This window comes from Lissotriton helveticus, chromosome 2_1, assembly GCF_964261635.1.
Source record: "Lissotriton helveticus chromosome 2_1, aLisHel1.1, whole genome shotgun sequence".
Taxonomy (NCBI): Eukaryota; Metazoa; Chordata; class Amphibia; order Caudata; family Salamandridae; genus Lissotriton; species Lissotriton helveticus.
The window spans coordinates 1,427,926,784-1,427,998,872 of NC_136059.1; positions in this window are offsets into that span (position 1 = coordinate 1,427,926,784).

The following is a 72,089-nucleotide window of genomic DNA, read 5'->3' on the forward strand; positions in this document are numbered from 1 at the left end:
TGTACATGTCATCATGACTCTGCTTTTCTTTTGTAATCAGTAACCATAAATGAAATACCATGAATCCAAGGAATGTTTTGCCCAAGGCTGAATATTATGTATAAGAAAGGAAGCCTAACTTCGTGAAAGTGTGCAGTCTCCTGAATATACTCGTAATGTACTTCTAGGACCCTGTCACCTTGGTTGCAGCCAATAAACTAATCTTTGACTTCACCTGGAAGACTCCGAGTTTCTGTAGGTCTGACTCAGGAGAACCCGAGGTCTCTGGGTGTTGATCCCCTGGCACCGCTGGGTTACCGGTTCTGTGCCGGTTCTTAAAAACCCAGTACCTCAGTTGGCGCCCAGCGTTTGGGGCGATTCCAGTGGTACCAATCAGCCTGAAGATCGTGAGGAGCTTCGTGTGAAAATTCCGGAGGAGGGCCCACCACCTCATCGACCCCTGCATGTCGACATGGTCCGAAGGTCTTTACTGCGAGGTTCCCCGCTTCCAGACGGCTACAAGGACTGCTGCCCTGGCTATCGCCCTGATGTTGGACCCTTGAAATTTTCGGTAGAGCGAAACGCTGAGACGAGTCTTCTGGTGAAGCCATCGATATTTTTCAGTTAAGTATAAGTGGAGCGTCTCCCAGTCCTTAGTTGGACTTACTTTGTGGTATCTTGGAGATACAAAAGGTTTTTATTGGTACTTGCAAGCACCATAACCGAAGGACTCGTGTATTCACGAGAAATATCGTAATCGATAAATCCTTTAAAGTTTTGGAACTAGACTAGAGAGCGAGGATGCCTAGTCTTAGACTCGGGAATTGGTTTTATCTTGGTAGTAATAATAGGGACTCCCGATTGGAGGACTCATGTCCGGTTCCTCCAGTTGGAACTCCGACTTACGAGCTATACGTTAAACATGGGGTAGGCCCCATCGTTTACAACGAGGTATGGATTAAATACACTAGGAAAGATGGTGTTTTAAAATGGCCCCAATATGGTAGCTTTGATTCTGAAATCTTAGACAACCTTGAAGTTAAACTCTTCAAAAAGAAAGCCCGGCCGGCGATGTTTGACTCTTTCCGCTTATGGCGCAAAGAAGCCAAACAAAAAGAAATTAAATTAGCTAAGAAAAATAAGAGAGAAGGGGGACTTTCAGTAATGCAAGCTGCCGAGCAGTTTAAAGATAATGAGGAAGAGCAGATAAATGAGCAGTTGCACAGGCAACGTAAAATGGCAATAGATAAATGTTATCCAGTTTTGCCGTCTCTTCAGCAAGGGACAGCAAAAGAGCGTGAAAAAGACCAATTAATGTCGCAATTATTAACTTCACCACCCCCCTATGCGCAGAATGCCACAGCACCCCCGCAACCTTTAGTTGCACAAGCTGCGCCTCTGGCTCTTCCACAGCACCCACCAGCTGTTCTTCAGCTGGCTCCTACTTTTCCGGTGCAGCCTCCTCCAGGCCCACCGACCACTTCTGTTTCACCTGTGTTTTCTACGATTTTACCTACTGTATTTCCTACATCTCCTAATGCCCCCTCTATGATTTTGCCTAGTACCACATCTATTATTCCTGATACCTCTTCTGCCACCTCTACCCCCGCCTTATCTCACCCCGTTTTTTCATCTGTTTGTCCTTCAGTTTCACCTTCCCTTCGGCAGAAAATGGCCAGCACTGTTACTAATCTTCTTTTACCTCTTTTCGGGTCGCCTGCTACGACCCCTAACATAGGTAGAAGACAGTTGCGAAGTCAACTGCCTGATTATCAAGAGAGAGATTCCCTGAATAGTTTAGCTCGGAAATGGGTCCTGGACACTGCAAAATATGATGTACAGTCTGTCATGGAAGTCTTCCATCAATGGGAAGCAGCGACACAGAGATATGTGTTCGAACAGATGTGTGTCTTTCTTGGCGAAGATTTAGAAGACAATGATCAAGAATGCATCCCACAAGAGATGTGTCGTGTACGATTTAAATTTGGAGAGGGTATGATTGTAGGTCCCGATGTGGAAAAAGCAGTTGAAATGCTATTTTCATATCGAAGTAAGGGAAGCAGTTCTGGGTCACCATTGGAATTTAGTGCATCTAGTAGGAAAAAGGCACGACAATACCCTATGAGAGAAGTTCCCCCACAATGGAGAGAGGGTGACGCGACAGCTGTCCCACCTGTCCTGCCCCACTTTCACCGCGTATGGGTACATGTCCCATGGAAGCGAGCTGAAGTTTTAGCACTCAAACAAACACTACCAGATCCGCGTAAAAATCCTGCAGGGTACTATAAAGAATTGTCGCAAACTGCTGGGTCATGTATAATGAATTTGGCCGATATCGATATGTTATTCGGGAACGTTGTTCCACAGCCTTTATGGGGAAAAATTCGCCATGTAGATCATGACCAGGAATTAGGTGACACGTGGGTTAATATTACTGCTGCAGATGCACGACAAGTTGGTGGTGCCAAGCCTGAGCCTCTGATAGCGGAACTACCTGGTAGAATAGTAGATTACATGAAAACGATAATGCCTGCAATACGCGTAAATTGGGATAAGTTATCTGCATGCAAGCAAAAGAAAGAAGAAACTGTTTCAGATTTCTTCACCAGATTTGAAGAAACATTCATTGACCACAGCGGTCAAGATATGACCACAGAAGGTGGTCAGAGATTGTTTGTCGATAAATTTGTGCACAATCTACTTCCAGACTTGTGTAGGAAATTAAAAGATTCGGAAAGTTCTTGGGCAGTCTCATCTTCAGCCCAGATATTAGCTACCGCACAGTACAACGAGAATAGAGACAAAGATGAGAAAGATAAAGTAGAAAAGAAAACTAGAGAACTCAAAACGAAGGTTTTACTACAGCAAGCCTATCCGCCACGTGGTGGTGGTAATAAAAATAATAATAGTCAGAATAACTACCAGAACACTTTCCAGCAGCCTCAACAATATCAGAGAAACTTGCAAAGATTCGATTACAATCAAAACCGCGTAGGTCCCAATCAGTGTTTATACTGCAAACAAGAGGGTCATTACAAATATGACTGTCCTGCCCTACCACAACGTGCAAATGGAATTTCTGGCGTAAGAGGTCGTGGTAGTCAGCAAGCGCCTAGAGGTAGAGGGCGTGGAAACGCCCCTCAGGACGCACGTCCCCTTCCACCACAAAACTCCATGAACAGGTTTGACCAGCAAAATAACGTATCTGACAGGACAGCTCAATACTACGTTGACGAGTATTACACAGAAAATGAGCAGTGGGAGAGTAATGATTGCTAGGACAGCCTAAGACAAGGAGAGGGAGTTGTTTCAGTTCCAGTAGATCAGAGTGGACCTTACGTTGAGGTGATTACATCGGGTGTGTCAGAACCTTTTCTGTTGGATACTGGTGCTACAAAGAGTTCTATTATGCACTCCAAACTCCCTGGCGCACCTTTGTCTGGCGAAATGAACGTTTCCGTAGGTTTTTCTGGCGCCCCGGTTAGAAATCCGATTTCTGACCCTTTATCTCTTTCTGTTGGTCCTTGTGAATTCGAAGCACCCCTTATTTTGACAACAGGTTGTGGTGAAAATTTGCTAGGATTAGATTTGCTAAAAAGATTGTATGCGACTTTGTACTGTTCCCCCTCAGGAGTACAACTTACTTTAGGTAAGAAAGTGGTTTCTCCCATGTATTTGTCGAGAAATGCACTTCCAGCAGAATTGGCACTTCTACCAGATATTCTTTGGGCTACTGGTCCGAATGATGTAGGTCTTTTAGAAATTCCACCGTATGTTGTAACATTGAAGCCGAATGTCAAAATGCCACGAATTCCCCAATACAGGATATCCAATGAGGGCGAAAAAGCTTTGCTAGCGATTGTTTACGAGTTGATTGAAAAAGACGTAATTGAAGAAACACGAGGCAATGTTTGCAATAGTCCTGTTCTGCCTGTTTTAAAACGAACTGACCCTTCTCAGCCACCTGTGTATAGATTCGTGATTGATCTTAGAGAAGTAAATAAGATAGTGGTGCCACAATTCCCAGTTGTCCCCGACATTACAACATTATTGACTATGATTCCAGCCTCTGCCACCTGGTTTTCGGTGATTGACCTGAAGAATGCTTTCTTCAGTATCCCGATTGCAGAGGAAAGCAGGGATATTTTTTCCTTTAGTTTAGGTGGTCGCAGCTTCCGCTTTAAACGCGCCCCTCAAGGCTACTGCGAAAGCCCCTCAATATACAGTCAGGCTCTGAAAAGTCAGCTTGACACAATGGTTTAGCCCAAAGGTTCCACTCTCGTACAGTACGTGGACGATTTGCTCATCGCTGCGGATACTGAGAAAATATGTAAAATGGCCACGTTGGCATTACTGCGTCATCTATGTGATCTGCATCACAAGGTCTCACTTTCCAAGCTTCAATATTGCCGACAAGAGGTGACCTACTTAGGTCATCTCTTATCGAAGGAGGGGAGGAAACTGACCCCAGAAAGAATTCAGGCAATAGCAAAATTGCATGTGCCAAGAACGCAGAGAGAAGTATGCGCTTTCTTGGGCATTACATCGTACTGTAGACAGTGGATTCCAAATTTTTCGTTATTAGCCAAACCCTTATTGGCACTAACGTGTACAAATACACCCAATCCCATTCCTTGGTCTGATGAGTGTCAGAAAAGTTTTCTCGAATTACGCACAGCATTATGTTCGGCCCCTGTGTTAGGTAACCCCAACTACAGTAAACCTTTCACACTATATGTCCACGAGAAGGAGGGCTGTGCATTGTCTGTACTGACTCAGTTATACGGAGATAGACAGCGGCCATGCGCCTATTTTTCGTCAACTTTGGATCCGGTAGCACGAGCATTGCCAAGTTGTCTAAGGGCCACAGCAGCAGCAGCTGTTTCTATTCGACAGTCTGCAGGTCTAGTAATGAATAATACACTAATCGTGATGGTCCCGCATGCAGTAGACACGTTGTTAAATAGGACCAAGACACAGCACTTAACTAGTGCTCGACTGTCCAGTTATGAATTGACGCTACTAGCAAGCCATGTGCACATAAAAAGGTGCAGTACCTTGAACATAGCCACATTGTTACCAATTACAGAGGAATCGGATGCTTCAGAACAGCATGATTGTTTCCTCAGAACAGAGGAAGAGACGAAAGGGAGAGTTGATTTATTCGACACTCCTCTTGCTGAATGTGATGGTACATTATGGGTGGATGGTTCATGTTTTAAACTCCCAAATGGTAATGTGACTACAGCATATGCTGTCACAACTTTGCACACAATCATTGAAACTGCGCGAATACCACATGGTTCAGCTCAAGCCGCTGAACTCGTGGCACTGACGAGAGCATGTGTGTTATCCAAAGGAATGAAAGTGACTGTCTATACCGACAGTCAGTATGCTTTTGGAGTGGCTCACAGTTTTGGACGATTGTGGAGAGAACGTGGGTTCCTGACTTCGCATGGAGCTAGGATTCAGCATGGTCAGTTGGTGAATGAGCTTCTTGAATCACTGACGTTGCCCCTGAAAGTAGCGATCGTGAAATGTAGTGCTCACAAGAAAGTGACTGATGATGTTGGTCGTGGAAATGCATTTGCTGATGAAACTGCTAAGGGAACTGCAAAGAATATGATGAGCCGAATGTATGTTGTGAGCCCAGAAAGATGGACTGGTGATGTTGGAATATGTGAAGACACGATAGAAAGTGTGAAGTCCATCCAAGCTGAGGCCACGGAGAAAGAGTTAAGCATGTGGAGAGAAAGTACAGGGAGAATGGATGCGAATGGTTGTTGGATTGAATCGACAAAGCAACAGAGATGGTTGTTACCCGATGCATATGTGCCTGCAGTGGTTACAATGGCTCATGGGATGGCCCATATCAGCGCGAAAGGGATTTGCGAGTTGTTGGCCCCAGTGTGGAAGAATTCAGGGATTCCCAAGTGTGCAGAGAATGTCGTCAAAAATTGCATGGTATGTCTGAAGCACAATCCTGGTAGGGGAACCCCAACTCCAGCTGGTCATTTTGCACCTCCTACGTATCCGTTCGAGGTTTTGCAGCTAGATTTCATACACATGGAGAGGTGCAACAACTTAAAATACGTGCTCGTGGTTGTTTGTGCCTTCTCAAGATGGGTAGAAGCCTATACCCTAAGGGACAATACTGCCTTGTCCACAGCGAAAGCCCTTGTGAAAGAGTTCTTCCCCAGGTTCGGAATGCCTAGAATGGTCTGGTCTGACAACGGAAGTGAATTTGTGGGTTGGGTGATGAAAAGAGTGTGTGAAGGGCTAGGCATTAGGCAGAAGTTCCACGCTGCAAATCACCCCCAATCAGCTGGATTAGTGGAATGTTACAATGGCACGCTTAAACTTAAATTGGCCAAAATCCAAGCGAGCACAGGTCTTAAATGGCCTGACGCTCTACCCTTAGCACTTCTATCCACCAGAATGACTGTGCATTCGCGAATGAAACTCAGCCCCTATGAAATAATCTTTGGTCGGCCAGCCAACATATGGGGAGTGCCTAGGCCCACGAAGTTTAGCGAGCTGCAACACCCCATTTTGCTTGACTATTTGTATGAATTGACGGCTAAATTGCGTGTTTTATATCAACAGGTCCACAACACCTTGCCTCCGGTCTCTGAGACACCGGGTCACTCCATTGACCCCGGTTCCTGGGTGCTTGTCAGAAACTTCCAAAGAACAAGAAACGACCAGCCCAGATGGACCGGGCCTCACCTCGTCCTCCTGTCTACAAGGTCGGCTGTTAGGGTGGAGGGGAAGGCCAATTGGGTCCACGGGATCCATTGTAAGAAAATACCCTTCCCTCTGCCACATGACCAATGGGTCCGGACAGGAGGCACTGACTCAGAGCGCACAACTGATGAACGTGCAAAAGAAGCTAATCCTGATTGTGAAAGTGGGAAAATTTTTCAAGACACTGCGCCACCATCAGAACAATTGAACTCTGTGGAACCTGAGCTACTATTTCTGGACCAGACAGTACCCGGGAAAAGACGCTACAATTTGCGACCAAGAAAAACAGACTAAAGTAAAAGTGATTTATTTTATGATCCGAGAGAAAAACCTGTGGACTAATAAAAATGTTTTTTTCCCCAAATCCTATTTTTGAAAGTGCAGATTCTCCCATCTAGGTAACTTGCTTATTTTTGTTTTTTTTCGAACCGCCATCCGGGTTCCGCTGCTAGGGTCGCGGTTGATTAAAGACTTTTGGGTGCAGCTGACGACGATAGGTCGCTGGTTCCAGTTGGTCCAAGGGAGCTGCCCTAGACTGACGGAAGCATCCTTTAGCAGAAACAACCTACCGCCGCGGGCAGCCCCTTAGAGAGGATGGAGTTTCCTGATGTGGAGAGGCCTGCCAAACAAATGAACTTCAAGCAGAGACTTTTGAAAACAATGACGAAGAAAAACTTTATAATAATGTGTATTTTTATGCTATTTAGCGTAATGGTCTTTTTGATAAGCTATGTTTTATTCTCTTTTCATGTGACATTTGCGCCCACTACATCACTCATACCTCCTCCTACTGTTTCCTCTCATTCTTTCCACCCTTTGCCTGACCACGAATCAAATAGGAGATTAGAGTTCATTAATAACTCCTTCGTTCAGTTATTACACCAACACCAACTTGTAATGAACACAACCAACTGTTGGGTGTGTGGTCTCATGCCCCACACCACGGATAGAGGTATCCCCTATTTGGTCCTGCCATTTAGTCACAATGGGTCAGTATGGGCATATAGGACAATGTTCATATATGCACGAGAAATCCAACCCCTACGTTCTGTAAAAGACAACCTCAAGACTAGCGCCCTAGTCGAGGGTATAGTTGACATGATCAAGGAAGTAACTTCTTACGAAGATACCCCGGATGATGAGATACTTGCATATGTAGGTTGGAATGTGACCGGATATGGCATTACATTAAGTGAGAAACAGCAAGCCAAGAGATCGTCCCCTATCTGGATCGTACCCCATCAAGGTCACCTGTGTCTGCAAGGTATTGGTAGGAATCCCAGAGCTCAGCTAGGGAAGAGTGTCTGTACAGAAACGTACGTTTTTGGATCCCAGACTTCCCCTGCCTTTTTAGCCGCTAAGGGTACTTATTTCATCTGCCATGATAGAGCCTATACATGGTTGCCCCCTGACTTCTCGGGCTCATGTTTTGTTTCATTCCTGTTACCTCCCACCTACACAGCAGCGGCGGATTACCATCGGACAAGGGTAGTTAGAGGTGTTTTGAGTAAAGAAGACACTGCAGGTCAAGAATTTGGTGACTTTGCAATGGGTGTTCTGCCGTTCTGGGGAGCCATGGCTAACAGCAGAAACATAAGGCAATTGACAAGGGTGGTTGAATCCACCGTGATTGAAACTGCTGGTGCCCTTAGTAACCTGACTGCTGAGCTCCAGTCGGACCGACTGATGACCCTTCAGAACCGGGTCGCTTTGGATGTAATACTGGCGGACCGAGGTGGAGTATGCAAATTGATCCAGTCCAGTTGTTGCATTTTTATTCCAGATAATGCTCCGACAGTGTACGGGGCCATCTCCAAACTACATAAGATTTCCGAATCTATTCATGTGGATAAAGGAGATTGGTCATTAATGGGATGGTTCTGGGGACTGATATCTGCCTGGGGATGGAAAATTCTGATGGTCATTGGGATGGTCTTAGCCATTCTTTTCCTGTTCTGTCTATGCATACAGTGTGCTCCTGCAATATGTGGCCTCTGTGTTACATCATGTGTAAGGAAGCCTGTGTCAAGACATGAGCTCAGCACTAGAATGATGTTGCAGCAACATCTCAATGACTTTAGGAATATAGATCTGGACTCAGATTAACATGAGGATAGATTAATTGCCTATGTAAGGGCAAAAGGAGGGTCTGTGGTTCTGAAAAATCTGGATTCATATTCTAGTACTGGACTCGAGAATAAAAACTTCGTCGAAAGAGGACGAATTTGGTATCAGAAGACCGAGAATGACGAGTACATCAAGTACATGTATTTTCGGCATATTCGAGTGACGATTTCACCTCGAAATCGTCATTTACCTTCTAAACCCTTAGCTGCATGTTGCCCTTTACATAGGCCTTAATCCAGTTGAATTTGATTCCACAAGGACACATACTCCTTAATCGACTTCTCCCTGACCCCAGTACAAGTTAGAACCATTGCCCCAGGCCGAACTCGTTAGGTCAGTTCCCTCCCAGTGGCCGAGCAAGATAGCATCTAGGCCCAACCAGCCATAAAACCATTTCAGCGCGCACACCTGCCATATCTCGCTCACATCTTTCTCCACTCCTTTTCTTCACCTGCTTTATGATGGGGAGGTGACCATTTTTATTAGGGGTCCAGCGATATCTGATGAAATGTTGGGCCTTGCCGGATGATTTGTTATGGGCAGCACGACGTGAAATATGTACATGTCATCATGACTCTGCTTTTCTTTTGTAATCAGTAACCATAAATGAAATACCACGAATCCAAGGAATGTTTTGCCCAAGGCTGAATATTATGTATAAGAAAGGAAGCCTAACTTCGTGAAAGTGTGCAGTCTCCTGAATATACTCGTAATGTACTTCTAGGACCCTGTCACCTTGGTTGCAGCCAATAAACTAATCTTTGACTTCACCTGGAAGACTCCGAGTTTCTGTAGGTCTGACTCAGGAGAACCCGAGGTCTCTGGGTGTTGATCCCCTGGCACCGCTGGGTTACCGGTTCTGTGCCGGTTCTTAAAAACCCAGTACCTCAGAGGTATATGTCTATGTGTACATGTTTTCTCACATGTGTTATGGATCTAAAGATGGTAGCTTAAAAAGCGGGTAGCTTCTCTTATAGGTGGTCAAATCTTGTTAGTTCAGTTTTGTCATTCGGTTGCACAGGCAGACGTGTTATGTATATAGGTGTTATAGAGCCCCTCAAATGTACTATTGAATATGCATGTGCCCTGTATGAGGAACAGAAAGAAATACATGCGGCTTCTTGTACACAAATTTACAGAGTATGCTGTATGAAACACGAATATTCAAGCTTTTGTATGGTTATGTTTTTGTAACATGTCACAAGGTAAAATCAGAGACACACGCATGCATACCTTCACAAACTTGGTCAGACTTACAACAGTGATATGGTTAGGATTGCTGTTTTACATTTGGTAGGCCTAACATTCTGAACAGTCGATGAATAGTGAACCGACAAGAGAAAAGTGAGGTTTAAGACACCTTGGGAGAAGGCTTAGTGATTAGGCTACTTTGTATGAGTCTGTGGAAAAGTACAGTTGAAGTAGGCCTCTTTCTGCACCTCTGTTGCTTCTTTTGGCACTACTCTTGCTTCTTTTTGCACGTTTCTTTCTCTTTCTCGACTTCTGTGGCCTCTTTCTGCACTTTTCTTGCTTCTTTCGTCTTTTTTCTACACATTTCCTACCTATGTAGGCATTTTTAGAAATTAGCATTTGAAAATACCTTAGAAATTCACTGAAAAAGATGGCATGTGATTGACTGCATTGAGCCTACCGTCTCCCCTGAATGGATCGATGTTACGACCAGTGACTGTCTGGACAGTTGAGTCAGAGGACAGACACGGTGAGCCGGGTGCTGGACATACTGCTGCTGCTAATTGTTTGGCTGCTCACGGCTTCATGCTCCTGCCGTGTGATACGAAAGGCTGTATTTCCTGAAAGTGGTGCCGGCGGGCATGCAGAAGTCAGTGGATGGCGGCGAGAGGATGCAAAATGGTAAAGACCCGAGCTGCGGGCTTCGCAGGTGGGGTCCCGTACTTCTGATGGCTTTTAATTTGATCGGCTTGAATGGGAGCTTCGTAGAAACGAAGCAATGTGCTGGCACGACCAGAGGAAAGAGAGAGCCCAGCATTAAAAAAACAGCACTGAAGCCGGGAATGCAGACTAGAGTGAGGGGATAAAGAAGAAGAAATGGGCGACAAAAAGCTGCTGGGCGCAGAGGGGGCCAAAGCACTAAGTCCGAGATGTGAAATACGGACCCAGGAAGGATATAGAGGGGGAAAAATATGAAAGCCTGGCATTAGATGGGCTCCAATTGTGATGCAATGCTGTAGAGGGGAGCTATCGCCTGATGTAATAGGCAAGCGCTTTTTTTCGTTAACCGATTAATCGGATCACTCCGAGAAGGAAGGCACCTGTACCAGCAGTGAAGGGTTCAGGAGTCGGATAGCACCTCCTCAGGAGACCAGATACAAACTACTCAGAGGAAGAATATCACTGGGGAAGAAAAGAGGAAAAAGGAAAGATAGCCAAAAATGGCATGTTGGTAAACAGCTTAAGTGGAATTATTCAGGTACACGGCCTGTAGATCAGGCGGAAGGACCAAAGGAGTGTCCAATGGAAGAGGTAGAGATGGACTCTCAAAAAAAAGAACCTACTCCTACTCCAACCACGATATTTCAGTCTATTCAGCAAATGCAAGAAGAAGTGAGGTCAGATGGGCGCCGAGCTAGAGTGGCAAATAAAAAAGTACAAGCCGGAATTCAGAAAATAAATAAGAAATGTGGAGATATCTTAAAAAAGATTGACGTCTGTGGAGATGCGGACAGAGACTCCCGGGGTGGAGATTAAATCATTGAAAGAACAGAACACTGGCCAGGGGGTGCTCTGTTGGATGTCATGCTCAAGCTGGAAGAGCAGGAAAACAGACAGCGTAGAAACAACTTTTGCGTGTTGGGGGTCCCGGAGGGGGTGGAAGGCAGCAATCCTAGACTATACATTGTGAACCTGCTGAAGAATACCTTCCCCTAACAAGTGAAGCTGGACTGGGACAGCGAGATCCAACGCACCCACCGGGTACCCCTAATGATGAGGAAACAGCCCTAAGAAAGACAAAGGGCTTTTTTGGTATTTTTTGGAACTTTCTTGCTGCGACAACTGGTGTATGACCAAACCCGACCTAACTCCCCAAATTCTTATGATGGAGTTTTTTTTTTTGTCAAGCCGGATTTTGCTCACGCAACTGTTGCATGGCATTGGTGGCTAAGACCGCTAATAACTCCATTTATAAAAGCAGGGGCAGAGGTCTTCTCACAAAACCCGGCTAGACTGTAAGTTAAATTTAAAGAAACCTCTTGTATGTTCTTATCTGAGATTTAGTGCAGGGCTTTCTGGACAAAATAACAAGGAAGGCAAAAGGAGGGGAAGCCTCGAAGATATGAGTGGTAACAACCTATGAGGCTATTCTGAAGATCAATGATGAATAGTTGCTAATGATATGGTATTTTGTCTTTTGTTTTTCCTGGGGGGATGGTGGTGCAGTTTATTAGATGCACATCACTCAGGCTATGCCTGATTGCCTAGGTATTTAGGTGGGGTGTGGTGATGGGAGAGGGAGAGGGGAGCACTGCTGCAGGGAGGGGGAGAGGTAGACAGGGGTAGTACAGTGTATGTTTTGGATATGGGACGCTACACAGAGATGGTATGGCGGGTAATGATGAAGTAAAATGTTTTTCAATGTAGGGTAAAGTTAAAGATTTCAAAGATAAGTAAGTTAAGGATCGCAACAGTCAATATATGTGGTCTGAATGATTTAAAAAAAAGACAAATATAATCGCAAGGGCTAAAGTTGCTACAGGCTGATATAGTATGCCTTCAAGAAACTCACGTAGAAGATTTTTTCAAATTCTTGGTATATTGTATTATAGGAGCGATAACCCAAGGCACATGTACATGGGGTAGAAATTTTGGCCCGCAACAAAGCTATCCATTTTTTCTCAGTTAAGGCTGATACAGATACGGTTATCGCTAGTTGCAGTGCCCCAGGTTTCCCTAATTTTACGATATGCTTCCTCTTTGGTAGCAACGTTGATGATACCACTCTATTGGGATGGCTGTCGAATGAATTATCACACTGGCAATTGCCTATAGTGATGTGTGGGGACTTCAATATTAATTTTGTTAGTGGCTGGGATCAGGGAGAACCATATATCAGCAAGAAACCAAAAGTTTACCAAGCGTTATGCAATATGTGCCAAGATCACGGTTTGTGCAATGTCTGGGCTAAATTGAGGCCTAAGGAACAAGGTTTTACGTATTACTCTGCCCCTCACCAGAAACATGTGAGGCTAGAACATTTTTTGTCTCACACTCGATCAGACAGAAAAGTACAATTGAAAAGGCCCCCTGATTTCTTTCAGACCATAATCCACTGGTACTTGAGGTGCAGGGGGTGAGCGATCAGGAGAAATATTTTTCTTCATGGACATTTGAAAGAGCATTACTGGTGGATGAGGCCTATGTGGAGTACATGAAGAAATGGATTCTGGAATTTTTTTAGGTGATGAAAAGGCGTTTGATGGTGTCTCCTGGCAGTTTCTATGGGCCTCTATGCAATGGAAAGGGATAGGGGAACAGTTCATTGGTGCAGTGAAAGCGTTGCATAAAGAACCTGAGGCTACAGTATGGGTCAATGGGGGATTGACTGAGGCATTTAAAATAACGAGAGTCACGCATCAAGGGTGCCCTTGCTCTCCGTTATTGTTCGCAATCTATATAGACCCTTTTTTGAAATATTTAGACTATTTAGCAGATATTCCCCCGCTACTTGAAGCGGAGCATGTAAATAAGGTGTTGGAATATGCTGACGAGGTTGCATTAGTCACACCACATTCTGAGATGGCTATGAGAGGAAATTGAAAAGGAGGCCCAGATATTCGGTGTAGTGTCGGCTATGCCCTAAATAGTAAGAAAACACACATTTTTGTCAATGAATTTGCACCAAGTGTGGATAATAGAGTTGTAAAAAAAAAACACATATTTGGGGGTGGTGATAACTGCTGAGATCGACAAGGTAGTTAAAGAAAATTTAGAGCTGTGCGCCGATGAAATAAAAAAAGCGTTTAAAAAAAATGGATAATTTGCACCTAACATTGATTGGTAGAGTAAATATAGTTATGTTTTCCCAAGGTTTCATACTTTTTAAGAGCAATTCCCTTGATTTGTATGAATTCCTGGTTTAAAAAGTGCGAAAGCATTTTTGCACAGTTCATATGGGCGCACTCTAGACCTAGAAGAGCGATTACATATTTATACTTGCCCAAAGAGCGTGGTGGCATGGCCTTGCCCAATCTTAAATTATATTGGTGGGCAGCCTCTATAAACAATATATGGCTTTTTTGAATGTGAGCCCTGGGATGGGGATAACTAGTGATATGTACTCTTATGTACAAGTGAGTGGCCACGATGTAAGAGGGTGTTTATTGCGTCAAATCGATTTTGGATGCTGCAAAAGGGTACGCTTTAAGATACTACACAAGGAATTTAAGGTATGTTCTTCTGTACGATGCTTGTTAGGTCTAGGGAAATTAAATTATTATACACCCTTTGTACAAAATAAAGACCTTTCTGGTATTTTTAATGATCACTATTTTGAGAAATGGATAAAGGCGGGTATAACTCTGGTCGGATGCTTTTCTCATCAGGTGGCTTAATGTCATTTGAGGAGCTGAGAGGGAAATTTGATCTAACTAATAGAGAATTTTTGTAATATTTATAGGTTGGGGATTTTTTGCTCAAAAAGGGAGAAGGGAAAGAGAATTTTGAGAGTTGTGAATTAGTGTATAGATTAAGGCGACCTGAGGTACCAAGGATTGGGCTGTTATATGAATTGTTGAAAAACTATATGAAAGATGGTTGGGGAAAATGCTGATCAAAGTGGCAAGGGATGCTGGGAATTTCAGATGTAGACTTTCAAGAGGCCTTTTTAAATACCTTAGTGATTTTAATGCCAGCAACCCTTCAAGCACAGTTCTACAAAACATGCTTAGTACTATATTACACTCCATATCGAATTGCCAAATGAAGGGAGGGGAAAGGTCTAAGCATGTTTTGTAGAACTGTGCTTGAAGGTTTGCTGACATTAAAATCACTAAGGTATTTGAAAAGGCCTCTTGAAAGTCTACATCTGAAATTCCCAGCATTCCTTGCCACTTTGATGAGCATTTTCCCAAACCATCTTTCGTATAGTTGTTCAACAATTCATATCACAGCCCAATCCTTGGTACCTCAGGTCGCCTGAATCTATACACTAGTTCACAACTCTCAAAATTCTCTTTCCCTTCTCCCTTTCTGAGCCAAAAATCCCCTACCTATAAATATTACAAAAATTCTCTATTAGTTAGATCAAATTTCCCTCTCAGCTCTTCAAATGACATTAAGCCACCTGAGAAGAGAAGGCATCCGACCTGAGTTTTACCGGCCTTTATCCATTTCTCAAAATAGTGATCATTAAAAATACCAGAAAGGTCTTTATTTTGTACAAAGGGTGTATAATAATTTAATTTCCCTAGACCTAACAAGCATCGTACAGAAGACCATACCTTAAATTCCTTGTGTAGTATCTTAAAGCGTACCCTTTTGTAGTATCCAAAATTGAGTTGACGCAATACATCACTCATGACCATGTCATGAGTGATGCATTATGTGACGTCATCAGCAGTGCATTGCAGAAGCGCGAGTTATAGTTAGCTGAACTAACTATAACGGCCGAATTTCTCTGGTTTTGTACGAGTGAAATGTCCAACTAATATATAAATATATAAATATAATATATACATTTATATATATATTCACTGAAAAAAACATTGGTTTCAGGGACGTTATAGTTAGTTGGACATTCTTCTCGTACAAAACCATAGAAATTCCCCCGTTATAGTTAGTTCAGCTAACTATAACTCGCACACCCGCAATGCACTGCTGATGACTCACAAATTACATAGTTCATGACAATGGCAGTGACATCACTGATGACATCAATGATGACATCTCAAAAGACATCACTGATGTCATCATCCAGTGACTGTCTTTTTCTTTAAAGTTTACAAAATGTTTTATATATATATATATGCCAAGGTGTATTGAAGAATGAGTGGCTGTATAAGTGTCTAGATGGAGGATTTAGTAGGTACGTGACTAACTGTTTAAGCGAGTGATTACATGTGTCTTATTGAATGCATGGGTTAGTGACTAAACTGTGTGAATGTCTGTATCAGTCTGTCTGTTGTTGTATACGCTGCTGCATGGGTTGGTCAGTAGCTATATGAGTGTCTATATGGATTATCGATTGGTTGCCTGAATATTTGTATTGGTGCCTGAGTGTGTGTGGGTGTGGGTGGGAGGTGTGTTCCTCTGTGCATAGATGTTTGAGTGGTTGATTCACTGTGTGTATGGGTTCAAGAGTGCATGAGGAAACAGCTGTATGGGTGGGTGAGTGTGTGTATGGGTGTGTTGGTAAGTGAATGGATGTCTCAATGGTACATTTCCAAGTAACAACATATGTAAAAGGCAGTGTATGTGGGAGTACAAGTATATAAATGACTATACGTGAGAGCCAGTGATTGTGAGAGTGGCTGTATGGATGAGTGTGCACTTGTATCACTGATTGTATAAGAGAGTAAGTATGCATTTGTTTCTGTTTGAATAAGTGATGTGGTGTGTGTATAACTGTATAGGTCAATAAATAGAAGTGTGATTGATTCTTTGCCTGACTGACTAGGTATGTGAGTAACTCTGGATGAGTGGTGGTGTGTGAGTACATGTATAGGTGTATGAGTGCTTATGATAGTGTTGTGTTGGTGAGTGACTGCATGTATGTGTGATTGTATGTGTGAATGAGTGGATGTGTTTGCAGACCTAGGAATCAGTGAGTACGTATGTAGTATCTGGTATTGATGTGTCAATAGTTTCGAAAATGGTAGTCTGTATTTTACAGTGGGTGTATCAAAGGTTATATTAGAGTGTGAAGAGGTGCATCAGATTTTCACGTGGATGATATCATCAGTGATGTCATCAGTGATGTAGTTTGAGATGTCATCAGTGATGTCACTGACCATGTCATGAATGATGTAATATGTGACGTCATCAGCAGTGCATCGCGGGAAAGGGTGGGTGTAATTCGCGAAGTAGCGCTACAGGAAGCTACGCGAAGCTACGCGAAATGCACTTCGCACTACGCGAACTTCACTTCGCACTACGCGAGCTGCGTAGTAGCATGTTTGCACTGTGCAAGATGCATTTTCAATGATTGCACAGTGCAAACAAGCATCCGGCACTGTGCAATCATTGAAAACGGCATCTTGCACAGTGCGAGCTGTAGTTTTCTGCCGCTCGAGTAGATTTTTACTCGAGCGGCAGCTTTCTCAACGCGAACTGGTAGTTTCTCATCGCGAGCGGTCGCGAGCATGCATGACCACTCGCAATGAGAAAGCTGACCTCCCCGCGTTGAGAGTCTTGCCGGGATGTCATTTTGCTTGCTCGCGGTCGCGAACATGACGTTGAGGACCGCGAACAAGCAAAAAATCACCGCTGCTCTACGCTACGCGTGTTCGAACTGTGCTACGTGCAGCTCGCGTAGTGCGAAGTTTCGCAAACTTCGCAAACTACGCGAGCGTAGCGTAGTGCTTCGCCCAGGGTTAATCGCGGGTGCGTGAGTTATAGTTAGTTGAACTAACTATAACAGGGGAATTTCTATGGTTTTGTACGAGAAGAATGTCCACCTAACTATAATGTCCCAGAAACCTATGGTTATCTCAGTGAAATTCTAAGGTTTTTTAAATGCTAATTTCTAACTATAACATGCCTGAAACCTTTGTTTTTTTCAGTGAATTTCAAAGGTTTTTTAAATGCTAATTTCTAACTATAATGTGCCTGAAACCTATGGTTTTTTCAGTGAATTTCAAAGGTTTTTTTAAATGCTGACTTCTAATTAAAATGTTCATTAAACCTATGGTTTTCTCTGTGATTTTAAATCATCATCCCATTCTCAACCTGGTGAAAACTGCCGATATCGCCAGTTTTCCCTCGATAGCTTCCACAAAAAAATCGGCACAAATGAGAGCGACAACTAACGCTGTGCAAAAATAACACAAAAACACCACTTCCTGATATTTTAAACGACCAGCCAAATCTGCGATGCGATCCAAAAATAGGCAAAAAGCTGCGTTAGCAGTAAGAATTTTACATCTGCCTTTTACTGGTGTTAAACAGGATGACTACCTACAGTATGAAAGGGAGCCCAGCCCAGAGCCACATCTGAAGACCAACACATGTCATAGAGCTACTGATCATGAAGCTCCGACACCCAAGAAGGCCACAACACCCACCGCCACCACCCCAGAAGCTCACAGCGGACCACACCCCCCTACTACCAATGAGGCAGCACAGAACAGGAAAGCAGACCATCCCAAAACGGCATGGCCCCTCACCACACAATTAACCCTGGGCGTAGTTTGAGTAGTCGCGCTCCGCAAAGCTCCGTGAAGATGTTATAGTGCTAAGTGAGCTATGTGTAGCTACGTGAGCGGGCGTAGTTGCTTGTTATGCCCATTCGCAATGTGTTTTTCTTCTTTGGGAACGCGTTGTGCATGCTCGGGGGATAGTATCTCGCGAACTTGCCCATGCGGTCGCCTATGGGCGTCGCCATCTTGTTTTTCCATTGTCCCACCCGTTCACGATGCCTTGTTACCTGTTCTGGGTCACGTATAGCATGTTCGCGATGCACATTTCATGTTCGGGAAAGCATTTTACTTGTTCGCGATGCTTTTGCGTGCTCGGGGGGAAATATCGTGAGAACTTACCCACACGGTCACGAAAGGCTCCGCCATCTTGTTTTTCACTCTATACTACGGTTCTGGGCCTGCTTTTTTATCCTCCCTCAATCTTTGCAATCTTTAGTTTTTTACACTGTTTTTCTGATTTATTTATTTATTATCTATCTCTCTCTGTCCCTGTCTATATTTTGCATTTTATTTCTACTTTCACTATTTTTTTTAACTTTTCTACTGTTTTATATTACTTCCTTCTTTAAGCTCCTACTTCTTTCCCTAACTTTCTTTTTTTACTTCTAACTTTTTTTACCGCCTCCGACATACCCCAGAACCATGGGGAAGGGTAGCAGTACTGGCTCCAAGGCGCCTGCGGCCAAGAGCCGCCTGCCTTGCAGCAGACTGCGCCCTGCAGGGGTACAGGCCGGCAGCTTTTTTGCTAGGCGGAGGTGGCTGCCCTTGTTTTTTTTTTGCAGCGCCACCTCCCCTTGACCTTGGCAGCAGGCGGCAGGTCAGGCTCCGGGTGCCCTACCCAGGAGCGTCACCGCCGTGGGTGAAGGTGTGCCGGGCAGTGTTTCGCTGTTCAGGGGTCTGGCGCACCCATAACCAGCTGGCCCACTGGTGGTCAGACATACTGGACCAGAAGCAGGACCTGTTGGACCTGCTAGGTGTCGAGGTCGTGGGGCTTGGTGAGTAGCTAATATATAGTAGTATAAGTATTGTGTATCATTTTTTTACGAATAACAATGATACTGCTGCTTACATTGCAGGTAAATTAAGTTTCAAAATCTTCTGTGATTGTAGGACACAGGTGCTCGGCGCTACTCTTACTTGTTTGCAACTTTGTGCTTGTTTGGGCTGATTATTATGTAAGAGTTTACTTTAGAGAACTTAAGTTAGGTAATGCTATTGCTAGAGAGACTCTAGTCCTTCCTTTGTCCTCCTGTCAAATAGTGGTGGATGGATTGATACTAGGTTTAGTTAGTATTAGTTCATAATTTTTTAGTGTTCTGCGTGACACATCCTCTGTCACTGAGTGCTGCTTACTCCTGTCCTTAGTAGAACCTTTTGTAGTTTGTTTAGTGAGTGGTAGGCTTTGAAGTGTCAGTCAGTAGCAGAACATCAGACGCAACCAACCAACAATTTGGTGTATGCAAAAATGTATGCATGTGTCCTCCATCTCATCTATGCAATTTTGGAGGGCTAAGAAAAATGGAAATGCAGACTTAGTGAACAATTGGCCCATCTGGAATAGGTGGGCTAGATCAGGTGGTACTTAGGCTTAGTTAGTATTCTGGAATCCGAATGGAACACTGGATTAGTGTTCATAAATAAGTAGACGGTCTGTGAATCCCGCAAGCCAGTAGTCGATCCGATTAGATAGGTCAATTTTATTGCAATTGTTGATTCCTAAAATGCTTTTTGAGCGTTTTTTTAAATAATTCATTTTTTTCACAACAATTATTAATGTTTGTCTCTTTCTTTATTATATCTTACATGATCAGCAGCACCCAGGGGCAAGAAGATGGGGTCCGAGTCGGCAGGACAACCAGAGGACAGCTCCTCTATCGAGGGCCCTGCTGCTGGCCCCAGTAAGTCCTCCAGTGATTAATATTAACAACGATATCTCCCTAACTTTTACTGCACCTTATTTTTTCCGAACTATTAATTCTGGTTCCACTTCCTGATTCTATTTTTTACAAAAGCTTCTTTGATCTTGAATATCTATTTCTAAATTCTTGTTATCCCTCCCTCTAAGTTCTAACGGCCTCTGCTATGACTCTCTGTACTACTCAGGCGTGCAACACCCATTGGACTTAAAGGGCTTCAGCACCCCGTCGTGTGTGGCAGCCCGGGATGAGACAGCTTCCCAGGCACACACACAGCTGCACCCAAGCACTTCACAGGTCTTTAAAAGACCATTTGCATGTTAATGAGGTTTTGTTGTTGTTTCACCCCTTGTAAGAGCCCCTGCAGCTCCACTCTGCCTATTGCTTAAAGTTTCAGCCCCCCTGAAATTTTTTCTTAGCCCCCCCGAAATTTGGCTCTAGTTGCGGCTCTGGTACTACTACTATTAGTCTTTCTGTAGCTAAGCTTGACCAGTTGGCCACTCTTTATTTAAGGTTTCGAATAAAACTCAGATTGGCCAATGGCTCTAGCTAATGAGTCCAGACCTTTGGGTTGTCCTCCTCTAGTCTTCTTAATCTTGAGGCTTTGACAATTCCCACCGACAAAATGCCCAACCAGATATTTGACTATTTTTGATAGGATATTGTACATACTGCTACTGTTGTGGGGATTCTACACAGCCACATACAGAACTATGCACAAGAATATAGTATGTTGGTGATGGGAGGTTGGACTTTCCTCACACCTCAGTCAGAGCCCACAATCCCCTGACCGACTAGCTATAGTGTCTCATTAGGTCCCTGAACCTCCACCCGCAGATGCCCAATGATTACACAACCCAGAACATAACACCCTTTCGCTCCCTCACTCGTGTAAATCCACCCCACCACACCAAATACCACAAAGTCTATGTGTAAGTTTAAAAGGTTTATTTTCAACTAACAAGCTCTGTACGTTGTTCTATACAATTCAGTGTACTACAGCCAGCTCCAACAGCAAAATGCATGGGATTAAAACAATAAACATTGTTACAAGTGCATGATAAAAGACAAAAGATTGGTGCGAATTCTGGGAGACCCCTCACCGTAGAACGTAGAAGTACTGGTTACATGCATCATAGGCTCTGCAAATCTCTGGTTCGTAGAAGGGAATCTTCCAAACGTTATGAGAAAAATGGTGCACGTTAGATAGTATAAGTTGGCCCTTGTGTCCCATTTTACCTGTGTCCCCCTTGTGCCCCTGTTTTGCCCATGTCCCCATCTGCCTTCTGTGACCCCCGCTCCCCCCTCCGTATTTCCCGCCGCTGCGTCCCCTGCGGCCCCGCCCCCTGCAGTCCATTTCGCCAACCCGCTCCCGCCTCCCAGCTGCTCCTCCCTTCCACACCCCCTCATATGGAGGCCGCCCAGCGGTTGAGAGAGCGACCATTGACCCTTCCTCCAGGCAGGTCGCTCCCCGCACTGCCACACAGCCCCCCTGTGTGCCTTGTGCCTTCTGCTGCTTGTACTTTGGTCTGTGCCACGTAATTGATTGTGCCTGCTTTTGATCCATTGCTACTTCTGTTTATTTCCTGCCTTTCTGCTGTCTTGCCCCCATTTTGCCTTGTGTTTCCCTTGTGTCCCATTTTGCCTGTGTCCCCCTTATGCCCCTGTTTTTGCTGGTGTCCCCATCTGCCTTCTGCGACCCCTGTCTGCTCCCCCCTCCGTGTTTCCCTCCGCTGTATCCCCTGCTGTCCCGCCCCCCTGCAGTCCCACTTGCCACCATGCTCCCGCCTCCCAGCTGCTCCTCCCTCCCACACCCCCTCATATGGAGGCCGCGCAGCGGATGAGCGCAGCGGGGGCACCGCTGGCACTCCGAAGGTGCGCTTAAGGCAAGCCCATCTGCGCCCATCCGCGCCTGGACCGCGCCCTGGGCCAGGACCCCTGGCCACCACACACACCACACCACTCGCCTCCGCTACGACTCCAGCACCCTCCATACACTCAACACCGGAAGTTCACGCACCTCCTGCATGGCTGCCCCGAAGCGCACACAAAGACCCTTCTCCTGGCAGAACTGCAGCTTCACCAGCATCCGGCCCACCTACCCACCCACCGAAGGACCCAACTTCCTCAGATGCATCCTGCTCTACACGTGCTCCGCCCGCAAACACGCAGTCGAACTCTGGGAACTACTCAACACCAATGCCCCAGATGTCGCCTTCCTGATGGAGACCTGGCTGACCCCCTCCTCGGCACCCAACATCGCCATAGCCATCCCAGAAAGCTACAAGATCACCCGCAAGGACCGCACCACTGGAGTAGGAGGAGGAATTGCCATCGTCAATAGAAACACCCTCAAAATCTCGACAGGCATTGATGACACCCGCAGCACCACTGAACACCTGCACTCCCACATCCACACCGACCCCAACACCACCCTCAGAGGCCCCCTCATCTACATACCCCCCGGGCCCCGACCGCAGTTCAGCGATTCCATCGCCGACTTTATCAGCACACACTCCCTCGCCTCCACAGACTACATCCTCCTTGGAGACCTAAACTTCCACCTTGAGAACAACAATGACTCCAACTCCTCCACCCTGATCGACAACCTCAGCAACCTCGGACTCAGACAACTCGTCACAACTCCGCCGGCCCCACGCTTGACCCCATCTTCTCAGCAAGCAAACACGTCTTCTTTGAACTCACCATCGACCCCCACTGGACCGATCACCGCTGCATCCACTTCACCTTCCAGAAGCCCACCACACACCACAGCACCCAGCGGATGCCTCGCCGCAGCTGGAGCAAGATCACCGAGGACCAGCTAATGACCGCCCTCACCCAGAGCCCACCCGCAGACCCGACCGACCCGAGACCGCAGCCCGCAGCCTCAGACAATGGATCGATGACTGCGCCAACACCCTCGCCCCGCTCAAGGAGCCCCCAACACCCACACACGCAAGAGAGACAGCTGGTTCACCAAAGATCTCCAGGCCCCGCAATAGAACACTGGAAAACTACACAGCCCACAGGAACGCCATCCGCCGACATCACCACCTCGTCCAATCCGCCAAAAGGACCACCTTCAGAGACCGCCTAGATAACAACGCACACAACAGCAAAGAGCTCTTCAGCATCGTGAAGGAACTCTCCAACCTCAGCTCCAACACCAACGACATCCCACCATCACAAGACCTGTGCGACTCGCTGGCCACATTCTTCTATCGCAAGATCGCAGACATCCACAACAGCTTTGACGCCGTCACCACCCTGTCAACCGCCGATACCCACGCCCCCGTGACCACCACCGCACCAACCGCCTGCTTGCCTGGACCAACATCAACGACGATGACACCATCAAGATCATGAACACAGTCCTCTCTGGATCCCCGGAAGACCCCTGCCCACACCACATCTTCAACAAAGCCAGCAGCACCATCGCACCCCACCTCCAGAAAACCATCAACATCTCCTTCGAGACAGTGACCTTCCCAGAGAGCTGGAAGCACGCAGAGATCAACGCCTTACTCAAGAGATACAAGGCGGACCCCAAGAACTTCCGACCCATCTCCCTGATCCCGTTCCCGGCGAAGGTCATTGAAAAGGCCGTCAACAAACAACTGACCAGCTTCCTCGAAGAGAACAACATCCTGAACCCGCCCCAGTCCGGGTTCTGCAGCAACCACAGCACCAAAACTGCCCTTATCGCCGCCACCGACGACATCAGGACCCTGCGCGACAAAGGAGAAATCGAGGCCCTCATCCTCCTGGACCTGTCAGCCGCTTTCGAGACAGTCTGCCACCACACACTAAGAGCACGCCTCCACGACGCCCAAATCCAAGAGAAGGCCCTGGACTGGACCACCTCCTTCCTCTCCGGTAGAACTCAGAGCATCCGCCTCCCCTGTAGGAGAGTAGGGTCTGCTTTCCTATGGTCACCCCATTTTTTGCTTTTTGCCTCACTGGTTTTCGACTTAATGTGGCTGTGGGCCTGCTAATCAGACCCACAGCCCTGCTGTTCTCTCTCTAAATTTCACACCATGTACTTTAGGTACATCACCAATTGGGATTTGGGTCACTCTTATGAGTCCCTGTACAGTGTACTATAGGTACCCAGGGCATAGGTGCACCCAAGGCCTACCAGGGGCTGCAGCATATCTTATGCCACCCCTGGCTAGCCATCCAAACTGACACAACTGGCTGATCACTCAGCTGGGGCAAGGTTGTGTAATCACCCCTTGCTTAGGTATAGTATTCCTATACCTACTCTTAAATATATAGACACACATGCACCTATAAGTCACTCCTATGGCAGGCCTTAACAATCCTGGAGGCAGAGTGCTTGGTTTTATGTGAGATGGTGCTCTAGCATGAGCTGAGCTTGTCTGCAGCTTTCGGAACCATGTCCTTATAGCTGTTCTATGATATAGCCATACCAAATACTCTTAAGTGCATTATGAACCTCGCGATTAAATGCTATCTTTGGTTTGGCTTTATCAAAACATGTTGTGTAAGGTGTCATACGCTTTGGAATACTACCCCCTCACCAGTTCTGGCAACGGGGGTAGCATTCCACCCTTCTAGAGGGAGAAGACATGTTACTTCCACTAATCCCGGTTAAAGTTAACCAGAGCCTCAGCATCACAAAATCGATGCTGCTGCCACAGACACAAGTCTGACCTCCTGCTGCTGGGAGTCCTTCCAGCGAGGGAGGCCTGGACAATAGGTTTCCTGTCACAGGGAGGTGCTAGCATCACCCCAGACAGGCTATAGTGTATTGGGGCAGGGAGGGCTGAATGAAATGAGACACTGCCTGGGGCACACAATGTGTCCCATGCATAGTCCAGTTCAAACCGGTGCTGGGGCACTCCAGCCCCAGCTCTGGTGCGAAACTGGACAAAGGGAAAGGCGTGTAACCAACCCCTTCCTGGGTTCCACCTATAGGAGGGACCTAGCAGGTAATCCAGCCCCTAGATTTGGTATATAGGTAGGAGCTGAGTCCCAAGACTTTAGATTTATCCTGACTGAAACTCTGATGCGAAACTCTGGACCTTCGACATCCTACTCGATATAGAAGACCGAAGAATATCCCTTGTGGTCAAAGGAGTGACCACCCTGCACAAGCAGGAACCATCAAGCAATCAACGGTTTGCTTTGTTGATGCTCCTGCCAGAGCCTGAGCACAGAGCCTGACAAGACCCAGACTTCCAGACTTCCTTCAGCCCGATCCACAGCCACAGCAAAGCTGAGACCCGTGGACGTGATGCGAGACGCGGGACCGGCCATCTTGGAAAGCCAGTGAATTGCTTTCCGTGCAACTTCTGAGGAACGCTCGAAGTTGTGCATTGGGGATTGAGAAGCCCCAGCCCCGAGCAACAACTGCACCGAAGACCAGCCCTCCACACTCCACGAGTTCTGTGTGAGGCCCTTTTGCATTTTCCTGCTTGATCCGTCTGTCTGGTCACTTGCCCATTGGCTAGTGGCCTCTGTGATGACAAACCTTTGAATTTTCTCGCTGGTCTGGTTTCTCCAGACTGGCCCTTTCTCCCCTGAAAAGGAGCAGCCCATCAGACCTTGCTGGTCTGATTAAGAAGCCATCTTCCTTTTCTGCATGGTTTGCCTTTGCCAAGGCTTGTTGACTCCAATCCGGAAGCCGACACTTCCGACAGCGAGATCCTTTGTGGAACAGTCTATATCCAGCTCCTGGTTGTCATCGACACCTCCTGGTCCACGTGGCTGCAGAGACAAGCTTCACAACATCACCTGATTGCTTTGCGACATCGCCTGGTTCCTTCCTGGTTCCATCCTGCTCACTGGCTAGTGACCCAGACTCTGTCCCCTCTGCTTTCAGGTACTCTTCATCCTCGATACGCCCTTGGATCCACCCGGACACTTCTCTCCTGGTCGCCTGCGGGTTTATATAGCGCTAGGAATCGACTCCCGGAGGAGTATCTCCACGCTTCGACCGCTGGGGAACCCGTCCTGGCTCACCCTGAGAGATGGTCCCTGATGGGTATCTCTAAGGTGCGACCAAGCATCCCCGGCGGTCTGGGGGGGCCGTTGTGAAGATGAGGCAAGCTGATGCCCAGAGTTGCCGAGTGTGGTTTCTGACTAGAGTAGGCACCGAGGCGAGAATTATCGAGTCCGCTGACGCTGGTCCACGACCCTGCCGCGTCGGGAATCGAACCCTGGTCCCGGGCCGTTCTCTGCTTACGGGTCTGCCGCCTCTAACCAGTGAGTCACACTTCTTCACTGCAGCATCTTTCTCCAAGGCTCCATAGGAATCAGCAACGAAACCCAGCACACTTTGACACCTATGCACCCGCTTCCTGTGGCTGAGGTAACGCGAGTATTTTGGTACTCCTGTGGGTATTGACTATCCTAGTGTCCTAGTTTCAAGTAGCTTTTCCCTAGTCCATCCGGAAGTGTCCTAAAAGAACTAGTTTCCATTTCTTTCATTCCCATACTAACTCTATGGTAACTTGCGTGCGTGTAAAGACACTGCATGCGCATCCCGTGGGCCTCCTGCTCTCCATCCATTGGTAGTACAGTGTAGCCCCAGCGATTATATAGGGCCTAGGCCTTTCCTTTGTTTGGGACGTGGTTCTTATATCACTATTTTAGCATATGGTTCGAAGTGCCCCCAGGGCATTACTGTATTTTGTGTAACTTATTGTATTTGAATTAAGTATCTTGTATTGTGCTGGTGCCTCTGACCTAATAAAGAGTTCAGAGGATTGTGTTAGAAATACATACATATATATTTTGATATACAACCTGTGTGGTGTCCTTTCACTTGGTATTAAGGGATTGCATATGGTAAAACATCTGGCTTCACATGCCCTCTTGAGTGTAGCCTAAGACTGCTTTGTCCATGCTACCACTAGGATAGCTGGTCTATAAGGTTGACTTTACAACCATCACCATAAGGGTTGTTTGGACTGGTGCAAGGTGCTCACTAGAATAATGAACATCATATACCAGGCCAACTTCTCACATTGGTGTGCAGCGGGTGGGATTTTAGCTTGCTGTTGTTTTACCAATTGTAATCTTTGCAATATCATTTGAAAGATCATAAAGGTACCTATAGGTACATATAAAACAAGAATTAGAATACTTAAGTTCTACTGAACTTAGTTGTTGTAGACCAAAGGGCCTAGCACACCCTGACTACAACTCCTAGGGAGGTTTAGTAGGAAAACTCTCAGTGTAGGTATGTGCACACACCACACCTCACTATATCATGTCTGGCACAGGTAAACCATCTAGATCTCTACCTGTGGTGAGTGACCCTCCCAGGGCACCCTCAAGATATGACATGCTCAACTTCCAAGAGATGAGACACTTGTGTACCTCAAGGAGATTGAAACAGGGCTCCAACCCTATCATCCCTCACCTGATAGAACTCCTAGAGAGAGCTGATCTTGAGAAGGCCTCCAAACCAGGCCCCCCAGATAATACAGGTGAGGGTGTACCCTCCACAGAAGATGACTCCCCAACCCCAGAAGAGGAGGAAGAGGGGGCTGAAGAAGATTCTGAGGGAGAGGTAGACAGCCAAACTATAGCCAGGAGACGTAGCCAGGCTAACTTAAGCCAACTTGGGGCTGAGAATGGGACAGCCCCATTCAGGCCCTCAAGTGGGTTTAACCAGAGGTATAGGAGGGACAGATCTCACTCAGGTGAATCTTTCCACTCCAACGGCTCTAGAGGTTCTCAGAGGGGAATGACTTCCTCTCAAAGGAGAGAACATGAGGCTAGGATGAGGGAAGTCCTACTCAGAATAGAGAAGGAAGAACTTGCCCTAGCCCAAGCAAAACTTGCTTTGGCAAGGGAGCAAAAGTTAAGTGGATTAGATTCCACTGGTGGCAGCAATATCCCTAAGGATAAAGACAGGTCCTATGACAATAGACACCTGAGTAAGATTGTGCCCCCCTACAAAGTTGGGGATGACATCCACAAATGGATAACTGCTTTGGAGAGGGCCTGCAAAGTACAGCAGGTACTCCAAAGTCAGTGGGCAGCAATCTTGTGGCTCTCCTTTGCAGAAAAAGGAAGAGACAAGCTCCTCACAGTTAGTGATGATGATGCTAACAATTACACTGTCCTGAAGAGTGCTTTAATTGATGGGTTTGGCCTAACCACTGAACAGTACAGGTTGATGTTCAGAGATACCCAGAAGACACAGACTCAGGACTGGGCTGATTTTGTTGATTGTGCCACTAAGGCTCTGGAAGGCTGGTTGCTGGGAAGTAAAGTTAAGGACTATACAGGATTGTATAATTTAATCATGAGAGAACAAATCCTTAATAATTGTCAGAACCAGTTGTTGCACCAACACCTGATTGACTCAGATCTGACCTCTCCCCAAGAATTGGGAAAGAAGGCAGACAAATGGGTCAGAACCAGGGTTAAGCAGAAACCCCAGAACCAAGGTGGTGATCAGAAAAAGGCAGACCAAAAAGGTGGGGATCAGAAACAAAAAGGCCAGAAGTCTTTATCAGGCCCCCAAAATTCTAATGAAGGGGGGTCCCAAGCTTCTAAGAAGAAGAAGGTCCAAAGAAACCTTGGTGTAATTATTGTAAATCTGCCTCTCACTGGTTTAGTGAGTGCACCAATAAAGGTACAGCCCCTACCACTGTGGCCCCTAAGGCATCTGCACCCTCTAGTACAGTTAACAGCGGTAGTTCTCAACCCAAGGCTATAGTGCGGTTAACCATGGGTACTGAGGTGGATTCTGGCCTAGTCAGGATACCAACCCAGGCTGTTCTTGTCTGTAATGTGGATATGGCTATGTCCTCAACTGTGAGTCCCAGTACCCTGGGCAAGTACAGGCAAACACCTTTGATTAATGACAAAGTGGCTCAGGCCTACAGGGACACATGTGCCAGTGTCACTATGGTGACACCTAACTTTGTGGACCCCGAACAGATTGTACTGGGTGATAATTACCTGGTGACCAATGCTAGCAACGTCACTACTACATATAGTGTGGCAGTTGCTAACTTCTGCTGGGGAGGGGTAACTGGCCTCAAAAGAGTTGTGGTAAGTGCAGACCTCCCAGTTGAATGTCTGTTGGGCAATGATCTTGAATCCTCAGTATGGTCAGAAGTGGAGTATAAGACTCATGCAGAGATGTTAGGCATATCAGCTCATGTCCTTGCTGTGGTCAGGTCACAGGCCAAAAAGTGCCAAACTGAACAGGCCTTGAATCCTGAAACTATGGACCAAGTGCCACCCAAGAGAAAGAGCAGTAGGGTAAAATCAGTGCATTCCCCCCTGCCTACAAGTGAGGATTAGCCTTCTCGGGAAGCTGATTCTGAGACTCCTGAAGGAACTGTCCTAGAAGAACTTGAACCTGACCAGGTTGAGTTTCTTGGGACAGGGGGACCTTCAAGGGCAGACTTGAGGCATGCACAGTTAGACTGCCCCTCTCTTGAACCGCTCAGACAGCAAGCTGCTTCTGAGGCTGCTGAGAATGCTACAGGTACCCATAAAGTTTACTGGGATGAAGGACTCCTTTATTCTGAGGGTAGGGACCCCAAGCCTGGTGCTTCCAGGAGGTTGGTCATACCTCAGACCGTTAGGGGTTTCCTTCTTACCTTAGCCCATGTTATTACCTTAGCAGGACATCTAGGCCAGAACAAGACTTGGGACAGGCTTGTCCCTCACTTTCACTGGCCCCATATGTCAGAGGATACTAAGGAGTTTTGTTGCTCCTGTGTGACCTGCCAAACCAGTGGCAAATCAGGTGGCACAACAAAGGCCCCCCTCATACCACTACCTGTGGTGGGGGTACCCTTTGAAAGAGTTGGGATTGACATTGTTGGACCAATGGATCCCCAAACAGCCTCTGGGCACAGTTTTATACTGGTGGTAGTGGATCATGCCACCAGGTATCCAGAAGCTATTCTCCTAAGAACCACAACAGCACCTGTTGTGGCAAGAGCCCTCCTGGGAGTTTTCTCAAGAGTGGGCTTTCCAAAAGAGGTTGTCTCAGACAGAGGTGCAAACTTCATGTCTGGGAACTTGACTGCAATTTGAAAGGAGTGTGGTGTTAATTACAAATTCACTACACCCTACCATCCACAGTGCAATGGGTTTGTTGAAAGATTCAACAAGACCCTCAAGTGTATGATCAAGGCTTTACCTGAAAAGCTTAGGCGAAGATGGGACGTCCTTCTACCCTGCCTTCTGTTTGCTTACAGAGAGGTCCCACAAAAGGGGGTTGGCTACAGCCCTTTTGAACTTTTGTTTGGGCATCCTGTAAGGGGACCCCTATGTCTGGTGAAGGAAGGATGGGAGTTACCTCTCAAAAAGCCTAAACAAGACATAGTGGACTATGTACTTGGTCTCCGCTCCAGGATTGCTGAGTATATGAAGAAGGATTCTAAAAACCTTGAGGCTAGCCAAGAACTTCAAAAAGCTTGGCATGACCAAAAGGCTGTGCTGACTGAGTATCAGCCAGGACAGGAGGTGTGGGTGTTGGAGCCAGTGGCCCCAGCAGCACTCCAAGACAAATGGTCCGGACCCCACACCATTGTTGAGAAAAAGGGAGAGGTCACCTACTTGGTGGACCTTGGAACCCCTAGGTGCCCCCACAGGGCACTCCTTGCCAACAGACTCAAAGCATATGTTGACAGGACAGACATGGGCTTGCTCATGGCTACAGATGAGGGACAGGAGGAAGAGAGTGACCCTCTCCCAGACCTGTTGACTCAGAACCCTGATGATGGTTCAGTTGATGGTGTGGCCTTAGCTGGCAGCCTCACTGACCAGCAGCAACAGGACTGCAGACAAGTTCTACAGGCCTTTAGACATATGTTTTCATTGACACCTATTATATCAAAGAACAATGGTTCCTGTGGTATAATAAAATAATATGAATTAGATATATGGCTTAATAGCGATTGGTTTTAACACCGAGGGTTGACAAGGATGGCGGAAAGGAATACACAACCAATTATATACATTTCTGGCATGTTTTTACTTCATTATACCAATAGTAATCAACTATACTTAAATTGTCATACAACTATGTGCAGACAAATACATAAAAAAGGTGTACAGTGTCCCAAGTGTATAAGTGAAACCAAAATAACAATACATACAACATAGACTACATAGGGGCGCAGTGGTTTCTTATTGGATACATGAAAAAAGGAAAAGGACCAAGGAAAACATAATTGGTTATTAAGGTGATTCTACACGGTCGTAGACACTATTTTAAAGGTTCAATTCCTTGTTGCGTCGACGGCGTTTCAACCCTCAGGGATATGGGTCTTGTCAGGACAGGGCAATGAGGGACATCTATAATTAAAAGGACGAAGTGGAAGTGAATATACTGTATGACAGCTTTTTAAAAAAAAAGAATTTTTTAAACTCATTTGGACAAGGGACCAATAGTACGTGAATATTTTCTTGTATTCACCCATGCACGGTGAGAAATGAAAGACTCACTTACAGGTGACCCAGCTGGGTACTGTTGTAGAAGCGGAGAAGGGAAAAAGAATGGAGGGCGGTATAAAAATTAATGGAGGACAACTGTGAGTTGCGCAATTTTATTTACATGTATGACTTTACACCATGTTTGACCCAAGTACTTACCACATGTAGTGGTCAAAGAACAATGATGAATTATGTGCATATACTGGCACTTGTAATGTTTTCTCAGGATAATGCCTATTAAAGACAATAATATTGGCAGAGACGGCGTTAGAGACTGCCTATATATGAGTTTCTCAAGTCAACATATTACAACAATATATAGATTTTGAATTGGCGTTTTTTACCTGAGGCGGTAGAAGTTTATACTGGATAGCATAAATTGCATCCGAGTCTTGGATCAAAAACAATGCGATATATTTTGTAGGATGATGCCTATTTAAATAAAGAAAGGAACGCGTCAAAAATAATGACGAAGCGCGTTTCTTGCCAGCTAGTAAGTCGAGAGACTTTTTCGTTGTCTGTATTTAAAATGTTTAAAATGTTTACCTATATTCCGTGGAGCCCGATAGCGTCTCACAGTCCTCTCACTCAGTGTGTAGAGCCTCTCCTCGCCCTTCCGGTATATCGAATCTTACCAGACCTGGCGGTGAGAGTCAAGAGAACTCGATCACTGTCAGGTCTGGTAATCAATTGTAGAGATAGGAGATCGCTTACGCCCGTGATGCTTCAAGACTTTTCAGAGTTAGGCATTCGTTAAAGCAAGTGTGGGAATACCAAGAGTTATTAATATACATACAATGGATTTCATGCAGTTCTTTAGATTTACAATTATGGTGGTAGTGAGCCCAATTGTAAAAACTTACAACATAGTATTTTCAGTACAATTTGTGTTTACAATGTAATATTATCAGAGAACATTTCGCTACTTATAATTACATTGAAACAAAATAGTTGGAATTCAGTACGATATATAGATTAACACATATAATATACAATATACATTGTTGCAGTAAGTAAATTATGGATTATGGCTTACTTATTAAGAGAAATCCATCGCTATTTACAAGCAAGTTCTGGGTGCATGTCTATATAATATTGATTCTGTAGGGAATAAGTTAGTTACTTATATTCGACACGTACCCTCTCCATTCATCAGCAGAATTTAGACTATGATTGATAGAATCAAGTCTATCGATCCAGTGACATTCTCTACGTTGTAGAATCTGTGAGATGTCTCCTCCTCTTTCTGGCATCGTTATACTGTCAACGACTTGCCATTTAATTTCATCAGCATTGTGATTTAGATCTCTGTAATGTATTACAAGTGGTGCTGTCAGGACTGATTTCCTAATCCGACTTCGATGTTGACCTATTCTCGCTTTGATGGGCTGTTGTGTCTGCCCAATATAAGGTAGTCCACAAGGGCACCAAATGCAATATACAACACTGCGTGTATTACAATTTGAGAAAGCTCCCAGTGTATGTGTAACTTCCCCATGTTGGAACACTGTAGTCTTGAAAGTGAAGGGGCAGGCCACACAATTTCCACATGGATAGTGACCCACCACAGATGGTAGGCCCCATACAGATTCCAATGTACCTGTACCGTTTTTTATCTTCTCATTTGAGGAATGCACAAGATGTTCTTTCAAATTATTTGCTCTTTTGTAAGCAAACAACGGAACTTCAAATGATGGATCGATGTTCTGAATAATATGAATAAACAGAATAGAATCCACTAAGGGGGTGGCAGTGGTCCCTAAAATGATGGGGAACACACAGTGTTGTTTAAATGCCCCTCACACACCAACAGGCCCCTTGGTGTCATGCTTCATCATTGGGGCCTTCGCATCCCTCTACGGGATGCGGCGTGCTATGACTGACGACTACGTAGGAGCACTAAGTAGTGCACTATGTGGGGGAATGTGTGTTAAAAAGAAGAGTGTGAGTGAGGTGAGGTGAAAGAAGTGAATAAAAAATACCTGGCACGTAGGAAAACAATTATTTATTATATCCTCGGCTGGTATTGGTAAAAGGTGCAGAGTCTGGTTGAAAAAATACGTACTAGGGTATATCAACCATCAGGTGTCAACATGTTTCGGAGCGCAAGGCTCCTTCTTCAGGACAAGGATATGCACTTTATCCTCACCTTACTCACATGAAGTATGAAAGTGTTTGAATTTAGAAAAATAAATGTGTAATGTACCTATCCGTGTTTTTTAAATAGGTATGTACGTTGCGCCCAATTGGCGTATGAAAAAACTTATTTTCAATACTTCAGATAACCTCATGAGCCTATGCGTGGTATTGGGGGTATCCTCCCTCGTTGCCCGGTAAACAACGGTTGCTGCCTGGTTCAGTCGCCTGCCTTCCCCTCAACGCTGCTACGACCTCCCTCCACTTTTTATCCCAACAACAGTATGATGCCTCCTGAACTCATTACATTCGAGAAAATAATTCTAAAAAATGTAGATACTATGAAAACTAGTAGACAATTCATTCCTTATAATATCACACTTTTGGAGCGCAGGGCATTGAATGGTCTGAAACAAGATTCGTCTATAATACTGAAACCTGCGGACAAAGGCGGGGGTATTGTGGTCCAAAATAGACCAGATTATGAAACAGCAATAAATAGACAGATCTCAGAACCGAAGCATTATAAAAAACTGACACATAATCCGCTTAGTGATATTAGAGAAGAAATACTAGGTAACACTAAAGAAGGACTTGATTTGGGCTTCTTGAGTAAGCATGAATTTTCATATTTGAACTCAGAAAACCCCAGGAGACCTGTCCTGTATACGCTACCCAAAATTCACAAAAGTATTACACATCCACCCGGTAGACCAATCTTATCGGGTTGTGGCTCGATTTAGGAGCCCATTGGAAAATATGTGGATTTTTTCATTCGAGAATATGTACCCAACTTACCAAGTTATGTGCGAGACACCATGCACATGATTAATTTAGTTGACACTGTTCTACTCAATGAAAACACGGATTGGTTAGCAACTCTAGATATTTCATCACTGTATACCAACATCCCACAGGATGAAAGTATTGCTACCATTGCAAACCTTCTTGACACTAGAGCAAGGCCCATGAATGTACCTACCTCGTTCATAATCTCTTTACTACGCATTGCCCTCCAAAAGAACTATTTCGTACACAATGGGGTATATTACCAACAATGCTGTGGGACAAGTATGGGAGCAATTTTTTCTCCCAACCTGGCGAATATCTATATGGACCAGGTGGAACGATCCTTTGCCATCAATGATTCAAATCCATATCGTGCCAACATTTAATGTTGGTATCGATATATTGATGATATTTTTTTAGTTTGGAGTGGCACTACTGAAAATTTTGATGCCTTTTTGACACATCTGAACGGCATTCAACAACATCTTACATTTACATCTATGATTCAGAAAGACACTATTGCCTTCTTGGATCTTAATATCATGAGTGAGGGTGATAAATTGATCACTTCACTACATAGAAAAGACACCGAAAGAAATACACTACTTTCATATAAAAGTCATCATCCAAGAGCTCTAAGAGATGGCCTTCCCTTTGGCAGTTTTTGCGTATTCGTCGCAACTGTGCCCGAAGGGAGGACTACATGAAGGAAGCAGGCATTTTGAAACTGAAACTACTCAGTAGAGGCTACCCCAATAAATTGGTGAGGAGATCATTAAAGCGTGCATGGTATTGTCCACGAGAGGAACTTTTGGTGACACGCCCCAAAAAAGATATGCAGAAGATTGTATGTGTGACAACTTTTGGCACACACACAAATAAAATTCGCAGCCTAATAACAAAAAACTGGCATATTATTCAGAACAACGATCCATCATTTGAAGTTCCGTTGTTTGCTTACAAAAGAGCAAAGAATTTAAAGAACATCTTGTGCATTCCTCAAATGAGAAGATAAGAGACGGTACAGGTACATTGGAATCTGTATGGGGCCTACCACCTGTGGTGGGTCACTATCCATGTGGAAATTGTGTGGCCTGCCCCTTCACTTTCAAGACTACAGTGTTCCAACATGGGGAAGTTACACATACACTGGGAGCTTTCTCAAATTGTAATACACGCAGTGTTGTATATTGCATTTGGTGCCCTTGTGGACTACCTTATATTGGGCAGACACAACAGCCCATCAAAGCGAGAATAGGTCAACATCGAAGTCGGATTAGGAAATCAGTCCTGACAGCACCACTTGTAATACATTACAGAGATCTAAATCACAATGCTGATGAAATTAAATGGCAAGTCGTTGACAGTATAACGATGCCAGAAAGAGGAGGAGACATCTCACAGATTCTACAACGTAGAGAATGTCACTGGATCGATAGACTTGATTCTATCAATCATAGTCTAAATTCTGCTGATGAATGGAGAGGGTACGTGTCGAATATAAGTAACTAACTTGTTCCCTACAGAATCAATATTATATAGACATGCACCCAGAACTTGCTTGTAAATAGCGATGGATTTCTCTTAATAAGTAAGCCATAATCCATAATTTACTTACTGCAACAATGTATATTGTATATTATATGTGTTAATCTATATATCGTACTGAATTCCAACTATTTTGCTTCAATGTAATTATAAGTAGCGAAATGTCCTCTGATAATATTACATTGTAGACACAAATTGTACTGAAAATACTATGTTGTAAGTTTTTACAATTGGGATCACTACCACCATAATTGTAAATCTAAAGAACTGCATGAAATCCATTGTATGTATATTAATAACTCTTGGTATGCCCACACTTGCTTTAACGAATGCCTAACTCTGAAAAGTCTTGAAGCATCACGGGCGTAAGCGATCTCCTATCGCTACAATTGATTACAAGACCTGACAGTGATCGAGTTCGCTTGACTCTCACGGCCAGTTCTGGTAAGATTCGATATACCGGAAGGGCGGGGAGAGGCTCTACACACTGAGTGAGAGGACTGTGAGACGCGATCGGGCTCCACGGAATATAGGTAAACATTTTAAACATTTTAAATACAGACAACGAAAAAGTCTCTTGACTTACTAGCTGGCAAGAAACGCGCTTCGTCATTATTTTTGACGCGTTCCTTTCTTTATTTAAATAGGCACCGTCCTACAAAATATATCGCATTGTTTTTGATTCAAGACTCGGATGCAATTTATGCTATCCAGTATAAACTTCTACGGCCTCAGGTAAAAAACGCCGATTCAAAATCTATATATTGTTGTAATATGTTGACTTGAGAAACTCATATATAGGCAGTCTCTAACGCCGTCTCTGCCAATATTATTGTCTTTAATAGGCATTATCCTGAGAAAACATTACAAGTGCCAGTATATGCACATAATTCATCATTGTTCTTTGACCACTACATGTGGTAAGTACTTGGGTCAAACATGGTGTAAAGTCATACATGTAAATTAAATTGCGCAACTCACAGTTGTCCTCCATTAATTTTTATCCCACCCTCCATTCTTTTTCCCTTCTCCGCTTCTACAACAGTACCCAGCTGGGTCACCTGTAAGTGAGTCTTTCATTTCTCACCGTGCATGGGTGAATACAAGAAAATATTCAGGTACTATTGGTCCCTTGTCCAAATGAGTTTAAAAAATTCTTTTTTTTAAAAAAAGCTGTCATACAGTATATTCACTTCCACTTTGTCCTTTTAATTATAGATGTCCCTCATTGCCCTGTCCTGATGAGACCCATATCCCTGAGGGTCGAAACGCCGTCGACGCAACAAGGAATTGAACCTTTAAAATAGTGTCTACGACCGTGTAGAATCACCTTAATAACCAATTATGTTTTCCTTGGTCCTTTTCCTTTTTTCATGTATCCAATAAGAAACCACTGCGCCCCTATGTAGTCTATGTTGTATGTATTGTTATTTTGGTTTCACTTATACACTTGGGACACTGTACACCTTTTTAATGTATTTGTATGCACATAGTTGTATGACAATTTAAGTATAGTTGATTACTATTGGTATAATGAAGTAAAAACATGCCAGAAATGTATATAATTGGTTGTGTATTCCTTCCCGCCATCCTTGTCAACCCTCGGTGTTAAAACCAATCACTATTAAGCCGTATATCTAATTCATATTATTTTATTATACCACAGGAACCATTGTTCTTTGATATAATTTTTGGCCCTGGTTCCTATGTGAGTAGGGTTTCCCTTGTTTTCTTTGAAGACTGTTTGCGCGGTGGCTGCATTGCAAGGGGTTTATCCGCATTCGGATTTTCCCTCCCTGTACAATAACAGGGTATAATTGTCATTGAGGGTTGGGATGGCTGAGAGAGATGCACCTTTATATACAGAAGAATATATTACTAAATTGACGAGTGGACCTTCTTCTTCCTTATTTTCGAACTTACCCACCAATACTAGTAGTCCCAGACAAGTATTACTTGATAAGCTGGGGAAAGCCAAAAAGAAACATGTAAGAACAGACCTTCATGCCCGGATGCTATCAGACTATCTTAGAGCAGGCATAATACCACAGGGCTTACAGATTAGGAACGTACCAGGGATCTTTCGTGAAGATCCAAAATTTAAGGGCAGCTTTTGTAACATCTCTGTAACTTGCTCAAGACATTGGATGGTCTTAGGCGTAGAAACAGCCATAGAACATTCAAAGGCAGAACTTCAGGAAATAGAGGAGTTGGACAAGAACTCCTAGAAGGAGACGGAGTAACGGAAGCTAAGACCTTGTTAGACAAATTAAACAAGACCATAGAAGAATTTAACACCTTTGAACTAAAAAAGAAGGCGGATAAGGTGTCCAAAGATATCAAAAACTTTATTAAGGAAAGAGCCTTCCCGTATCTCAAGAAGATTACTACACTAACTTTCAGAATCCGAATAGACAACAAACTTGGGGTCGGTTTAAAAGAAACCAACCTGTGACTTTTTCGGAGTCATCAGGGGACTCAAGAGATTCAAATAACTCACCAGGTCCCAGTATTTTGAACATACATCAAGGGCAGCCTTTTTTAGAGAGGGGAGGAAGGCCAAAGAGAAGAGTATGGCACCAATATGCTGGGGAGCGGCAGACCCGCAACAAACATCATCAGTGGGGACCACAACCCTACTAGAACAAACGTTGGCCTCACAAAATAACATGGAAACCATACCTATCTTTAATCTGTCTGACCATACATTGTCTAGTTCTGAGATATCTCTATTAAGCAAAGGTCTATCCTTTGTAGTCACGGAGAAGACCAACTTTTTCAACCTAAAATCTGAACTGTTTCAGTTTTTCAGAAAAATTCGCTTGAAAATATTCTTTAAAGATAAGGCATATTCTGGAAAGGAATCAGTGACAGGTCTACGACCTCCCTCCACTTTTTATCCCAACAACAGTATGATGCCTCCTGAACTCATTACATTCGAGAAAATAATTCTAAAAAATGTAGATACTATGAAAACTAGTAGACAATTCATTCCTTATAATATCACACTTTTGGAGCGCAGGGCATTGAATGGTCTGAAACAAGATTCGTCCATAATACTGAAACCTGCGGACAAAGGCGGGGGTATTGTGGTCCAAAATAGACCAGATTATGAAACAGCAATAAATAGACAGATCTCAGAACCGAAGCATTATAAAAAACTGACACATAATCCGCTTAGTGATATTAGAGAAGAAATACTAGGTATCACTAAAGAAGGACTTGATTTGGGCTTCTTGAGTAAGCATGAATTTTCATATTTGAACTCAGAAAACCCCAGGACTCCTGTCCTGTATAAGCTACCCAAAATTCACAAAAGTATTACACATCCACCCGGTAGACCAATCTTATCGGGTTGAGGCTCGATTTAGGAGCCCATTGGAAAATATGTGGATTTTTTCATTCGAGAATATGTACCCAACTTACCAAGTTATGTGCGAGACACCATGCACATGATTAATTTAGTTGACACTGTTCTATTCAATAAAAACAGGGATTGGTTAGCAACTCTAGATATTTCATCACTGTATACCAACATCCCACAGGATGAAAGTATTGCTACCATTGCAAACCTTCTTGACACTAGAGCAAGGCCCATGAATGTACCTACCTCGTTCATAATCTCTTTACTACGCATTGCCCTCCAAAAGAACTATTTCGTACACAATGGGGTATATTACCAACAATGCTGTGGGACAAGTATGGGAGGAATTTTTGCTCCCAACCTGGCGAATATCTATATGGACCAGGTGGAACGATCCTTTGCCATCAATGATTCAAATCCATATCGTGCCAACATTAAATGTTGGTATTGATATATTGATGATTTATTTTAGTTTGGAGTGGCACTACTGAAAATTTTGATGCCTTTGTGACACATCTGAACGGCATTCAACAACATCTTACATTTACATCTACGATGCAGAAAGACACTATTGCCTTCTTGGATCTTAATATCATGAGTGAGGGTGGTAAATTGATCACTTCACTACATAGAAAAGACACCGAAAGAAATACACTACTTTCATATAAAAGTCATCATTCAAGAGCTCTAAGAGATGGCCTTCCCTTCGGGCAGTTTTTGCGTATTCGTCGCAACTGTGCCCGAAGGGAGGACTACATGAAGGAAGCAGGCATTTTGAAACTGAAACTATTCAGTAGAGGCTACCCCAATAAATTGGTGAAGAGATCATTAAAGCGTGCATGGTATTGTCCACGAGAGGAACTTTTGGTGACACACCCCAAAAAAGATATGCAGAAGATTGTATGTGTGACAACTTTTGGCACACACACAAATAAAATTTGCAGCCTAATAACAAAAAACTGGCATATTATTCAGAACAACAATCCATCATTTGTAGTTCCGTTGTTTGCTTACAAAAGAGCAAAGAATTTGAAAGAACATCTTGTGCATTCCTCAAATGAGAAGATAAGAGACGGTACAGGTACATTGGAATCTGTATGGGGCCTACCACCTGTGGTGGGTCACTATCCATGTGGAAATTGTGTGGCCTGCCCCTTCACTTTCAAGACTACAGTGTTCCAACATGGGGAAGTTACACATACACTGGGAGCTTTCTCAAATTGTAATACACGCAGTGTTGTATATTGCATTTGGTGCCCTTGTGGACTACCTTATATTGGGCAGACACAACAGCCCATCAAAGCGAGAATAGGTCAACATCGAAGTCGGATTAGGAAATCAGTCCTGACAGCACCACTTGTAATACATTACAGAGATCTAAATCACAATGCTGATGAAATTAAATGGCAAGTCGTTGACAGTATAACGATGCCAGAAAGAGGAGGAGACATCTCACAGATTCTACAACGTAGAGAATGCCACTGGATCGATGGACTTGATTCTATCAATCATGGTCTAAATTCTGCTGATGAATGGAGAGGGTACGTGTCGAATATAAGTAACTAACTTGTTCCCTACAGAATCAATATTATATAGACATGCACCCAGAACTTGCTTGTAAATAGCGATGGATTTCTCTTAATAAGTAAGCCATAATCCATAATTTACTTACTGCAACAATGTATATTGTATATTATATGTGTTAATCTATATATCGTACTGAATTCCAACTATTTTGTTTCAATGTAATTATAAGTAGCAAAATGTCCTCTGATAATATTACATTGTAGACACAAATTGTACTGAAAATACTATGTTGTAAGTTTTTACAATTGGGATCACTACCACCATAATTGTAAATCTAAAGAACTGCATGAAATCCATTGTATGTATATTAATAACTCTTGGAATGCCCACACTTGCTTTAACGAATGCCTAACTCTGAAAAGTCTTGAAGCATCACGGGCGTAAGCGATCTCCTATCTCTACAATTGATTACAAGACCTGACAGTGATCGAGTTCTCTTGACTCTCAAGGCCAGGTCTGGTAAGATTCGATATACCGGAAGGGCGGGGAGAGGCTCTACACACTGAGTGAGAGGACTGTGAGACGCGATCGGGCTCCACGGAATATAGGTAAACATTTTAAACATTTTAAATACAGACAACGAAAAAGTCTCTCGACTTACTAGCTGGCAAGAAACGCGCTTCGTCATTATTTTTGACGCGTTCCTTTCTTTATTTAAATAGGCATCGTCCTACAAAATATATCGCATTGTTTTTGATCCAAGACTCGGATGCAATTTATGCTATCCAGTATAAACTTCTACGGCCTCAGGTAAAAAACGCCAATTCAAAATCTATATATTGTTGTAATATGTTGACTTGAGAAACTCATATATAGGCAGTCTCTAACGCCGTCTCTGCCAATATTATTGTCTTTAGGCATTATCCTGAGAAAACATTACAAGTGCCAGTATATGCACATAATTCATCATTGTTCTCTGACCACTACATGTGGTAAGTACTTGGGTCAAACATGGTGTAAAGTCATACATGTAAATAAAATTGCGCAACTCACAGTTGTCCTCCATTAATTTTTATCCCGCCCTCCATTCTTTTTCCCTTCTCCGCTTCTACAAGAGTACCCAGCTGGGTCACCTGTAAGTGAGTCTTTCATTTCTCACCGTGCATGGGTGAATACAAGAAAATATTCAGGTACTATTGGTCCCTTGTCCAAATGAGTTAAAAAAAATTTTTTTTTTAAAACCTGTCATGCAGTATATTCACTTCCACTTCGTCCTTTTAATTATAGATGTCCCTCATTGCCCTGTCCTGACGAGACCCATATCCCTGAGGGTTGAAACGCCATTGACGCAACAAGGAATTGAACCTTTAAAATAGTGTCTACGACCGTGTAGAATCACCTTAATAACCAATTATGTTTTCCTTGGTCCTTTTCCTTTTTTCATGTATCCAATAAGAAACCACTGCGCCCCTATGTAGTCTATGTTGTATGTATTGTTATTTTGGTTTCACTTATACACTTGGGACACTGTACACCTTTTTTATGTATTTGTATGCACATAGTTGAATGACAATTTAAGTATAGTTGATTACTATTGGTATAATGAAGTAAAAACATGCCAGAAATGTATATAATTTCATTACAAGACCGGAGGCTACCATTATGCATACAACTTTTAATGCAGTCCAAGCATAGCCGCATATGTCACAAAGCAAAAGTTCCAACTTAGAATACATATGAATCAACAATAGCATGAATCACTAGGCAATCAGCCTTTTTAAATGCGGCTCCAAGCAAGATAAGTCACCTCCTTACTTAGCTCTTTATAATATTGTAATTTCATGTTTAAGACTTGTATTTTATTATTAATCTATATTTGTTACTATATACTGATTAACCCCTTAATCCCTACAGGAGTAATATTTATATATATATATATACAATGTACCTGTTTTATATACCATCTTATAAGGTAGAGTAACACTTTTTTACTCCTTATACCCAGACCCCCAACCTCCAATTTACGGAGGTTGGCTTCCGCTTTCCTTTCCTGTAGTTGTCTTTATTTTAAAGTTATAATTCTTTCCTCTCGCGCGCGAATTATTCAAAAAACACAGTGACCCGCTTTTATTTTCAGAACAATCTCCCAGACGTTCATAATTGTGCCCAATACCTTAGACTTTGTCAAAACCTTGTGAGGTACGACGCTTTGTGAATTTATCTAATTATTTATCCGTGTTACCCTCGCCTCCCTCCCATAATCAGTCTATTAGGATTGATATTTACAAAGTAATTTGAAGGTAATATTAAAAAAAAAAAATTTTAAAAAAGCGAGAGGATATATATATATATATTGAAAAGATTACTATAAACATATAAAAAAAAGGCTGTACATATATAGAAAGTTTATAGAGAAAGGTTAAGAATTCTATATAAGCTTCAGACATTCTTATATATTTATTTTTTCAATTCAAAATATGTCTGAGTCAGATTCTGATTCAATTCACAGTATTACTGTTGAATCTGATTTTAATAATGATGCCATCAAAAAACTTATCCACAAGGATATGAGATCATGTATGTTTTCTACTCTCTCCCAAGTTATGTCATCTAAGAGACCCTTGATCCATGATAATGATTACCTATCTGACTTGGACATAGCTGAGATTAATGATCTCACCGAAAAAAGGGGTAAGAGGCATAAAAAAAAGTAATAATATTGATTATACCCCAGAGAGCACGGGAGGTCGTAGCACCTCAAATTTTACAGGAGGTCCTCGCACCTCATTTGCCTCAGGTGTCCCTCGCGGCACAAATCTGAAAGGTGTCCTTAGCGGCACAAATCTGAAAGGTGTCCTTAGCGGCACAAATCTGAAAGGTGTCCTTAGCGGCACAAATCTGAAAGGTGTCCTTAGCGGCACAAATTTGATGGGTGTCCCTCGCGGCACAATTCACCAAAGTGCTCTAGATAATGATCCAAGTGATATTGATGGCTCAGAATTTCCTGACAAATATATTCTTGACCTAGATGAGGACGATCAAGATATTGATTCCTTTCTCTTGAATGACGACAATGGTCCTTCATCTTCTAAAGATAGTATCTTGGACCGTTTAGGGGAAGAAATGTTCTCCCCTTTTAACATTAAACATCCTAGAAGCTCAGAGTGGACTCCACATGAGCACGTTTCTAAATTCATATCTAAATGGATTAGGAACCCTTTAGAAAGGGAAACTTGCAATCTTTTGAGGGCAGAATGCACCAGACCTTCAATTGAAGGTAAAGTCTGTCAAACTCCTAACCTTGATCCGGAACTAATTACTTATCTTTTTAAATTAAGAAGAGACCCACGCAAAGGCTTGGAAAGGTCGCTTAAGCTCTGCCAAGATAAAGTTCTCGACATCCTAGGTCCACTTACTAAAATAATCGACGCAGCTGAGGAGAGTTACCTTAATGGTTCCCCTCTTGACACACACTCCATTCGAGGATGGAGCCAAAGAGCACTTGTCCTCTTAGGAAATGCCAACGCAGGACTTAATTGTGAAAGAAGAATAGTCCTCAATAAAATTAGTCCAAAATTAATCGATATGGCTGAAAAAGAAACCTCCATTAATCCAAAAGGTTTACTTTTTGGAGAAGTTTTAATATGTATCAACCTTTACCGCTTTAGATAGAGCGCATCAAAACATGAAAAAAGTTTTTAACTACAACAGCAACCTTTTTGGAAGGGCTGGAAGAAAGGGGCAATCTTCCGGCCGCTTTAATCGACGCCCCTTCCCAAGAAACAGAGGCAATTTTGGTAGAGGGTACCAACCACCCAACTAACCACAGTTTTATCCACCCAGAGGAAGATGTTTCCGCTCCAGAGAATTCCGAGCACGAGGAGCACCTGCTGACTCCACCCCTCAAGTGAGTACTCCTTCCCCTTCCCTTTCTTTGAATCCAAAAGTATGTGGCAGACTAAGATTCTTTTACCACAATTGGAAAATTATCACACAAGATCCCTGGGTTCTGAACACCGTTCAAGGTTTTTGTATAGATTTCACCAAGACTCCAATACAGTACTCTCTTCCAAGACAGACACCCCTTACACTAGATCAAGAAAAAATCATAGAAGAAGAAATTTCCTCAATGCTAAAAAAAAAGGAGCAATTCTAGAGGTACCCAAGGAATTTATGACATTCATAAGTACTCTCTTCCTTGTGGAAAAGAAAGACAAGGGTTGGAGACCGGTTATAAATCTCATGGAACTCAACAAATTCCTTGTCTACCGTCATTTCAAGATGGAGGGCATCCATCTTCTCAGAGACCTCTTACTAGAAGGAGACTGGCTAGTCAAATTAGATCTGACGGACGCCTACTTTACAATTCCCATGACAAAGGAACACCAACCCTTGCTTCAGTTCATTTGGAAAAACCATCTCTTTCAATTTCAGGCTCTCCCCTTCGGCCTCTCTTCAGCCCCATGGTGTTTCACCAAGGTAATGAGAGCAGTTGCCTCATGTCTAAGAGAAAAAGGGATTTGTCTCATCATTTACTTAGACGACATCCTGATTCTTTCTCAAGACTATGCTCAAATCATCAAAGATCTGAAGACAGTTATAGACCTCTTAGAAAGTCTGGGTTTTATCATAAACTGGGAAAAATCCATTCTAGTCCCCTCAAAGAAGATGGAGTTCCTGGGCTTCACAGTAGATACAACAGAATGTCTTCTCCTTCTCCCTCCCAAGAAGATTGCCAAAATAATAAAGGAGATAAGACATGTATTGAAACAAGAAAATCTCTCCCTAAGAGAACTAGCAAGACTTCTAGGCCTTCTATCTTCCTCCATTCAGGCCATTTTTCCGGGACCACTGAATTATCGAGCCCTTCAGAGAATAAAAGCAAGAGCTCTCAGGTCAGGTCTTTGGTACGGAGATCGAATTTCCTTAAACCCAGATGCAATCTTAGAACTTAACATGGTGTTTAGACAATCTAGATGCATGGAATGGGAGAGCGATCTTTGGTTCAGCACCAGATTTTATTCTAGAATCGGATGCCAGCCTTCATGGCTGGGGTGCTTGTCTACAGAACCAGAACACTGGAGGAATTTGGTCCCAACAAGAGTCCCTGCACCACATCAATTATCTAGAATTAACTGCAGGACTTTATGCTCTAATGAGCTTCAAACGCTTTCTTCAAGGAAGATCAGTCATATTGAAAATGGACAATATGTCTGCCGTTGCTTACATAAACCGTCTAGGAGGGACCAAGTCAGAAGACCTCTCCATTCTAGCAAAGAAGCTTTGGTTTTTCTGCCTAGAACACAAAATCTCTCTGAGAGTAGAATACATTCCAGGGAAATCCAATATTTGCGCAGATTGGAATTCAAGATTCATCTTGGATTACAGCGACTGGAAGCTCAACACTTCTGTTTTCAACTCCCTCAATCATTTCTGGGGCCCATCCCAAATAGATTTATTTGCGAGCAGATGGACTACCCAATTGATATCTTATTTCAGCTGGATGCCCGATCCTGGTGCTCTAGCAGTGAATGCCTTTCTCCAACCTTGGGTAGGGATCAACGCTTATGCCTTCCCTCCATTTGCAATGATCCAGAGACTCCTTCAGAAAGTGAGACAAGAACGATCCTCAATTGTCCTAGTAACTCCTTTTTGGCCATCCCAAGTCTAACGATCTCGCTAGACTTTCGTCAACAGCTTCAACTCTCCTTGGAGAGTCATGGGCCCCTGGAACACATTACGGGTACAACAACATTTGGAAAGTCTGGTCACGTTGGTGCTTGGAAAGGGACTTGGATCCCGTGGAGGCACCTATTGTTGATATAGTTAATTTTCTTGGAGAACAATTCGATAGAGGTTCAAGTTACAGATCTCTCAATTGTTTTAGATCTGCTATTTCTGCAGGACATTCTCTAATTAACAATAAAACGGTAGGTAAAAATCCTAATATTTGTAGAATACTTAAAAGTATCAGACTTAGAAGACCTCCTCAACCTAGCTATCAATCTCTTCGGGATGTTAATTTAATTCTTGACCTTTTTTGTTCTTGGCCAGTTAATTCTCTTCTCAGCAGGAAGAATCTTTCTATCAAATTAGCTACTCTTCTTTGCTTAATTTCATGCATTAGAGTCTCTGATGTTAAAGCTCTAGATATTTCTTTTAGATCTTACGATATGTTTGGAGTCAAATTTGAAATACATAGAAGAACTAAAACCATGTCAGATTCTATTTTCTATCCTCGTTTTGATACTTGCACTAAACTCTGTGTTGTTCAATGTATGAAAGAATATGATGTGAGAATGAACTCTCTTCGTCCTTTGAATGTATCTCAGTTACTCCTCTCTTTTGTTAAACCCCATAAAGGAATTTCTTCTAGCTCTATTGCTGGATGGGTTAAAACAGTCATGAAACTTCCTGGAATCAATCTGAATATTTTTAAACCACATTCTATTAGAGGCGCAATGGCCAGTAAGTCATTCTGCTCAGGTGGTAAGTTAGATGATATTCTAAAGGCTGCTGATTGGTCTAATTCTAGAACCTTTGCTCATCATTATTGCAAACCTGTTTCTCACATGTCTGATGTTGATTTACATGGCTACCAACATGCATAATGGTAGCCTCCGGTCTTGTAATGAAATTGCGATTCTCCTATTTACATGACCAGAGAATCTGGATTTCATTAAAGACACGGAGGCTAACATTATCCCTCCCACCCTTCCCTGGGTGGTTGATTAAATGATATAATATATATATAATATATGTTATGATATGCTTATTTGAATTTTTTACTTACAAACAAACATTATTTTCCTTTGCAGGATTACTTACATCCTTTCCTTTGTCAGGAATTGTTATTTAGATGATTGTTTATTATTCTTGTCCTTAATACTTTTATTGGGATTTATTAACAACCTTTCTTTGCCTTGCAGATAACTTGTCTTCTTGATTTCACACCTGTGGATCAATCGTGGATGGTGTTTTCTTCCGTCATCCTTCTTCAAGTTTGATGTTTCATTGGATTTGTTTGGACTTTTCCTTTTTCATTGTCACCACATTTAAAAGAGGCTGATTGCCTAGTGATTCATGCTATTGTTGATTCATATGTATTCTAAGTTGGAACTTTTGCTTTGTGACATATGCGGCTATGCTTGGACTGCATTAAAAGTTGTATGCATAATGTTAGCCTCCGTGTCTTTAATGAAATCCAGATTCTCTGGTCATGTAAATAGGAGAATCGCAATTGGTTGTGTATTCCTTTCCGCCATCCTTGTCAACCCTCGGTGTTAAAACCAATAGCTATTAAGCCATATATCTAATTCATATTATTTTATTATACCACAGGAACCATTGTTCTTTGATATAATTGTTGGCCCTGGTTCCTATGTGAGTAGGGTTTCCCTTGTTTTCTTTGACGATTCATTGACACCTAGTCAGACTAACTGGTGCACCCTTGAGGTGGACACTGGTGACAGCCTGCCTGTGAAGAGTGAGATCTACAGGCAACCTGACCATGTCAGGGACTTTATAAAGACTGAGGTATAGAAAATGCTTGAGTTGGGAGTAATTGAGCCATCAGAGAGCCCCTGGGCCAGCCCAGTAGTCCTTGTACCAAAACCTCACACCCAAGATGGTAAGAGAGAGATGAGGTTCTGTGTGGACTATAGAGGTCTCAATGCTGTCACTCGGACAGATGCTCACCCAATTCCAAGAGCAGATGAGCTCGTTGATAGATTGGCTTCTGCCAAGTTTCTGAGCACATTTGATTTGACGGCTGGCTATTGGCAAATCAGGTTAGCTGAGAATGCCAAGGCCAAAACTGCTTTCTCAACCCCAGGAGGTCATTATCAATGTGTGGTAATGCCCTTTGGCTTGAAGAATGCACCTGCCACTTTCCAAAGGTTGGTGAACCAAGTCCTCACTGGGTTGGATGACTTTTGTGCAGCTTATCTTGATGATATTGCTGTCTTCAGCTCCACCTGAGAGGATCACCTGATCCACCTGAAGAAGGTTTTAGAGGCCCTGCAGAAGGCAGGCCTAACTATCAAGGCCACAAAGTGCCAGATAGGGCAGAGTAAGGTTGTGTACCTGGGCCACCTTGCAGGTGGAGGTCAGGTTCAACCAGTGGAGAGTAAGATCCAGACCATCAAGGACTGGGCTCCTCTAACCACCCAGACACAGGTCAGAGCTTTCTTGGGCCTGTCTGGTTACTACAGAAAGTTTGTTAAGAACTATGGGTCCATTGTGACACAACTTAATGACTTGACTTCAAAGACGATGCCAAAAAAGGTTCAGTGGACAGTTAGCTGTCAAAAGGCATTTGAAGACCTGAAGAAGGCCATGTGCTCTGCACCTATCTTGAGGAGTCCTGACTACTCAAAAGAGTTTATTGTCCAAACAGATGCTTCTGAGTTGGGGGTGGGAGCTGTGCTTTCACAACTTAATGTAGATGGTCAAGACCAGCCCATTGCTTTTATTAGCAGAAGGCTGACCCCTAGAGAGAAACATTGGTCAGCTATTGAGAGGGAGGCCTTTGCTGTGGTTTCGCCCCTGAAGAAGTTGAGACCATATTTGTTTGGCACTCACTTCAAAATTTGGACTCCTCTTATGGATAAATGAGATGAAGGATGAGAATCCCAAACTGCTCAGGTTGTCTATTTCCCTACAGGGGATGGACTTTACAGTGAAGCACAGACCAGGGACTGACCATGGCAATGCAGATGGTCTCTCCAGGTACTTCCACTTAGAACATGAAGACACAACTGGTCAAGGTTAGTCTAATGTCCCTACGTTTGGGGGAGGGGGGTTTACGTAGGAGAGTAGGGTCTGCTTTCATATGGTCACCCCATTTTTTGCTTTTTGCTTCACTGGTTTTCGACTTAATGTGGCTGTGGGCCTGCTAATCAGACCCACAGCCCTGCTGTTCTCTCTCTAAATTTCACACCATGTACTTTAGGTACATCACCAATTGGGATTTGGGTCACTCTTATGAGTCCCTGTACAGTGTACTTTAGGTACCCAGGGCATAGTTGCACCCAAGGCCTACCAGGGGCTGCAGCATATCTTATGCCACCCCTGGCTGGCCATCCCAACTGACACAACTGGCTGATCACTCAGCTGGGGCAAGGTCGTGTAATCACCCCTTGCTTAGGTATAGTATTCCTATTCCTACTCTTATATATAGACACATATGCAGCTATAAGTCACTCCTATGGCAGGCCTTAACAATCCTGGAGGCAGAGTGCTTGGTTTTATGTGAGATGGTGCTCTAGCATGAGCTGAGCTTGTCTGCAGCTTTCGGAACCATGTCCTTATAGCTGTTCTATGATATAGCCATACCAAATACTCTTAAGTGCATTATGAACCTCGCGGTTAAATGCTATCTTTGGTTTGGCTTTATCAAAACATGTCGTGTAAGGTGTCATACGCTTTGGTCAAAAAGGTCAAAATTCAGCTTTATTCGATTTTTGTTATAAAATCATAAAAGCACATATAAAAACATTGAATTAAAATGTTGAAAAGTTAAAATCAGTTAAAAAAAATACATATATTCATGTTACATTGCGTATAATGGGAGAACATGTCACAGAGTTTTCCTCAAAGCAATGACAATCCTTAGGTAGGAGATGACTGATTTCATCATTAAAGGTGATTCTAATGTTTTCAGTCTAGAGAAAGCGGTAGAGCACCCTCTAATGCCCCAGGTCTTTAGGATAGGTATCAAGAACTTTTTCCGGGGGATAACATAAATTTGCAAAAGAAGATACAATGAATATTAGACTGGGATGACAGTGCATCACAGAGGCATTTCTCTAGGTGAGGAGACCAATCGTTGCGTTTAGGAAATGTCACTGAACGAAAAAAAGTGTCCACACACAACCTAGTCAACAACATCCTGAAATATGGGCTAGGCTCTAACAGTAAGTAGGGTTGTATCCCAGCTTGGGTGTTCAGCAGCTGATAGGCCATAGCAGATTGCTTCTGTTTTTCTTTGTTCCACCTTTTCTTAGCTAGATGTTCCATTATAGATCTTTTGAGAGATTTTCTCAAAATATTTTCTAGACAGGATGGATTGTCGAAGTATTCTTTATGGCCCAACTCAACTGACATATCCTTAATATAGTTGAGCCATTTAATTTTTGTTACCCCGTCTAGAGATAAACAGTCTCGCACAACTTCTCTATTCAGTGATGTTTCAGTGGTCACCCAGATTTTATGCCATAGGAGAAGTGGGGACGATTTAATGATATCATCTATATAATTTAAGCCCACTTCCCCATGGGAAAGGTAGGTGGAGATTGAGTTTGGTGCCGCAAGTAGATTGCGGATGAATTTATTTTCAGTATATTGTTTCTGATCTGTTCTGGCCATTCCCCATAGGCCAGCCCCATATGTATGCTTTGGAATACTACCCCATCGCCAGTTCTGGCGACGGGGGTAGCATTCCACCCTTCTAGAGGGAGAAGACATGTTACTTCCACTAATCCCGGTTAAAGTTAACCAGAGCCTCAGCATCACAAAATGGATGCTGCTGCCACAGACACAAGTCTGACCTCCTGCTGCTGGGAGTCCTTCCAGCGAGGGAGGCCTGGACAATAGATTTCCTGTCACAGGGAGGTGCTAGCACCACCCCAGACAGGCTATAGTGTATTGGGGCAGGGAGGGCTGAATGAAATGAGACACTGCCTGGGGCACACAAGGTGTCCCATGCATAGTCCAGTTCAAACCGGTGCTGGGGCACTCCAGCCCCAGCTCTGGCACAAAACTGGACAAAGGGAAAGGGGTGTAACCACCCCCTTCCTGGGTCCCACCCATAGGAGGGACCTAGCAGGTAATCCAGCCCCTAGATTTGGTATATAGGTAGGTGCTGAGTCCCAAGACTTTAGGTTTATCCTGACTGAAACTCTGATACAAAACTCTGGACCTTCGACATCCTACTCGACGTAGAAGACTGAAGAATCTCCCTTGTGGTCAAGGAGTGACCACCCTGCACAAGCAGGCACCATCAAGCGATCAACGGTTTGCTTTGTTGACACTCCTGCTGGAGCCCGAGCACAGAGCCTGACAAGACCCAGACTTCCAGACTTCCTTCAGCCCGATCCACAGCCACAGCAAAGCTAAGACCCGTGCATGCGACCTGAAATGTGGGACCGGCCATCTTGGAAAACAATGAATTGCTTTCCGTGCAACTTCTGAGGCACCCTCGAAGTTGTGCATTTGGGATTGAGAAGCCCCAGCCCCGAGCACCAACTGCCCCAAAGATCAGCCCTCCACACTCCACGAGTTTTGCGTGGGGCCCTTCTGTATTTTCCTGCTCGACACATCTGTCCGGTCACTTGCCAGTTGGCTAGTGGCCTCTGTGACGACGAACCTTTGAATTTCCAATACTGGTCTGGTTGCTCCAGACTGGCTCTTGCTCCCCTGAAAAGGAGCAGCCCATCAGACCTTGCTGGTCTGATTAAGAAGCCATCTTCCTTTTCTGCGTGGGTTGCCTTTGCCAAGGCTTGTTGACTTCAATACGGAAGCTGACACCGCCAACCACGAGATCCTTTGTTTGACAGTCCGTATCCAGGTCCTGGTTGTCATCGACACCTCCTGGTCCACGTGGCTGCACAGACAAGCTTCAAAGTGATCGCCACATGGAGGGAGGTCCGTGTCGGAGGGGTCGAAAATCTGTGAATCACAGCCTGCAAGATAAGATTGTGCATCATGCACCCATCAAAGGAGAGAGACTTGAGTTCCACTGAGTTAGTGCCACCAGAGCTGAGCGGGTGTGCAGCCAGCAATGATGCGTAGCCTCCATATACCATCCTGGCAATCAAGACCCGATTTGAATCATGAGCTCGGCTGGACCACGTGTACGCCATGGCTGAGGAGGTTGCTTCAGCATGTAGTGGGCCCTCTTGGACACACGCCGGTGGTGGAAGGTGAGCAGAGAGGCTTGTTTGCGCGGTGGCAGGCAGTCACCTCTGGGCGGTGGCATACAGCTACTGTCTGAGCATTGCGTACAAGAGGTAGAAAAATAAGCCACTTTGTTATGGAGTTCATTTAGTCTGTATTGCTTAGCCATAACATGTTACACTTTTTAGCAAGACTGAGAAATGGTTGCATTAATCAATCAATCAATCAATCAATCAGTCATAGCATTTGTAAAGCGCACTACATACCCATGAGGGTCTCAAGGCGCTGGGGGAGGGAACTCTGCTGTTCAAAGAGCCAGCTCTTGAGGAGTCTCCTGAAGGTTAGGAGGTCTTCGGTCTGCCGTAGGCGGATGGGGAGGGTGTTCCACATCTTGGGGGTGAGGTGGGAGAATGATCTGCCGCTGGCTGTCACTCTTCGGATGCTGGGGACGGTGGCGAGGGCACGGTGTGTGGAGCGGAGATGGCGGGTGGGGGTGTAGAAGCTGAGTCGGTTGTTGAGGTACGGTGGTCCGGTGTCATGGAGTGCCTTATGTGCATGGGTGAGGAGTTTGAAGGTCATCCTTTTGTTGAAGGGGAGCTAGTGCAGGTCTCTCAGGTGGGGTGTGATGTGGCTGCGGCAGGGGATGTCCAGGATCAGGCGTGCGGAGGCGTTCTGGATGCGCTGGAGCCGTTTCAGGAGTCTGGCCCGGGCTCCTGCATAGAGTGCATTGCCGTAGTCCAGTCTACTGCTGATGAGGGCCTGGGTGACTGTCCTCCTGGTTTTGGTGGGGATCCACTTGAAGATCCTGGGAAGTATGCAGAGGGTGTTGAAGCAGGAGGAAGAGACGGCGTTGACCTGCTTCGTCATGGAGAGGGTGGAGTTGAGGATGACCCCTAGGTTTCGTGCGTGGTCGGTGGGTGTAGGGGGTGCTACTAGTGCCGTCGGCCTTCGGCTACCAGGAGTCGTCCCAGGCTGAGGGGGTGGGGCAGAGGATGAGGACCTCCATCTTGTCTGAGTTCAGCTTCAGTCAGCGGTTTCTCATCCAGTCGGCGCCTGCCTTCATTCCTATATGGAAGTTGATTTTGAGGTGTGGGGGTCATTGGTGAGGGAGAGGATCCGCTGGGTGTCATTGCCATTGGAGATGATGTTGAGGGCGAGCGGTGCCATGTAGACGTTGAACAGTGTTGGGCGGAGGGATGAGTGGATGGTGTGCAGCAGCCTGGGTGTGTAGGGTCGGGTAGACACATTTGGGTGGCGGGAGTGGAAGGGGTACAGCAGCCTGGGTGCACAGGGGCAGGGAGACACCTCTGGGCGGCAGGAGTGGATGGGGTGCAGCAGCCTGGGTGAACAGGGGCGGGACAGCGATTTAGGCGTGTGAAGTTGTGTGTACTCTGCCATTACTGATTCTATACTATGTTTCAGATGAGTGAGTTTCAGGGCTGCACTATGTCCCGGCACGTGGTTGGAAACTCACCGGTGGTGGAAAGGGGAGCTGTGAGGGTTTTGTCCACAGTGTCGGCACTCACTCTCCCTCTCCATCTCTTCCTTTCTCTCTCTCATACTCTTTCTCTCTCTCTCTTCCACTCTCTCTTTCTCTCTCTCTTCCTCTCTCTCACACTGTTTCTCTCTTTCTCTCTCCCTCTCTTCCTCTGTAGTGTGTTTATCTAGGTACCTGTATCGATATTCCTATTCTTTGCCCTTGTCCAGTTATAAATCAATAATATCCCTACAACGGCATAGAAACCCTTTTCATAGCGCATGCTGTCACATTAAGCAAGCACTATTCCTCCAGCCCCCTAGAAAGCACACCGAGTTCTTAAACAAATCCATGCCTCCAGCAACCTGGGAAATCCCCGCCTGCTATTGTTTTGATTTAGTCCGAGAACTCATGTAAAGCACTGTAAGAACGACCAGTTGTTAGTGACATCTTTATTGACGTCTTATGTCCATCCTTACGTCAAACCCGGCACCTTTGAGGTATACATATACCAACGCTGCCTTAAGCAAACACACGGTGGTAATCCTGGAGCAGAGCAGCTATCTACTTCAGAAGAGCCCAGCTGATGCGAGAGCCCACGGACGCTGCCCCTCCCTTTTGACGCGCTGAGAGAGACGCTGTCTTTTCTCCTGCCGAGAAATCCAGCTTCCGGCGTTTCCAGCCCACCCTTGCGGGTGACTGGGATATCGAGTCCTGAGAGAGAGATACCAGCCCTCATGCCTTCTAATACCCAGGTACTGAACTGACTAAACCCTTACAGAGAATTCTTGAGTCAGATTCTGGGCAAAACAAACTTAACTTAAACTGCTACTTACTTACTCCCTCCCACGTATTAGGCTTAGGTCAGGTACACCGGGGTAGGCGTAGTTAGAAGCACCAGTTGAGTACGATTAGTCAATGTATATATGTATGTATATATTGTATCCATTTTAAAGTATCATATGGCTAAGAAACCATATCCATGCTTTTACAGTATTATTTCATAATCCTGCTTTTACTATATGCATTTTACTTAACTCTAAGTATTGCAATTGTAGCGATTCATTTCTCTTGTATGAGAAAAGAGACTGCTCAATAAATAACACCTTTTATTGAAAACGCCCGTCTCTCTTTTTCTCTGCAATCTGGTGAAACTAAGTACGCACTAATTGACTGAGTGAAATAGCTGTCTTTTGTTTTCACACGACTCTAGAGATACACTCTGAATCAGGGAGAGCAAAGTTGTCATGTTCTATGGTTGTCAGAAACTAAATCCCTTCTTGTCTATCCAGGGAGATTAAACTCCTCCTCGCCTATTCGAGAAAGTTTCTAGTGAACTCTGAGCTAGCTGGCACAAAAAACTTAAGTCTAATATTGTCAGTAGAGACCTAGTTAACCTCTGTCCTACGTCTACACTACTGAAGATATTTTTCCAATGCGCAGAGCCTATTGGGAATATAGGAACTACACTACATGGCGCCCAACGGTTTGGTAAGGCGATAAATCTAACGCAAGGCATTAGAGTAACTCAGTCGTGCTTTTTCACACAGACCCTTTCTCCCGTAAATACTCCAAAGACGTCTGGAGTGGATCAAAGGTTAAAATCCGCCGGAACTTAGTAGGAAGAGATTCCTATGTATAGTTTTTGGTTTATTCAACGTTGAAGGATACAGTGTTCCAAAATATTGTGCGCCTAATCTTTGTTTCCTTGAAAACTTGATCTGCAACAAAAAACCTTCCTGTCAGTAAAATGTCAGACAACGAAGGAGAAAGGGAGGCAGCTAGAATAGCAGCTCAACTCCTAGCGGATGACACAAGTCTCCTGCAGACTGACCCGGACGCAATACTCATCCCGGTCAACATGAGAAAAACTATAACTATTAAACTTATAGAAAATGGACTAACACCAAGAGGTGGTACAGTCATATTCGTAATTGAGGCACACGAATATCGGCAGACAGAGGTATTCTATTCATGGATAAACTTTCCAGCAGCAAACGCTGTCACAAAAGAATTCCACTATTATAAAATAGAGGAACCTCCGGAAGTGTACACTCCTTTCGAGGAGGTGGAAATCCCATTAAAATACCAAGAGCACCTGCTCTGGTTTAAAGGCGCCCTAAAACATAACGATCACATCACCGGGCTCGGTCCACTAGGTAGACCAGGAGCGACGTGGCCGGTTCTAGCCAGCTACACACCACATCCAGACATCGAAAAAAATGTCGATACCAGAACTTTTAGCACAGCTAAAACAACTGATTAAAATACATAGACAATTAGTCCAATATGTAATCTGGACTTCAACAGTCCAACCAGCTATTAACATTCCACAGCTGACCCCTCATCAGGGGAACACAAATAAAATCACACCACAGAACATACAGTCATGTCTAGGTAAAGTACCCATAAAACGGGAACAAATTCCATTCTGGTTAGCACAAAAAATCACTCAAATAGAGGCAGTATTTCCAGATACTACCCCTGTTGAGAAACACAGAATTCTGACTATCTGTCTTCCAATGGGGATCGCATCACATGTGGAGGACTGTGACACTTGGGGCACAGTCTTTGCTTCCATTTACACAAAAACACATGGTGTTCCGTCCATGGCGGTAATACCAGATGTGCTAAGACAGATTCAAAATGAATACGGTCCAGAACCTGCTTTAACTCTGGGTATGAAATTACTGAAAGACTTCAAGCAGGTCTCGGCTATATTACTAGCCAACATAAAAGGGGAAGCGGCATCTGTGGCGATCCGCCAGAAATTGAAAGAAACAGATATAGCAGAACAACCATTTGAACTTGCCAGAATCATAGAAAAATCCTATGAAGAACTAGGAAGAGATAGTTGAGGTGGAAAACCAGTAAAACCCCAACTAACTGAAAATCCTGAAAAGATATTTATTAAAAATAACCTAAACACTCCAAAAAAGAGCTGGGATGGAAATAAACAATCCACTCCCAAAGAAAAAAGATTCCAGTCCAGAGGAAGGTCTCCTCGGCGGAGAGAAAGATCTCCGGACCAAGGACACAAGTCTCCCCAGAGGGAGCCCTCTGAGAAAAGATACAACCTTAGAAATAGGGATAATTTAAAGAAACCTGATAGATATCAAGATATTGATACACGTCCCTCTCGATCTTTTCAGACTTCCTCGCAGAAATCGGAAAGAAGAGGACGGTCAGAACACAGGGAAGAGCACGTCAAGTCCAAAGACAAGGAACCTGCTCATCAAAGTAAAAAATTACAATTTCCAAAAAAGAAGGTAGCCAGTATTAAAGTAATCAAACATGCCGAGGATACTGTGGACACACCTGAAAAACGGGGATTGGGCTCAGACAATGCTAGACAGCGCAGCAGAAGTGAGCATAGCTCGCAAGATCCTGATGAATCATCTGGAGACAGTGGACACGAATTAATACATTCAAGTGGAAACTGCAGATACCAGAGTTAGCAAACCTCATAAAATATACGAGATAACATTACGTATAGAGGGAGATAAGACTAGGAAAATAAGGGGTCTATTTTGGGATAACCTCTCCAAAGGCTATGACATCCTTTTAGCTGAAAAAGACTGGCCACCGGAGTTTGTCAGGGAGTGCCCTCATGGCGAAGAAATGATTATGCCTGCCTTCTCAAATCATATTCCAATTCATAAAAAATATACACTTGCAAGAAAATGGGCAGTAGCCCAAGCTCCTGCATTATATAAAAACCATGTTGGATGGGATGAGGACTCTCCTCCTCACAAAATCCAGTTAAAATCTCAACCAACTGCACAGAGGCAGTACCCAATTAAGCAAGAAGCTAAAAAAACAGGTCAGGGAGATCTTAGATCAACTTGAATACCAGGGGGTGATTGAAACTTGCACCTCACAAATGAACAATCCTTTGTTTCCTGTCTCCAAGCCAGACGATTCATATCGTCTAGTTTTGGACTACAGACATCTAAATTCGTGTTGCAAAAATTTTGCAGTACAAAACTCACACAGTGCAGCACTAATGAATAACATAGTGCGCAAAAAATACAAAACAACATTAGACATCTCTAATGGATTCTTCTGTCAAAACAAAGCACCTGAAAGCAGATACTTGACCGCTTTCTCAATATTGGGCTTGCAGAAAAAATTCTGTCGACTCCCAATGGGGTTCAAGAACAGCCCAGGATTATTCTCAGCAAGAGTAACAGAGTTACTACAAATGTATGATGATGAGGCATTATCTTATGTCGATGACATCTATCTAACAGATGATGACTTGGATACTCACTTGAAAAGAGTGAACACCATAATACTGGGGTTCGCAGCAGAGGGTTACAAATTCAACTTTAAAAAGTCACGAATTGCCCATCTAACTGTCCTGTTTTTAGGATATGAATTATCAAGTGAAGGCAAAAGCCTGGCAGACAATTTCTTAGAGAAATGCGCTGTAATCCAAGCACCAAGAACGCTGAAAAACTTACAATCAATTCTAGGTTTCCTGAATTTCGGAAGAACTTACATTCTAAATTATGCAGAGAGGGTTAAACCCCTCTATGAACTAATAAGACCAGATTTTAAAACAATCAATTGGACTCAAAAACACACAGAAATTTTGAGATCATTGCAAACAGACATGTTAGCTAAAGCAAAATTGCAAACACGTGATAACACACGCAACCTCGTGATTCGAGTCATCCCAGGAAGATGCGGATTCACATACCTAACCTCTAATGAGGGAGAAACAGTACCAATAGCTTACAAATCACATTTGTATACAGAAGCTGAAAAAACATTCAGTATTAAGAAAAACATTGTACATGCGGTTCAAACAGCTGTAGCAAAAGAAAGAGACCAAGCCCAAGGCAGACGGATTACTGTTTTAACAGCAGAATCAGCCTTTGAGGCATTAACAAGCCCATGTAATTTAACTACCGTGGCATTAAATCCAAAATGGATACAATGGAAAAATTCTCATGCTACAGACAAAGTGAAATACTATTTTGGCCCGAACATGAAAAAATTAAAAAATCTAGAATATGAAAGAGAATATCCTCTGCCAATCGACATTCTGCCCATACAACAGTACGCCTGTGTAATATATACAGACGGATATGCACAACCCTCAGTTTGGGGAAAACAAGCCTATAACGCTACATGCGAGATTGTTAAAAACGTGTGGCGCGGAGGTAAATTGAGACCTCTGGTAACAAAATCACACTCTGTAGAAAACAATTCAGATCAACAAACTGAAGTAATAGCTTTGAAAATGGCGCTAGATAATGCCGATCGCGAATTCCCGACACTAATAGTGTGCGATTCACATTACTGCGTCAAATCATACAATAACGACTTGCAGAAATGGGTTCAAAACGGTTACAAAGATGACAAAGGTGCCACAATCAAGCAAAAATCGCTTTGGGAACAAGTAGTTCTTTTACAGAAAGAACTACCAAAGACTCACGTGATACCCTCACTGAGTCATGAACGTGATGGCGTTCACGTTTCAGGGAATTCATTGGCTGAGACAGCCAGAGCGGAAGCAACTAAATCGGCTTCCGTAGCTACAAAAAAGCGTTCAGGAAAATACATAGACGGGGAAACAATGCTGGCAGCAAAAACTTCATCAAAAGGCGACTGTGCAGCACTAAACGGGAGCTATCGACTCAATTATACATACATAAACGATGCAAACTCCGTTCCTTTTGCTCAAATCCCTGGAGTGGGGGATAGAGTAATTCCAAACACGAACAGGAGAGTATTGTTAATAGCAGACGCACACATGGGTGAGGGTCTAAGACACCTTAAGATTAAGGAATCTCTGAAAGAATTACAATCAATATACTGGTGGCCAGGAAGGAGCCTGCAACATCACAAATTCGCGGTAAACTGCCCAGACTGCAACAGAGATCGCAGTGGCGAACCGGCCGGTGTATTGCCATGGTCCTTCGCTTAGATAGGACAATGCTATCTAGATGCAAAACCCAGTAGGAATAATGCGTCATATTAACATATAGAGACCAGTTTCACTTAAAATGTAGACCCCAGCTCTCGGCTGACGCCAGAACTGTTATAAAAAGATTTGCGAGTCTATAGCGGCATATACGCAATTTGCATGCTACATTCTGACCAGTGTCTTGCTTTTAAGCTCTCGAGCTTATGGGGAGGCCATGACCAGCATGGGCATTGCATTGCGGTACTCTTGTCCCTTCCATCCTGAGGGAAACGGGCTTGTGGAAAGAAAAAAACGTGACATAAAGCAATCTATAACGGCAAAGGTATTAGGTTCGGGGGCTGGGTGGGTCAAACATTTAATAAGTGTCCAACGTAGTCTTAATATTCTGCCAAGAAATTCTCTAAAAGGTTTCAGTCCGTACGAACTATTGTTTGGGACTAGAATGCGAGTCCAGGACCTCGATAGTCAAACTTCAGTGGTAGAAGAAAGATGCTTTGATATCAAAGATCGTTTGGCTATTTTACAGGACTTAAATGAAAAAAGAAAAGACCTGAGCAACATAAAGTTGAAACAACAGCCAACAGCCACTGAAGAGAAACCACCTGTCCCAGCAAGGCCTGTCTGGATTCCAAAGATCGGCGATCTGGTCAGAGAGAAAATCGCGGTGAAGAAGGAATTTGGGCCTTCTTACAGAAAAGCAGTACCTGTCTTAGCTGTCAACGGAACAAGATCAGTAGTACTACCGCCCCTTGCTGGTAAAAAGAAGAACCGAGTTGTATCCATCGACCTGGTTAAACCACAATCATGTGGCCAATAATAAGTAGTAGGCCAAGTGGACTCCCAAGAAATAGCAGAACACCAAAGTTTGCTAAAAACCAAGAGGTTCAAACTGAGAGACTAATCACATTTGATAAACCTACAGTGAATCAACAAGGACTATGCAACAAAGCCATGGAACTTAAGCCTCTTGAAACCCAAATTACAATAATGCATCAAGAAACACCAGTCTACAACGATGTAGCTACAAACTATGCTAATGAAACAAAGAAAATTCCGAAAGCAAAAGGAAATCCAGAAGCAATTGAAACAATTGACAGAACTGCATCAGGCTACTTCATCAATTTCGAGGACTTTTCTGAGGATCCGAGCGAACCTGAGGAACAGCCGACAACCTCAAAAACTTTTAAAGACAAAACAAAAGAACTCTTTCATCAACTCAAAGCAACCTATCTGATTTCTCCATGGATTGAATTTTGGGTGGCACAAGGTGTATTTGTCCTCATACTTTGGCTCATCATGGTACTATGCTTGGGACATTTCATTGAGGGAAAATATGTTACAATGGACACAGCAAGTCAGAATATCAACTTGGTCCTAAAGCCACACAAGTCTTCACACATCGAGAAAAGAGAACTTTCTTCAGTGAATTTCACAGCCAATCCGATACCCGGTGGGGTAGCATGGGACAAAACTGATTACGAAATCTATGGCCTGGTCGAACTCTTGAAGTATCCACATCAATTTAAGATTTCTTTAAGTGACTTTGTAAAACCGAGCACATTTTCTGTTGATTGGGACTTTGAAAGTATTCATGATATGATGTCAGACTTAGTTATGTCAGCACAATTTACAGAACATGATTATTTACAGGGTTCGTCTAATTATGACCAGATCTACTGTTACAATCACTATGCTAACCATTATTTGCATAAATCTGCTCAATCTAGAAATGTTTTTAATTATAATCAATGGGAACATTGTGCAACTCCACCAAAAGGCAGTTCAAAAACATTTTATGATAATTTCCCATACTTCTCAGGGTTTAACACGGTGACCGTGTGGACGCTTTCCTCTACGGTCGCTCCCCTCACCCTCTGCCTCCCTACGGACGCTTGTGCTCCCCGCAGCCTGAGCCTTTCAGAAGGGAACATCGCGCTGCTGCCTGCCTGCACGTAAAGAGATCGCTCGCAGCGCCTGGTATCGCTTTTGCCCACCTTAAACACTTAATTGAGTACAGTGGTTGCGCACTCGGCGCCTGAATTAATTTGCCTGATTTAATTTATTTGGTTATTACTGCGCACTGTGGACTTTGCTGTGTGGGGAAAAGAGAAGTGTCTTGAGAGTGTTTGTGACTTGTGTTGTACTCCGGCTGTGCCCCAGTCTCGTTTCAGGGACCGGGCTGCCATTTGGGACTTTGTTTACCTCCGTGAGCCCGTGCCTCCTCCCAGATCCCGCCTCCCAGCTGACCCGCCCACCCATGAGTACAGCTACGGCGCTCCATCCCCTGGCCATTTGTGACCGTGTGGACGCTTTCCTCTACGGTCGCTCCCCTCGCCCTCTGCCTCCCTACGGACGCTTGTGCTCCCCGCAGCCTGAGCCTTTCAGAAGGGAACATCGCGCTGCTGCCTGCCTGCACGTAAAGAGATCGCTCGCAGCGCCTGGTATCGCTTTTGCCCACCTTAAATACTTAATTGAGTACAGTGGTTGTGCACTCGGCGCCTAAATTAATTTGCCTGATTTAATTTATTTGGTTATTACTGCGCACTGTGGACTTTGCTGTGTGGGGAAAAGAGAAGTGTCTTGAGAGTGTTTGTGACTTGTGTTGTACTCCGGCTGTGCCACAGTCTCGTTTCAGGGACCGGGCTGCCATTTTGGGACTTTGTTTACCTCCGTGAGCCCGTGCCTCCTCCCAGATCCCGCCTCCCAGCTGACCCGCCCACGCTCCGCCCCCTCCACTATCCATTTATGACAGATGTCCCAACGCGCAGCGTCTACGCGCAGCGGTCGCGCCGAAGGTGCGCCAAAGGTAAGCCCGCCTACGCCTGGACCGCGCCCAGCGCCTGTCCCCCGCCTCACCCAACCCACTAGAGTCACTTATGATGCCGCAACTCTCCTCGCCCTCAACCCCGGACTCACACCTCATTGCCTGCGTTGCCATCCCTGGACGTACCCACGGCCCTTTCGCCTGCCTGTCGAGCACGTTCAACTGCTCCAGAACACTGACCAAATCCACTCCCTCCGTACAAAGCACCGACTCTGACCGCCTGAAATGCATACTGCTTAACACCCGCTCAGTCCACAGACACGTAACTGTACTCTGGGACCTACTCGACACTGCGTCACCGGACATCGCCTTCCTCACAGAAACATGGATGAACACATCTTCAGCACCCGACATCGCCATAGCCATACCAAACTCTTACAAGATTATCCGTAAAGACCGCACCATTCAGACAGGAGGAGGCATCGCCATCATTCATAGGAACACCATCAAAATCACGACTAGCTCCGACGACAATCTCACTACCGCCGAACATCTCCACTTTCAGATCCACACCGACCCTAGGACCACACTCAGAGGCACCCTCATTTACAGGCCTCCAGGCACCCGCACTCAATTCAGCGATGACATCACAGAATTCATCACCCCACATGCCCTCACCTCCGAGAACTACATTCTGTTAGGTGACCTCAATTACCACCTTGAAAATAAACACAACAGCAACACCACCACCCTTCTGGACAACCTGAACAACCTCGGACTCAAACAACTTGTTGACACCCCCACCCATATAGCCGGACACACGCTCGACCCTATCTTCACCTCCAGCAAGCACATCTCCTTCGACCGCACCACAGCTCTACACTGGACGGACCACAGCTGTCTACACTTCAGCTACAAAACCACCCTAACCCACAACCGCCCACAACCTATTCCTCGGAGAAACTGGAACAAAATCACCTACGACCAACTCCTTGCTTCACTCAACCAAAACCCTCCCACCCTCTCATTGGACCCTAACCAAGCGGCCACCAATCTCAAGCAATGGATCACCCACAGTGCTGACGAATTAGCACCCCTGAAGAAGCACAAGATCAAATCAGCAAGCAAAAAGGCTCCCTGGTTCAATGATGACCTAAAAAAATCCAAGAAGCTATGCCGCACCCTGCAGAAAACATGGAGAAAAAACCCAACCAATGACAACATGGCCACCCTCAAGGCAGCCACCCGCAAACACCACCAACTGATTCGTTCAGCCAAGAAATCAGCATTCAAGGATCGTCTTGACAACAACACTCACAATAGTAAGGAACTTTTCAACATCGTCAGAGAATTCACCAACCCCACCGCAGCATCCAATGACGTCACTCCCTCCCAAGTCCTCTGCGATGCGTTATCCTCCTTCTTCTACAACAAAATTGCCGACATCCACAACAGCTTCGAGAATACTCCCAGCGATCAACACTCCCCACCCCCCTCAGATCCTACTCCACCAACTAACATCCTTAGCGCCTGGAACCCAATCACCACTGAAGACACCATCCGCCTAATGAACTCAATCCACTCTGGCTCGCCAACCGACCCCTGCCCCCACCACATCTTCAACAAAGCCGACTCCATCATCGCACCCCATCTCCGTGATGTCATCAACTGCTCGTTCAACTCTGGCACCTTCCCAGAAAGCTGGAAACATGCCGAACTCAGCGCCCTTCTGAAGAAACCCACAGCAGACCCCTCTGAACTTAAAAACTACCGACCCATATCCCTCCTCCCATTCCCGGCCAAAGTCATTGAGAAAGCCGTCAACCGACAGCTCGCCGCCTTCCTTGAATCCAACAACTCCCTCGACCCCTCTCAGTGCGGATTTCGGGCCAAACACAGCACCGAAACCGCCCTCATTGCAGCAACAGACGACATCCGAAATCTACTGGACAACGGAGAAACAGTGGCCCTCATTCTACTCGACCTCTCAGCTGCTTTCGACACAGTCTGCCACAGCACCCTTATACAACGCCTCAGCAACATCGGCATTCAAGGCAAAGCCTTGGACTGGATCACCTCGTTCCTAGCTGGGAGAACTCAGAGAGTCCGACTTCCCCATTCAACTCAGAGGCCACTGAAGTCATCTGTGGAGTCCCACAAGGATCCTCACTCAGTCCCACCCTCTTCAACGTCTACATGAGCCCACTCGCATCCATAGCGCGTCAACATAACCTTAACATCATCTCCTACGCTGACGACACCCAGCTGATCCTTTCCCTCACCAAAGACCCCAACACCGCCAAAACCAATCTGCACGAAAGCATGAAAGAAGTAGCCGATTGGATGAAACACAGCCGCCTAAAACTCAACTCAGACAAAACGGAGGTGCTCATCCTAGGATCTCCCCCATCTGCCTGGGACGACTCTTGGTGGCCTTCCGCTCTGGGCACAGCACCCACACCCACAGACCATGCACGTAACCTTGGCTTCATCCTAGACTCCTCTCTCTCGATGTCCAGACAAGTCAACGCAGTCTCATCCTCCTGCTTCAACGTACTTCGCATTCTCAAAAAGATCTTCCGCTGGATCCCCCTCGAGACTAGAAAGACCGTCACCCACGCACTGGTCACAAGTCGACTGGATTATGGTAATACATTATACGCAGGAATCACAGCAAAATTACAGAAAAAACTCCAACGCATCCAAAACGCATCAGCAAGACTCATATTAGACGTCCCTCGCCAAGATCACATCACCGGACACCTAAAAGACCTCCACTGGCTTCCCGTCAACAAAAGAATTATGTTCCGTCTTCTCACCCACGCACACAAGGCCCTCTACAATCTAGGACCCGAATGCCTCAGCACTCGACTGTCCTTCTACAAACCCACCCGCCAACTAAGATCGTCCAATCAAGCCCTCGCCACAGTCCCGCGCATCCGAAAATCCACCATGGGCGGCAGATCCTTCTCCTTCCTGGCTGCCAAGACCTGGAACTCACTCCCCAATCACTTCCGCCTCACTCAAAACCACATCTCCTTCAGAAAAGAACTTAAAACCTGGCTATTCGACAAATAATGAACCCCTTTCCCAAGCGCCTTGAGACCCTCTGGGTGAGTAGCGCGCTTTACAAATGCCCGAACTTGAACTTGAACTTAACACAAGTGATGCAGAAACGTTTTATTTCAAACTGTTAAATAAGACAGGAATGAAAACCATGCTGACAAACACAAAATTAATCTATTCAGAAACATTTTTTGAAAAAATGAATACATTTGGTTTTGATTTTTGGAACAATGATATTGAAACAAAAACCATCTGGGGTACCAAAGATTGGCAGGTCCAAGGTATAGTATCATTATTCAGAGCCTGCATGATCCCAGAACAAATTATATTTTTGAATGACACAATTCAACAGACAACCTGTCTTGGCCTAGCCAAAATTAAAGACTTAAACAAACCGTCTATTCCAAAGCCAACACCTGACAGTAATAGCACTACAGATGTTGAGATAGACGTATCCCATATTTTAAACCAAAACAGAACACATCCTGATTGGAAAAAATGGTTGATCTGGCCCACAGATACAAATAACTGTCAAGATAGATTCCTGAATAAAATACAGGGGTTCAAATTGACCAGGCCAGACCCTAGATACTCCCTGAGACAACATCCAGGGATTGTAACAACATACAGTGTAGGAAAACTCTGCCTCGAATGGCTACAGACATCCACACTGGCAGAAATTAAGCAACACTTGACTTTACTTAAAGAAGGTGCTGACTTGCGTGATTTCATACAGGGACCGCGCAAACAGCGTAAAAACGTTTCATAGCGGCCTCTATATATGCAGCTTACAACGAAGCTTGGAAAGAAATTCAAATTGAAACTACGGGAAATGGGTTAATGACTCTGTCTTCCAGAATATCTTCACTGGACAGTATTGTATCATCTGCAATCGATATAATAGAGCAGGACTTACTATTGTTACAACACGGTCAGTCCCAATTGCGTTCTATTGTACAGCTTGGCTGGACGTTACAAAATCTGCGTTCAGGCTACGTGCCTTGGCGTTTAATGAACACAACGTCATTATTCTCTATCTATAAACTTACTGAAACACAAATCAGCTTGGCACAAAAAGGAGCAGAGTATACAATTCTGAGCATTGAAAAACTTGAGAGATTACCATTGACAATGTCAGAACGACCTGTCATTGAATGGATAATACACAGAATCATAACTATTCCGATAACAACTTTCCAATTTCGATACTGCCAAAAGTATATACAGGCAGGCCAGTATGAAAGGTTGGGTAAAGGATACATTAAGTCAACATGGAAATTACCTTACACACACACACATGTTATAGTGAAAAAGGACAGAGTGTATTTCTTAGTGGTAATAATTGTGAAAAATCACTAAGTGGTATACTTCTGTGTCAGGGTATAAATTTACATGGGGCCTGTGAGGGCACTTCAAATAACCTTTCATGTCACTAGCTTGGCACACCTGCAACTCGAATAGAGCCATTCTTTAGACGGCTTTCTAACGGGAGCTACATTCTAATTGTGGACCACAGATATTGTGGCTTGGTGCCAGGAAAAGCTTATCTAGTAAGCGTTTCGGCCAGGGTCAGTTGCTGTATGCAAGTATTATATCCGAACGACACTCCAGACAGGGAGGGAAATATTTGGCCCAGTTTGAAAATCTCTTCTATTCGAATTTATACTTTAAGCAGAATGAAGTCTGTTCTTCTACAGACGCCTGTGCCCTTGACGTCATCGAAAGAACCGTATGATCTCCAAGTTGCAAGGACAACGACAGAGATACATGCAATATTATCAACAAATTGCCCCCTACATTTCGCAGACTGCTAAACCAAATCTTAAACATTTCAGATACGAATGGTATCCCTAGTGTATTTAAGACAGTTTTTTTGGGACTGTTGACACCATTCAAAGCAGTCCTGGGAATTTTTCCTAATTTTGTCCATTCTGTCTTTGGCGGACTTCCACTCCTGTTGGGACTCGTAGCAGGCATTTTATTTTTGATACTCCTGCTTCGTTATGGCAAGCCATGTCACAGACAAGACTCCAGCTCAAATGGAAGAAACGATCCTAGCTATACGCTATCGGGACCGCATAACTAAAGTCCTTGGATTAGCCCGGCTACGAGATCTGAATATGACCTGGTTTCTTTCATTCAGACCCACCTGGCAGAATTGTATCTTACCTGTGTTAAGATGTATGCTGTGCGGAGAAGAATGCGTGCTGGACACCTGTCTTTCACTACAATCAGAAGTACCATTGGATACAGATACTTTGCTAAGTCCCGTAAAGGCTCATGCATCGTGTTGTCCCCAGCGGTTACCTATCCTGATGACGGCATTCGTGGAAACTTTACCACTACGATTAAAGGGTAGTGAAGTACAAGATGAGAGCAGCATCAACCGGGTACGACCTTCTGTGAGCAGTACTGATCCTGTCATCATTGAAAGCAATCATGCTGACGACTGCATGATAGCGACATTTTCCAACTTGGTCGAACTTTCACCTGAGGCGGTAAACTGTTTTTTTGAAAGTCTGTCTGAAATGATGTTTTCCCCCCGAACAAAAAGAATAACTTTTAAGCAAACGAGCACACAGCGTTCCCTGAACTCTGAATTTGGCCTTCAGCTTTGAAAAACAAAAGCTACTAGAAATATTTGGAACTGGTTTTTTTTCCCCCCTGAAAACAAAATTATTTTTTTCCCCGATTCCAAAATATTTACTTTTTTTTTGGCACTCATCCTCTGCTTAAAGTAGAACTATTCTTAGAGAACAGAGCTTCTATTTTTAGGAACTCTAGAGACAAATAATTACCTCAGCCTCTAGCATATTTACAAATAACTGTATTTATATGTGATGAAGTGGTCTCGAACTTTTTTTCTGTATTAAGAGCATTTCATGTGTAATTTCGCAAAATCATTCCGCTGATATATGCATCCTATTTTATGAATGATTACTCTGCTTGAAATACTGTACCTATACTCATTTTCGTGTATTTCGCATATACCATTTCAAATGCAAAAAAAAAATGTATTTTGGGGTGGATCGGTATACACATGCACCATTAGATATGTTTACTATTGCTTAGATTAGTAATTATGGACATGAATTCGTGGAGTGGGTGTAGTGTGTTTATCTAGGTACCTGTATCGATATTCCTATTCTTTGCCCTTGTCCGGTTATAAATCAATAATATCCCTACAACGGCATAGAAACCCTTTTCATAAATTCAGTCAAAGCGCATGCTGTCACATTAAGCAAGCACTATTCCTCCAGCCCCCTAGAAAGCACACCGAGTTCTTAAACAAATCCATGCCTCCAGCAACCTGGGAAATCCCCACCTGCTATTGTTTTGATTTCGTCCGAGAACTCATGTAAAGCACTGTAAGAACGACCAGTTCTTAGTGACATCTTTATTGACGTCTTATGTCCATCCTTACGTCAAACCCGGCACCTTTCAGGTATAAATATACCAACGCTGCCTTAAGCAAACACACGGTGGTAATCCTGGAGCAGAGCAGCTATCTACTTCCGAAGAGCCCAGCTGATGCAGGAGCCCACGGACGCTGCCCCTCCCTTTTGACGCGCTGAGAGAGACGCTGTCTTTTCTCCTGCCGAGAAATCCAGCTTCCGGCGTTTCCAGCCCACCCTTGCGGGTGACTGGGATATCGAGTCCTGAGAGAGAGATACCAGCCCTCGTGCCTTCTAATACCCAGGTACTGAACTGACTAAACCCTTACAGAGAATTCTTGAGTCAGATTCTTGGCAAAACAAACTTAACTTAAACTGCTACTTACTTACTCCCTCCCACGTATTAGGCTTAGGTCAGGTACACCGGGGTAGGCGTAGTTAGAAGCACCAGTTGAGTACGATTAGTCAATGTATATATGTATGTATATATTTTATCCATTTTAAAGTATCATATGGCTAAGAAACCATATCCATGCTTTTACAGTATTATTTCATAATCCTGCTTTTACTATATGCATTTTACTCAATTGTAGCGATTCATTTCTCTTGTATGAGAAAAGAGACTGCTCAATAAATAACACCTTTTATTGAAAACGCCCGTCTCTCTTTTTCTCTGCAATCTGGTGAAACTAAGTACGCACTAATTGACTGAGTGAAATAGCTGTCTTTTGTTTTCACACGACTCTAGAGATACACTCTGAATCAGGGAGAGCAAAGTTGTCATGTTCTATGGTTGTCAGAAACTAAATCCCTTCTTGTCTATCCAGGGAGATTAAACTCCTCCTCGCCTATTCGAGAAAGTTTCTAGTGAACTCTGAGCTAGCTGGCACAAAAAACTTAAGTCTAATATTGTCAGTAGAGACCTAGTTAACCTCTGTCCTACGTCTACACTACTGAAGATATTATTCCAATGCGCAGAGCCTATTGGGAATATAGGAACTACACTACACCTCTCTCACTCTTTCTCTCTTTCTCTCTCTCTTCTTCTCTCTTTCATTCTTTCACTCTTTCTGCGAGAAGTTGGCCTGATGTATGATGTTCACTATTCTAGTGATCACCTTGTATCAGTCCAAACAACTCTTATGGTGGGTGGTTGTAAGTCAACCTTATAGACAAGATATCCTAGAGGTAGCATGGACTAAGCAGTCTTAGGCTTAACTCAAGAGGGCATGTGAAGCCAGCTGTTTTACCATATGCAATCCTTTTAATACCAAATGAAAGGACTTCACACGAGTTATATATTATCAAAATATATGTATTTATTACTAGAATAATCCTCTGTACTCTTTATGAGGACAGAGGCACAAGCGTTTAAACAAAAGCACAGTTAAAGATACAAAAGTTGCACAGTTATGGATAGGCCCGGTGGCCACTTAAACCATATACTAAATAAGTGGTATAAGAACCATGTCACGAACAATGGTAAGGCCTGGGGCCTTGTGAATCGCTGGGACTACACTGGACTAACTGTGGTTAGGACGGGAGTAGCCCGCGGCATTCGGGTGCAGTGCCTAAAGCACACGCATGCACCAATGCAAAGTCAATGGCGCGTAAAAGTTACAATGTTACTGTTTTGGAAGTTTTCCGACTGGACTAGAACTTAGCCACTTTAAACTAGGACACTAGAGGTGTAAACCACTACAGGAGCACCGGTGTTTTTTCGTTACCTCACCCACAGGAAGCGGGTGCATAGGTGCCAAAGGGTGTCGGGTTTTGTCGTGGAGGTCTATGGAGCCTGGAGATGAAGATGCTGCAGGCGGCCAGGAGAGAAGAGTCCGGTTGGATCCAAGGGCGGATTGAAGATGTAGAGTACCTGAAAGCAGAGGGGACAGAGTCTGGGTCACTAGCCAGTGACCAGGATGGAACCAGGCGATGTCGGACGCAATCAGGTGGTTGTCGAGAAGCTTGTCTCCGCTGCCACGTAGACTTGGGGGCATTGACGATGACCAGGAGTGGAACACAAGCTGTCCCACAAAGGCTCTCGCTGTCAATGGTATCGGCTTCCAGATCGAAGGCAACAGGCCTTGGCAAATGCAACCCACGCAGGATTTGAAGATCGCTTCTTACTCGGACCAACAAGGTCAGAGATGCTGCTCCTTTTCAGGGGAGCGAGGGCCAATCTGAGGCAACCAGACCAGCAGAGTAAATTCAAAGTTTCGTCATTGTAGAGGCCACTAGCCAACAGGCAAGTGATCAGACAGATGTGTCAAGCAGGAAAATGCAAAAGGGCCCCACGCAGCACTCGGTGAGTGTGGAGGGGTGATCTTCAGTACACAAGCTGCTTGGGGATGGGGCTTCTCAGTCCCCAATGCACAGCTTCGAGGGTGCCTCGGGAGCTGCACGGGAAGCACTTTGCAGTCTTTTCAAGATGGCTGGTCCCACGTCTCACGTCACCTCCACACGTCTCAGCTTTGCTGTGGCTCTGGATTGGACTGTTGGATGTCAGGGAATCCAGTTCTTGTTGATCTCTGTTGCTCGAGCTCCAGCAGGAGCTGCAACAAAGCAAACCATTGGGCGCTTG